This window comes from Pyrus communis, chromosome 6 (assembly GCF_041283825.1).
Source record: "Pyrus communis isolate YQ-2024b chromosome 6, ASM4128382v1, whole genome shotgun sequence".
NCBI classification, from domain to species: domain Eukaryota; kingdom Viridiplantae; phylum Streptophyta; class Magnoliopsida; order Rosales; family Rosaceae; genus Pyrus; species Pyrus communis.
The window spans coordinates 17,809,708-17,881,796 of record NC_142570.1 but is presented as its reverse complement, the minus strand read 5'-3'; the positions used below and the strand labels follow the sequence as shown (position 1 = coordinate 17,881,796).

The 72,089-nt window shown below is 37.9% G+C and overlaps 3 protein-coding genes and 1 long non-coding RNA gene across 4 annotated transcripts; 2 read left to right on the top strand and 2 right to left on the bottom strand.

The window, feature by feature from the left end:
- Nucleotides 1-19,254: 19,254 nt before the first annotated feature.
- LOC148696371 (uncharacterized) lies at nucleotides 19,255-20,521 on the bottom strand. Its single transcript, XR_015963651.1, has 2 exons — nucleotides 20,422-20,521; nucleotides 19,255-19,745 (listed from the first exon to the last, which is right to left on the bottom strand). It is a non-coding gene; the product is annotated as an uncharacterized LOC148696371 (long non-coding RNA).
- Nucleotides 20,522-20,662: 141 nt separating this feature from the next.
- Nucleotides 20,663-27,277, top strand: LOC137709981 (flavin-containing monooxygenase FMO GS-OX-like 4). The gene is made up of 4 exons (XM_088695833.1): nucleotides 20,663-21,689; nucleotides 21,784-21,919; nucleotides 22,030-22,203; nucleotides 26,710-27,277. The coding sequence occupies exons 1-4, from the start codon at nucleotides 21,601-21,603 to the stop codon at nucleotides 26,914-26,916; spliced, it is 606 nt and encodes a 201-aa protein (XP_088551959.1). The 5' UTR covers nucleotides 20,663-21,600; the 3' UTR covers nucleotides 26,917-27,277.
- A 1,171-nt stretch (nucleotides 27,278-28,448) lies between these two features.
- Nucleotides 28,449-32,440, top strand: LOC137710629 (flavin-containing monooxygenase FMO GS-OX-like 4). Its single transcript, XM_068449703.2, has 7 exons — nucleotides 28,449-29,102; nucleotides 30,454-30,524; nucleotides 30,921-31,073; nucleotides 31,201-31,283; nucleotides 31,409-31,544; nucleotides 31,651-31,824; nucleotides 32,113-32,440. Exons 1-7 carry the CDS (start codon nucleotides 28,451-28,453, stop codon nucleotides 32,311-32,313), a joined length of 1,470 nt encoding a protein of 489 aa, XP_068305804.2. The 5' UTR covers nucleotides 28,449-28,450; the 3' UTR covers nucleotides 32,314-32,440.
- A 615-nt stretch (nucleotides 32,441-33,055) lies between these two features.
- On the bottom strand, nucleotides 33,056-37,118 carry LOC137710630 (pentatricopeptide repeat-containing protein At4g18975, chloroplastic). Its single transcript, XM_068449704.2, has 6 exons — nucleotides 36,867-37,118; nucleotides 36,079-36,198; nucleotides 35,710-35,829; nucleotides 34,486-34,629; nucleotides 33,523-33,735; nucleotides 33,056-33,377 (listed from the first exon to the last, which is right to left on the bottom strand). The coding sequence occupies exons 1-6, from the start codon at nucleotides 36,894-36,896 to the stop codon at nucleotides 33,177-33,179; spliced, it is 828 nt and encodes a 275-aa protein (XP_068305805.1). The 5' UTR covers nucleotides 36,897-37,118; the 3' UTR covers nucleotides 33,056-33,176.
- Between the last annotated feature and the right edge of the window lie 34,971 nt (nucleotides 37,119-72,089).

The following is a 72,089-nucleotide window of genomic DNA, read 5'->3' as shown; positions in this document are numbered from 1 at the left end:
TTTTTCTGTTAAGTGCTGACGTGGCTAGATATTGGGGCCGAGTCCACTAATCCAACTGGATTAAAATATAATTAAATATATTTTTAATAATTAAAAATTAAAAAATTAAAAGTAAAATTATTTTTTTATATAAAATTGTGGATCCACCCTCTCTTTCCTCTCTCTCTCTCTCTGGACACCCACCTGCATCCCTAAAACCTTCCCACCCATCCCCCCCAACCTTCTTCCCCCTCACCCTTTCTTCCCCCTGCTCACATCTTCTCTGCGCAACCTATCCCTCCAAAAACTCTCCCATCTAGAGCCCATCGACTTCTCCGCCTCCCACCTCTGCTTCGCCACTCTCCCACCCCGCCGTCCCTCGCTCTCAATCACTTGCCTCATCGTCAACCACAACCTCTTCTACGCCGCATCGGGCCACGAGAAATGCCTCTAGATCTTCATTGCGTCGAGCCTGAAGATTTGGCGGGACTCGAATCTCCGCTACGTCGAGTCGATTAAGGCACATGAGGATGCCGTGAATGCGTTGGCAGTGTCGAACGATGGGACGGTGTACACTGGGTTGACGGATTGTTGGATTTGGGTGTGGTCCAAACCGTTCGGGGAAGACGGAGAAGATGGGAGCGGGGTGGGATCTGGGTTGGGTGGTTCTGGTTTTGAGTTTGGGGAAGACGGTGAGAGAGGGGAAGAAAGGGTGAGGGGGAGGAAGGTTGGGGGGACGGGTGGAAAGGGTTTGAGGGATGCAGGTGGGTGTCCAAAGAGAGAGAAGAGAGAGGTGAGAGAGAGGGTGGTGGAGGAAGGTTGGGGGGGCCGAGTGGGAAGGGGTTTTGGGGATGGAGAGAAAAGAGATACGAGAGAGATGGGGAAGAAAGAGAGAGAGAGAGAGAGAGAGAGAGAGAGAGAGAGAGAAAAGAGAGATTTAATATAAATTTTTAAAAAATTTTAAAAAAAATTAATTATTAAAAAATATATTTAATTATATTTTAATCTAGTTGGATTAGTGAGTGGTCCCCGTATCTAGCCACGTCAGCACTTAATAGAAAAACTGACGGAGGTATGACATTGACACAAATTCGTAAGATGAGGTATGACATTGTCATTTTAAAAAGATGAGGTTGAAAGTTTTTTGTACTTTACCCTAAAATTTAATTTAAGGGTTAATCTCTGTTTACTACCCAGAAGTTTCGTGGTTTTCAACATTTGGTACATGAAGTTTTTTTTATCACAGAGTCATACCTCAAGTCTTAATTTTGGGACAGTTTCATACATCTGTTAAGTTTTCCGTTAGAACTTCTGTTAACTGATGATGTGGCGCCCATGTGAATAATAACTGACTGCCATGTGTCAATATGGGCCCACTTTAATATTAAAAAAAATACAAAAAAAAAAAAAAAAAGTTTATGGGCCTCAACCCCCGACCTCCTTCCTCTCTTCTCTCCAAAACCTGAGCTTCACCTCCACTACAACCACAAACACCACCACCACCAAGTTTCTCGGCCTAAACCTTCATTTCCTGTCTCAGTCCCTCTCTCTGTTGTTTGGCGTCTCCATTTTCTTCTCTGTCTCTTCTATTTATTGTCTTTCAACAAGCTTCAGAAAACCCTAGAGAGAGAGAATGGGAATATTCAAGCAGTTCAGAGTAATCGGCTACACAACCAGCTCCGAATCCATGCTCCCGCCCTCCGCCTCCTCTTCCGCTCGCCTCCCCGCCTCCGTAGTCCCCAAGTCCCAACCCCAATCCTCGTCCTCCGACCCTCTTTGGTCCGCAATCTACAAGATCCAATCTAAATCCCCGATCCGGCAATTCTCCCTCTAACCTCGGCTTCGACGACATCGGCTCCGTCTACTTGGCCGAGTTGAAGTCCCCTGGTGGGGTGCAAGGGTGCGTATTTGTGGCGAAGGTGATGGACAAGAAAGAATTGATTAGTTGTAGAAAGGAAGGGGGAAGGTTGGGGTCGGGGGTTGCGAGGATCGCCAGTGACCGAAACGATGGCGTAGAAGACGAAAGGGAGGAGGTTGGGTGTAGGTTGTAGAGGGGGTTGGGTGTGGGTTGCAGAGGGGGTTGGGTGCGGGTTGCAGGGGGTTGGGGGAGGTTGAAGACGGGTGGGACTTTGAGGCCCAGAAACTTTTATTTTTTATTTATGTTATTATTTTTTTGTATTTTTTAATATTAAAGTGGACCCATATTGACACATGGTATTCAGTTATTGTTCACGTGGGTGCCACGTCATCAGTGAACAGAAGTTTTAACGGAAAACTTAGAGGATGTATGAAACTATCCCAAAATTAAAACTTCCCATCAAAGCAATAGATTCACTAACACTTAAAGAGTTTGTTTATACTTTCATTAAGTATAACATAAGATTTTGTGGTATCCACTAGTGTAAAAATTTTAAATTGATGATCGAATTCATTCATTAAATTCATATAGGGTCAAGGAGTGTAGCTGTAAAAAATCTTCAAAATTGGAGTTAAAATAACTGTTAAATCGGGATTTTTCGTTTATACCCGTCGAAAAGTTTTGTCCCGTTACATGATCTCTGAATGTTTGTTTTTCACGATTTTTGGCATATACGATCTCGAAATGTAAACAAACAAATTTGATGGTTGGATCGTTGAAACTAGTTTCGTAGACTGCATATCTCATCAAAACAGTAGATACACTAACACTTAAGAGTTTATTTATACTTTCATTAAGTATAACATAAGATTTTGTGGTATCCACTAGTGTAAATATTTTAAATTGAAGATCGAAATTCATTCATTGTATTCATATAGGGTCAAGGAGTGTGGCTGTAAAAGATCATCAAAATCAGAGTTAAAATAACTGTTAAATCGTGATTCTTCGTTTATAACTATCAAAACGTTTTGTCTCATTACTTCATCTTTAAGTTTTTTTTTTTTTTTTTTTTTTTTTTTTTTTTGTGATTTTTGGCGTATGCGATCTAGAACTATATACAAACAAGTATGACGGTTGGATTGTTAAAATTAGTTTCGTAGAATCTATATCCCATCAAAAAAATAGATTCACTAACACTTAGAGTTTATTTATACTTTCGTTAAGTATAACATAAGATTTTGTGGTATCCACTAGAGTAAATATTTTAAATTGAAGATCGAATTCATTCATTGTACATATAAGGTCAAGGAGTGTGGCTGTAAAAAATCATCAAAATCGGAGTTAAAATAATCGTTAAATCTTGATTCTAGTTTCTAACCATTGTAAAGTTTTGTCCCGTTAAAAAAATTATATTTTTTAAATCTTTGCTTGACGTAAAATATTCCGTTGCCTAAACCAATTTGTTTTTTTTATTATTTAATTTTATATTATTAATTTTAAAATATAGTTATTTTCATTATTATTTTTTTAAAAACTTTGTGCGACACATATCAATATTTTGTCACCTAAACCTTATTTAAAATAACCGTTAAATCATGATTTTTCATTTATAACCGTTGAAAAGTTTTGTCCCGTTACTTCATCTTGGAATGTTTCTTTTTTGCGATTTTTGGCTTATGCGATCTCGAAGTATATACAAACAAGTGTGACGGTTGGATTGTTAAAATTAGTCTCATAGAATGCGTTTCCCATCAAAACAATAGATTCACTAACACTTAGAGTTTATGTATATTCATTAAGTATAACATAATATTTTGTGATATCCACTAGTATAAATATTTTAAATTGAAGATCGAAATCATTCATTGTATTCATATAGGGTCAAGGAGTGTAGTTGTAAAAAATCTTCAAAATCGGAGTTAAAATAATCATTAAATCGGGATTTTTCGTTTATACCTGTCGTAAAGTTTTGTCCCGTTACATGATCTCTGAATGTTTGTTTTTCACGACTTTTGGCGTATACGATCTTGAAGTGTAAACAAACAAATTTGACGATTGGATCATGGAAACTAGTTTCGTAGAATGCATATCTCATCAAAACAATAGATTCACTAACACTTAAGAATTTATTTATACTTTCATTAAATATAACATAAGATTTTGTGGTATCCACTAGTGTAAATATTTTAAATTGAAGATCGAATTCATTCATTGTACTCATATAAGGTCAAGGAGTGTGGCTGTAAAAGATCATCAAAATCAGAGTTAAAATAACTGTTAAATCGTGATTCTTCGTTTATAACCATCGAAACGTTTTGTCCCATTACTTGATCTTTGAATTTTTTTTTTTTTTTTTTTGTGATTTTTGGCGTATGCGATCTTGAACTATATACAAACAAGTTTGACGGTTGGATTGTTAAAATTAGTTTCGTAGAATCTGTATCCCATCAAAAAAATAGATTCACTAACACTTAGAGTTTATTTATACTTTCGTTAAGACATAAGATTTTGTGGTGTCCACTAGAGTAAATATTTTAAATTGAAGATCGAATTCATTCATTGTATTTATATGGGGTCAAGGAGTGTGGCTGTAAAAAATCATCAAAATCAGAGTTAAAAAACCATCAAATCTTGATTTTCGTTGCTAACCGTCGTAAAGTTTTATCTCGTTAAAAAAATAAATAAAATAAAAAAATTATATTTTTTAAATCTTTGCTTGACGTAATCCAAATATTCCGTTGCCCAAACCAATTTGTTTTTGTTTTTTATTTAATTTTATATTATTAAATTTAAAATATAGTTATTTTCATTATTATTTTTTAAAAACTTTGTGCGACAAATATCAATATTTTGTCACCTAAACCTGATTTACTTATTTTTTAATTATTTTTTGTATTTTATATTGTTAAACTAAATTATTTCTTTATTTTTTATTATTTTCTTTGCGCGGCGAATACACATTTGGTCGACTAAACTTTATTTATTTTAATTTATTTATATTTTTAATTGTAAAATAAAATAAAATAATTTTTTATTACTTATAAAAAGAAAATTATAAATTTTGTGCGACGAATTCATTCATTTATATATTTTAAATGGAAGATTGAATTCATTCATTGTATTCAAATAAGGTCAAGGAGTGTAGCTGTGAAAAAATTATCAAAATCGAAATTAAGATAACCGTTAAATTGTGATTTTTCGTTTATAACCATTGAAAAGTCTTACCCCGTTACTTGAACTTTGAATGTTTGTTTTTTGCGATTTTTGGCATATGCGATCTCGTAGTACATATAAACAAGTGTGACGATTGGATTGTTAAAATTAGTGTCGTAGAATGAGTTTCCCATCAAAGCAATAGATTCACTAACACTTAAAGAGTTTGTTTATACTTTCATTAAGTATAACATAAGATTTTGTGGTATCACTAGTGTAAAAATTTTAAATTGAAGATCGAATTCATTCATTGAATTCATATAGGGTCAAGGAGTGTAGGTGTAAAAAATCTTCAAAATCGGAGTTCAAATAACCGTTAAATTGAGATTTTTCTTTTATACCCGTCGAAAAGTTTTGTCCCGTTACATGATCTCTGAATGTTTGTTTTTCACGATTTTTGGCGTATATGATCGCGAAGTGTAAACAAACAAATTTGACGGTTGGATCGTTGAAACTAGTTTCGTAGAATGCATATCTCATCAAAACAATAGATTCACTAACACTTAAGAGTTTATTTATACTTTCATTACGTATAACATAAAATTTTGTGGTATCCACTAGTGTAAATATTTTAAATTGAAGATCGAATTCATTCATTATATTCATATAGGGTCAAGGAGTGTGGCTATAAAAGATCATCAAAATCAGAGTTAAAATAACTATTAAATCGTGATTCTTCATTTATAACCATCGAAACGTTTTGTCCCATTACTTGATCTTTGAATTTTTTTTTTTTTTTTTTTTTTTTTTTTTTTTTTGTGATTTTTGGCGTATGCGATCTAGAACTATATACAAACAAGTCTGACGGTTGGATTGTTAAAATTAGTTTCGTAGAATCTATATCCCATCAAAAAAATAGATTCACTAACACTTACTATTGAGAAAGTTAAAAATGCGTAAATCTTGTTGTTCTAATTACACCACAGTTGCTGACAAGAGTAAATGCACAACACGACTACTTGCTATTGAGAAATCTCTATATATGTCGACATCTATTCTCCATAACAAGGCAGACTTGCAAGAATACCTAACTCATCTTCATCTCCGAGAATGCATCTTCAACAAAGCATCTCGAAATACTCAGTTTTCTTCCTCTCCGAGAATACCTCTTCAAACAAGTCACACCATAGCAAGAGTATCTCATATCATCAGGGACGAAAGCAAGAGTATCTCATATCATGCAATCTCCCTGTCTTTTCCTTTGTCCTTGTTCTCACTTGCAAGACAAGGAGAAAGAGAACAATCAGTCGCCACATGGAATCAAGCTCCCAATATGGAACTGATTGCTCGGAACCTTGGCCTGGTTGCTTACCTTGGATCGCTTTCAAGTGCTTATTTTCAATTGTTGATATGATGTTGGTTATTTACACTGAAGCTACCAAGCATGATGAGTCACTGAGAAGTGATGTTCTGAATGACCATTCAAATGCAAGGGTTGCATTCCACTCCTGCATTAGGGGACAAATACTACACGAGAAGATGTCACACCTGCATATGGGAAAACTAGGGAAAATACCATTTCTGCAAGGGGAATAGATAAGGCAAGTGAAAATGATACATTAAGGCATGTGGAGACAAGCACAACAAAATTTGGCTCCAGATAAATGAAGTAAATTTAGACTTTTGGAGGAAATCTAGTAGAAGGCCCTCCAGCTCAGTTCAAGAACAAGCCTGTGGAAAGTCAACAAGCATAACATATATGGTACTACTCATCAGGGGGAGCATCCAAAAACAGATCAAGATTTTAACGAGTCAATTGAAGACTTGTGGCCATCCAAGGAGGAGTGTTGTAGAATAGTGGAAGTCCACTCAAAGAATTAAATAATGGGCCCTTCCACTGTTTGTCGAAGCTTGCCTCATACGATTCGTATTTTCTATATAAATACAAACTCCACACAACATCAAAGTAATAAGTTTGTGGAAGAAGAAGAGAGAAAAGAGAGGAAGAGGAGAGGAGATGACAAAGAGAGTTATTTTGTACTCCTATTATTCTAAATTATAATGAAAGCACCATTGTTGTAACGAGGACGTACTCCAATCACACTAATTGTAAAGGAACCTCGTAAATTTTGTGTCTTATTTTATTTATTCCACTACACACACCGTCAATTTTACAACAGGTCCAATATTTAGCAAAGTTGACGTGGTCCTCATCAAAGCAAATATAAGATACAACCACAAAAGAATGAAACGGCAAGTTAATCAAAAGAAATGATAGCACCAACACTTTAAGAAGCAGTGCAAGATGACAAGATCTAAAAACAGTGAACAACCACTATTCAAAAACAGTGAAATGCACTATTCAAAAACAGTAACTAATATTTTCAGAATCAGTTGTAAATAATATTTACTTTTTGAAAAAGTTATTTTGTAGACTAGCTAATGCATTTGTATATACACCACAACCTGAATACGACGAGGCATACATAGCCTTCCAAGTTTCCTACCATCCTTTCCATCGTTAGTTAACTTATTTTCCTTTGTAATACTTTGTATATCAATAAAAGTTTACGTGTACACATTCAAGCAAGTATCCAATCTTAAGTAAGTTTTATTTCTTTCTTTAGTGTGTTTGTTTAATTAGACTTCCAATCTAAAACTGGAAAGCATTATCGTAGTTATATTATTAACATGCTAAACTGATGATTATACTTTGGTCGAGCACTCTGTTATAGTTGAATGTTTGTCATACAAATAACTGGACATTAACCAGGATACCTCTGAGTTCTTCATACCTCTGAGTTCAGCTTTTAAGACCTTATACATGCATTGTGAGTGGTCGTCATGCTAAAACATGTCGAGTTTCATGTGCAAGGCTTTATGTCTAGTTGTTATAATGGTCATTGATAGGAGCATATTTATGCGACTTAAATGGCTTGTTCTCGTACATTTACGTTATGTTTCTTTAGTTATTTTGGTACTTTAAGCTATTTTCGTGTGTTTGTAGGTCCAAAGGGCTAAATGAGCAAAAAGATGCATTTTGGAGACTTTTGGAGCACTTTTGGGCTAAGGACGGATAGCTTATGCTTGAAGCCAAAGTGTTGGACGAAATTGAAGACCTAATTGGAGCCAAAGTGTTGGAACCTTGTTCTCTTTAGTTTTAGGACATTTAAACCTTTCCTAATCCCAATCATGCCATGCATAACACACATCCATTCTAACACATTGTCATTGCACATGCATTTCCTTCATTAGTTAACCCACATGCACTTATCACTTATCATCACCACATATCATATCACTTAACCACTTATCATATCATAACCACATATCATATCACTTATCACTTATCACTTAACATATCATCCACCTACTTCACCTACAACATCCATCCACTTCACCTACAACATCCACTTCACCTACAACATCCACCTACTTCACCTACAACATCCACTTCACCTACAACATCCACCTACTTCACCTACAACATCCACCTACTTCACCTACAAATGACATAGCCATATGTTCCCTCCACTACTCCTATAAATACCCTTGCATTCATTCATTCATGAAACATCTCATTTTCATACACAACACACCACAAACACATCCCTTTCTCTCTTAGCCGTGAGTCTCCCTTAGAATCCAAACTCCATCTCTCCATTTCACACACCACAACTAACACAAACACTTCCCCTTAGAATCCAAAACCGTGAGTCCCCATTCCACCATTCCTCATCCATTTCCATAATTCCCCAAACCTCACCTTAGACCTTGTGCTACAACAACGAGGAAGATAAGAGGGCCTAAACGTTCATACAATTCACGTTTGAGTTGTTGGAATGTTTACGCGTTTCTTTGATTTCAATGTTTAAATTCAATTCTCTTTGTTTTGTAATATGAGGAATGGAAGAGAAGAGTGCCTAAACGTTCATACAATTCAAGTTTGAGTTGTTGGAATGTTTAGGTGTTTCTTTGATTTCAAAGTTATGAGGAACTAAACCCTTTTTGGCTAGGGGTGATTTCAATACCATGATTATTTATGTGATATGAATTGATGAATTCCGGTTATGAACTCTTGATTCGTGAATGCAATTGGCTTAACTATTTGATGATTAACTTATTTGTGTTTGTTGATTGAGGGTCGACACTTAATTAGCATGCATGAATATGTGGCTAAAGTTTAAGGAGGTTTCACATAATCGTTACTAACTTATACTTGAAAGTAGTAAAGGTCGCTTGTCACGATCGCGTTAAGTTTAATTCTTAGCATGAGTAACATGATGTCATAGTTGCAAATGCTTTGTCAATGCTTATGGTTTTCATTATTCTTAATGATCTTCGATTGTATCTCTATTATGATGACATGTAGGGAACTTTTGAGAATGTTTTGGGTTGTCGAATGATGCCATCCAATCCAATAATATAAGGAAAATCTGAGGGTTAACTAGTGATGTCACGGTTAATTTGGGGCATTGTCGTTCATAATTCAATGAAGGAATAACTGGAAATTGATTCATATGCATAAATATCATGTGTAGAGAAAGAACCCTTAGCTAGCTTCCCATCCATTCATTTCCGTCAAATCCATATTTACAATTTGTTTTGTTTCCAAGTATTCATTTTAGTTTAAATTCGTCCAAATCCAATTCCCCCCTATTTCGTTGAAGTCTTAGTCTTAATCTTTCTTATTTTTAGTTTTGCTTTCTTCGAGCATTAAATAGTGTTTTATATTGTGTTTTTATGTTTTTAAGTCAATTTAGAAGGTTTTAGCAAGCCCTCCTAATCCCCGGTCTAGAACGATCCCTCACTTATCCATTCTACTACAATTGTCAAACGAGGGTTTAATTTGTGCGCGTATAAATCTCGCATCAAATTTTGGCGCCGTTGCCGGGGATTAGCAACTTTGCTAATCCCTTGGTTCTTTTCTTTTTTTTTGTTTAGTTGTTTTCGTTTTAGTTTCTAACTTAGTGTTGTTTTCTTTGTTTGTTGTTACTTTTGATATTTGATTTAGTTCTCTTTCTTTGATTTTAGGTACTAGAGAAGTAAGATATGGATTTTGCTAGCATTCAAGCTCAATTGGCAAATCTTACTTCTAAATTGTTGCCATATGCCGAAAGGACCACAATGCAGAGTGTCCCTACATTTGGTGCTTCATATAGGCAAGGATTTCAAGCCAATCAATGTCCACAAAGAGATGGGAGGGATCATTCAAACTCTATATGGTGGGAAGATCAACAAGTTCAACGTGAAGCATATTGGCAACCATATGAGGAGTTCTATTCAAGACCTATGCAGCCACCACAACTTCATATGCAATATGCTCAATTAAATTCAAATTCGCCAATAGATTATATTCAAATTCTTAATGAAATAAATTCTTTGGCGCAGGGGTCACAAAATCAAGCCAAGGAGGCTCAACAAGAAGCATATTGGCAACCATATGAGGAGTTCAATACAACACCTATGCAGCCACCACAACCTCCCCCACAACAATTCCAATCAAGTTCAAGTATGTCCATGGATAATGATAAAAATTTTCAATTACTAACCTCTTTGACGCATGACGAACAAAATCAAGACAAGAAGTTGGGTAAATTGGACGAGCAATTTGGGCAGATTATGGAGTTCATGAAACAAATTCAAGAGCAAAGTGAACTTTCCAACTCAACTATTGAAAACTCGAAGGAAGATTTTGAAATCCATAATGCTATCACTTTGGGAAGTGCTATGGAGGTTGGAGCTGACCTAAAAATGTCCAAACATAGCCTAGAAGTGGATGAACAGCTGTTAATTGAGGAGGAGAAAGAAGACATGCACACGGCAAGGGTAGAACAACCCTTGCCGCAGCCCCCTAAGCCCTCTAAACCACCCACCACCAGTAAGGACGTCCCAATTCCATGTTATTCTGATGTTATTCCACCCAATGTCCCTTTTCCTAGCAGGTTTTTGATTCCCAACCAAGAAGAGAGTAAAAAGGACATCGTGGAAGCCTTCCCAAAGGAGCAAAATGCTATTCAAATTCTTGGTGCAACACAGCAAGTTTTAGATGGTGTTGAATTCTTCAAAGGACTTTGTACACCAAGAAGAATGATTCAAGAGAAGGTAGTGGCTGGAAAAGATGTAGAAGGCATCAAAGAGGACATATTTGAAACCACAATTCCCAAGGAAGTTGGATTTTATGACACAGGACAAGTCATAACTTTCGAAGGGGTGTTTATTCTGGAGTTCATTTTGGAGCACACAGGTAAGCCGCCTCCCCGAATTTCAATTTTCTTTTATACTAACATGTGGTTAATGATTCAGGCACCCAATCTGGAATTTAAACTATTATCGGATCATTTCAAGTATCACCGCCCATTCAAAGATAAATTCCATGCCATTTGATTTTATTTATGTGTAAAAAAAAAAAAAAAGATACTAAACATGGAGAAAGGTGGAGCTTCACAAAGGTTGTTTACGTGAAGCCCCACTACGAGGTGCAGAAGCGGAAGGCGCAGAAGCGGGAGGCATAGAAGCGGGAGGCATCGGAGCGGAAGCCATCGGAGCGGGAGGCATCGGAGCTAGAGCATTCCAGGCCTCAATACTTGGCCAAGCGCTGGATGACCCAGGAAAAAGGTGCCTCTGGAGATAAGACGCAAGCCTTTGACGGTCATTGTGAATTCGACCCTCAGATTCTTGCAGCTCATCAAGCTTCCTCTTCATGCCCGTCGAATAGTTGTTGGCAAGTACGTGCAAACTTCTATTCTCATGCTTAAGCAGTTTGATCTCCTGCTTGAGACTTTCCACCTCTGCCATCAATGATTCCACCTGACGGGAGCGGGCAAGCAGGCGTTGGCCCATGTTGGACACAGAACTCGCACACTGAACACTAAGTGCGAGGGACTCTTGAACGGCCAACTCATCGGACCGTCCTGACAGCAGCCTACTATCTTTTGGTGTGAGGAGGTTCCTAGCTACTATTGTAGCTGTTGTGGCGTCCTGCATCACAGAGTCTTCACCTGAAAGAGGACCGTTAGAAGATAAGAAAGAAGGGCGCCATACGTTACCTTGACGCGGCGCGCCCGTATCACTGCTAAGGCTCAATTCCAAGCTAAGGTTCGATGAGTTTGCCATTTTTCAAAAGTGTTCAAAGAGAAGGGATGGAGTTAAATTTCAAAGGGCCGGAGTCAATTTTCAAGAATGGGAAATCTTCAGAGTGTGTTTGTTGTGGTGATCGATAGCTCAATAAAAAAGCCAAGGCGACGCGTCCACCAATTCAAAAAGCCAGAATTTCCGGCGTAATTTAGGCGACGCTTTCTCGGCTTTTCAGAAGGCGCGTTCAACTTTGTCAAAAGATTTCTTCTTTTCAGACAACACGTGGAGGCCATCATCGCAACTACACATCTTTAGCCGACAAGCGCAAAGTTCGGCGACGCTTTCTCAGCTTTTCAGAAGACGCGTGCAGCTTTGTCAAAAGGAGCCGCATCTGCACTACCACGTGTCGTTCAGAAAGCGAAGGGGCGTCGTTCAGAAAGCGAAGGGGCGTCGTTCAGAAATCGAAGGGGCGCCTGCTCAGAAATCGAAGAGGCGTGTTCAGAGATCGAAGAGGCGCCATTATTTCAAAAAGCCGGATTTGCGGGATCAAAACGTTTGTCGACAAAGGTAAAAAGTACCACCACTTGATATTATCTCTATATATGTCGACCTTCGTCTTTTATGGCAGGGCAAACCTGAAGAAAATGCCCAACTCTCCCTCACCTCTGAGGGCGCACTCCCAGCAAAGCCTTTCGAAATACTCAATTCTTTCTTCTTCCCCAAAGATGATACCAGATGCCTGGAGTACATATGACCCAGGAGGAAGCAGCACAACAAATACATGTGCTGATTCATTCACCGCTTCTTCAAAAGCAAAGGTATCTCATATCATCAAGGTCAAAAGCAAAAGTATCTCATATCATGCTCTTTCCCTGTCTTTTTCTTTGTCCTTGTTCTTACTCGCATGGCAAAGTAAAAGAAGCAATCAGCCGGCACTTGGAGTCAGTCTTCCGATCTGGAGCCAACTGCCTGGAATCTATTCCTGATTGCTTACCTAGCGTTGCTCTCGAGTAGTCATCTTCAACGGTTGATACACTTCCGGAGAAGGGACCACTTCTGCAAAGGGGAGCGAGTAAGGCAAGTGAAAATGATACATTGAAGCATGTGGAGACAAACATAGGCTGAGTTATCCTCCAACCCTTTTCAATACGAATTGGAAAGATTGAACAAAGAAACAGACCAAAGGAGTAAGCTCAGACCTTCGGGGGAGACCAAAAGAATCCTGCTGTCCAGTTCAAGAGTAGCACAAAGGAAAATCAACGATGGGAGGAGCCCCTGTGGAATCAACAACATCAAGCCTCAATGAAATCAACAAGGAGAAGATGGAATTTACATTCCACAACCAGATTTGCGTCTCTAAACTCTTCTCTTTGTTATTTACATTCTGCCATGTTTAGTATGTTTAAATGCTTTTTGTGTGTTTACTTATGCTTTGTATGATTTTAAGCTTAAAACATTGAGGACAATGTTTGATTTAAGTGTGGGGGTAACTAATGTTGTTAATGCAAATTCGTGGGATTTTATCGCCCATAACTTTAAAGGTTGTTCCTTACTGTTTTAAGGTGTTTTTAAGATGTTTTAGAGTGTTTTAGTATGTTTTGTTTTTATAAATCCGAAAATCACATAAAAATTTGAAAAACATGTTTTGAAAAACCTAAAAAGAGTGTTTTGAGTCGTTTTTGTGTGTTTGTGTCTTAGGGTACCTTCCAACACAATGATGAGGATTTGGTTTGTAATTGCATGACTGTTAAAGAGAATTATAAACATGGATGAAAGTTTGATTTACTCTTGGTATATGTTTGGTTATGGTTATAATGTATGACTTCACATGCAATCATAAAAGAAAAATTCGTTTTTGTAACATGCTTGAAGGAAGGAACTCAACCAAACGCTACAACCCTGTGAGACTCGAGCCATTACTTTCTTTGGAGAGTTATTTTCTGTGATTCTTTGTTTTCTAAAGTTGTTGCATGATCTCATTATTCCTTGCTTGGTTGCTACTTAGAATGCAATTGTATCATGATAGAACTAAATGCTAGAACTTATATCCGTTTCATTCAAAGCATGTTATTGATTTGCATAACACATATTCAAGAAGAAGTTGTGTAGTGACCACCACCATAGCCAAATAGCCTTACTTCCCATACTTCGTATATGTTGTAAGTTTTAACCCCGTTGAGCCTCGTTTTGCCTTTATTCCTTGTTTACCCACATCAACCCTTACCTAGCTTAGAGTAGGACTTTCCTATACCCTTGTTCTTAAAGTTTAGTGAGCATGACTTAAATGAATTCCTTTTGAGTTACATTATGCAAGAAAATGAGTGTGGGGGAGTAAAAGTTTGTTCTTACGTTTATATGTATGTTTTGAGATTTAAAAGAAAAAGAAGAAAAGAAAAAAAAAAAAAAAAAAAAAAAAAAAAAAAAAAAAAAAAAAAAAAAGGAGTGAAAATAAGTAAGAATGAACTCACGAGCGTTGATGGTTGAAGAAAGGGTCCAAAAAGTTGAATATGGCCCTAAGTTTTGTGTGATTTTCCCTTGGGTGTTCAAAGTTGACTTCTGCGTTCTTAAGGGAATTCTAAGTGCCTAATTCAATACTTTGCTCACTATTGCTTTAAGAATGTTTGTTTATCCTTCACCTTTCATTGTTAGCCAATACCCTAGCCCCGTTACTACCCTTTGACTTCTATATTGAGTGTTATGTATTTCAATTGTGGAGTTTGAACTTGGTATGAGCTTATGGTGTCACTGGTTCTCGCGTCTAAGTAGTAGCATTCCATTCATGAGATCATATCTAAACATGCTTATTAACTCCAGAAAATGCTTTCCTTATTATAACATATATGAGTGTTCGTCTACATGTTTACATCAATCTTCTCACATATACCTAGTGTAGGGTGTGTAGTCAGAAAATCTGTGTGAAAAACGAGAGTACATCTAGTAAGAAATTGAGGGAATTCTCTAAAGGCATGTTACTACATTTGAAATGTGTTTTAATTGCTTAATTGTGAACTAGTATGTGGTGACTATGATTAAGAATGTACTTAAGTGTAAAGATGGCTCAAATCTGTGAGAATAATGATTTTTAACTTGTCATGTGCATTGGAAGTCCCTGATACGATTGTTGGAAGGTGTAGGTTGTGTTTTGTTCTTTTTGTTTTGTTTTTCTGTTTTGCTCGAGGACTAGCAAAAGCTAAGTGTGGGGGTATTTGATAGGAGCATATTTATGCGACTTAAATGGCTTGTTCTCGTACATTTACGTTATGTTTCTTTAGTTATTTTGGTACTTTAAGCTATTTTCGTGTGTTTGTAGGTCCAAAGGGCTAAATGAGCAAAAAGATGCATTTTGGAGACTTTTGGAGCACTTTTGGGCTAAGGACGGATAGCTTATGCTTGAAGCCAAAGTGTTGGACGAAATTGAAGACCTAATTGGAGCCAAAGTGTTGGAACCTTGTTCTCTTTAGTTTTAGGACATTTAAACCTTTCCTAATCCCAATCATGCCATGCATAACACACATCCATTCTAACACATTGTCATTGCACATGCATTTCCTTCATTAGTTAACCCACATGCACTTATCACTTATCATCACCACATATCATATCACTTAACCACTTATCATATCATAACCACATATCATATCACTTATCACTTATCACTTAACATATCATCCACCTACTTCACCTACAACATCCATCCACTTCACCTACAACATCCACTTCACCTACAACATCCACCTACTTCACCTACAACATCCACCTACTTCACCTACAACATCCACTTCACCTACAACATCCACCTACTTCACCTACAACATCCACCTACTTCACCTACAAATGACATAGCCATATGTTCCCTCCACTACTCCTATAAATACCCTTGCATTCATTCATTCATGAAACATCTCATTTTCATACACAACACACCACAAACACATCCCTTTCTCTCTTAGCCGTGAGTCTCCCTTAGAATCCAAACTCCATCTCTCCATTTCACACACCACAACTAACACAAACACTTCCCCTTAGAATCCAAAACCGTGAGTCCCCATTCCACCATTCCTCATCCATTTCCATAATTCCCCAAACCTCACCTTAGACCTTGTGCTACAACAACGAGGAAGATAAGAGGGCCTAAACGTTCATACAATTCACGTTTGAGTTGTTGGAATGTTTACGCGTTTCTTTGATTTCAATGTTTAAATTCAATTCTCTTTGTTTTGTAATATGAGGAATGGAAGAGAAGAGTGCCTAAACGTTCATACAATTCAAGTTTGAGTTGTTGGAATGTTTAGGTGTTTCTTTGATTTCAAAGTTATGAGGAACTAAACCCTTTTTGGCTAGGGGTGATTTCAATACCATGATTATTTATGTGATATGAATTGATGAATTCCGGTTATGAACTCTTGATTCGTGAATGCAATTGGCTTAACTATTTGATGATTAACTTATTTGTGTTTGTTGATTGAGGGTCGACACTTAATTAGCATGCATGAATATGTGGCTAAAGTTTAAGGAGGTTTCACATAATCGTTACTAACTTATACTTGAAAGTAGTAAAGGTCGCTTGTCACGATCGCGTTAAGTTTAATTCTTAGCATGAGTAACATGATGTCATAGTTGCAAATGCTTTGTCAATGCTTATGGTTTTCATTATTCTTAATGATCTTCGATTGTATCTCTATTATGATGACATGTAGGGAACTTTTGAGAATGTTTTGGGTTGTCGAATGATGCCATCCAATCCAATAATATAAGGAAAATCTGAGGGTTAACTAGTGATGTCACGGTTAATTTGGGGCATTGTCGTTCATAATTCAATGAAGGAATAACTGGAAATTGATTCATATGCATAAATATCATGTGTAGAGAAAGAACCCTTAGCTAGCTTCCCATTCATTCATTTCCGTCAAATCCATATTTACAATTTGTTTTGTTTCCAAGTATTCATTTTAGTTTAAATTCGTCCAAATCCAATTCCCCCCTATTTCGTTGAAGTCTTAGTCTTAATCTTTCTTATTTTTAGTTTTGCTTTCTTCGAGCATTAAATAGTGTTTTATATTGTGTTTTTATGTTTTTAAGTCAATTTAGAAGGTTTTAGCAAGCCCTCCTAATCCCCGGTCTAGAACGATCCCTCACTTATCCATTCTACTACAATTGTCAAACGAGGGTTTAATTTGTGCGCGTATAAATCTCGCATCAGTCATCCGACTATTTAACCGCAAGACCTTACTCTTTGAATTTGGTATCAGAACCAAGTTTAACATTTTAATAGTGTAATTATAATAGTAAAGTACCTTGAGGACGGAAGTCATCAACACAACTGATATCACTTTCTTGTTCAATTTGTATGAATACTGTATAATATTGTCCTCGTAGACTCTGTCAACCACAATCACCAAGAAATTATTGTCCTAGACACCCAACTATAAGTAGCATAAAGAGAAGATTATCATATATTTTCAAAAGAATTAGCAAGACTTTAAAGAAGTAGAAGTTTTATCATGGTTATCTTGAACAACCTTTATTTATTAATAAATATAAAAATACAGAAGTGTAGCATAACGTATTAGAAGCAAAAAGAGCAACATATCATACTTTAGAGACCTTGAGAGAAGAAAGAGAGTTTCTAAGAAATCAATCAGGCATAACCTTAGAAAAAGGTAGACTTTAGTTTATGATAAATTAAATTATCAAGATCAAATTTCATTGTTACTTGTATAACAAAGTACTCGTTCATTTCTTTGAACCCAATTAGATGTCTTAAATATTTTCGATTTGGCTAATATTTTGTAAGGATGATCTATGAGGTACAACTTAAAACATAGATGGTTCGGATCGTTAAAGTTCGATATAGTGTGGACCCCATAACCAATCCCCATTTTTATAAAAAAAAATATATATATAGATTCCTTCCCTTAAAGGCTTCGCGAGCACGTGTGTGTGTGTCTCACCGTAAAGTTGAGAAAAATTTGTATACATTGAGTTGTTTATTACATCCAATGTCTCTCTTGCATATATTTGTATACACCTCTTGAGCCTGCAAGTGTACTTGTACAAGTCAAGCCTGCAAGTGCCCCTGTATAAGTCAAGTCACATGCATTGGCATGCATGTGATGGACACCTATTCTCTAGCATTGAAAATGAAAATATTTTTAATCTACCAATCCTTTAGCTTATAAAATATTTTCATCTGCCAATGCTTTAGCTCATAAATTTATTGGTTTAGTTTTATAAATAATGTGTACTTATTAGTTCAGTTTCATAAATAGTGTATAGAAAATAATACAGTTTCATAAATAATACCTATTTCTTGATCCAATTTCATAAACAGTGTATAATAATTGGTAAAGTTTCATAAATAGTATCTCTTTATTGATCTAGTTTCATAAATAGTATTCACCTGTTTGTTCAGTTTTAGAAATAGTGCCTAATTTTTTATTTGGTTTCATAAATAGTGTCTACTTGTTGATCCAGATTCATCAATAATGTTTACCTATTGGTCCAGTTTCATAAATAGTGTCTAGTTCTTCGTCCAGTTTCATAAGTAATGATTGGTTCTTGGTTCAGTTTCATAAATAATGTTTCTTTTTTAGTCTAATTTCATAAATAGTTTCCACCTATTGGTTTTGTTTTAGAAATAGTGTCTCATTTTTTATTTGGTTTCATAAATATTGTCTACTTATTGATCCAGTTTCATAAATAGTGTCTCCTTATTGGTCTAGTTTCATAAATATTGCCTAGTTCTTGGTCCACTTTCACAAATAGTGGCTTAATTCTTAGTCCAGTTTCATAAATAATGCCTAGTTCTTTGTCCACTTTCATAAATAGTGGTTTAGTTCTTGGTCCAGTTTCATTAATAGTGTATAGCAATTGGTACAGTTTCATAAATAGTGTCTCTTTCTTGGTCTAGTTTCATAAGTAATGTCTCTTTCTTGGTCTATTTTTATAAATAGTTTCCACCTATTGGTTTAGTTTTAGAAATAAAGTCTCATTCGTGATTTGGTTTCATAAATAGTTGCTACCTATTGGTTTAGTTTTAGAAATAGTGTCTCATTCTTGATTTGGTTTCATAAATATCGGTCCAGTTTCATAAATAGTCTCCTTAATTTAAAGAGGATTAGAATGACATACTCTAATAAAAAAAAAATATATGATCAATAATAGTACCATTTGACAACTTGACAACATAAACATCTAGACATCCTACTAGTATACATATATCCCAGATTTTACTTAATTCGTTCTTTTAAATATGGATAAAATAACAAAGACTTGTAACTCAGTTGGTTAAAAACATTCACATTTACTCTCGGAATCTTGAGCTCGTCCCTCAATATCTATAGTACAAGAAAGAAAAAAAGATAAGGTAAAAGTTATAATACATGCATGATTGTGTTTACTATTTGCTATAATTATACAAGAGATCTATGTCTTTGTGATTGTAAGGTGGCGTCAACTCTGGCTCTCAGGAGATTTTCCAAGGCAGCGGATTCTTTAGATGACAGAAAACTTGAAGAGGTAACATGGATTCCATCCATGTTAATTTTCACAAACAGACCCTTTCCGCTGGTTTCAACTAGTTTACCATTAGGAGCTTTGTTTTGGACATTTTCGGAAGAGCTTTTGTTGCTTGCAAGATTCTTCCCAAATTATGATCGAATTGGAGGCCAACCCACAACTTGAGCAGAAGCAGTTATGTTTTTATTTATTTATTTTTTTGGAATAATAAAAAGAGAAATAATTAGCAGAAATTAAATTTTCACTAATTAATTCATACAAAATCTTATACATAAATTTATACAAAACATGAGGAGAAAATGTTGTAAATGTTTGCAGGGCACAAATAAGAATTAAATCATTACAGAAATATGAAAGAACTTGTAAATTTGCATATAACAAAGTTTATAATTGCAATAAAAGACATTAAGAAATAAAGAATAATGTAATACTGTAAGAGATATATAATATCTATGCATTGTTGAAGTAGATTTGGTAATTAAGAGACAATGACGGAGAAACCAAAATTGTGCATGAAAATGGAAGAACAGATGGCATGCTTGGACAGACCAAAAAATCAAGGTATCATCAAATCTTGACAAATTATATTCAATCTTTTCGATAGCCTCTACCGAAATTATGAATCAAACGTTGCCTATTGTCTTCCAAATCACAATGCATACTAAAAATACGAAATCATTAATCCAAAAGAAGATTTCAAATTTCAATCAATACCCATCTTAGAAAACAACAAAATATCCATACCCAATTCTCAAAATTCAAAATTTCACTGATATATTCAATCAAATAAGCTCAAAAACAACAAAAATAAGAAATTTATAAGAAAAAAATGGCACCTTTGGAAAAGGGGCACAGAGGAAACCAAAGAACTGGTCAGGTGGTTTGTTATTGCAAAAGAATAATCTGATTAGGAATCATCTGAAACTTTGTTCAGAGACAACAATCTGATGATATCTCTCCACCTGTCCCTATTCCATGATATCCCTTACAGAGATGGTATGCGTATTCGGTGGTTTTGAGCGGGGCAATGAGAATGCTATTTGCTCAGCAATGCCTCACTAGTTCTTGCTGAGTTTTGCGCGTGGCTGGGTTTTCTTTCTGTTATGGGCATTTTTGAAAACATCTTTTGGTTCGTGTTGGGCTTTGTAACCCAGCCCGTTTAGAATTTGGGGGCTCTATCCTTATGATTAATTTTGAGATGTTTTTGGTTAAAGAAAAATATAGGGTGATTTTTTTTCTTAAAATACTCTTGTTCCAAGCCCTTTTCGTTAAAGCTCCTTTATTTTTAGTCTAACTAATAGAAATTAAGTGAGGGCAGTGTTGGTATAATCAGAACTATGTGAGGGCATAATTGGTAAAGAAAATCCATTTCAATCCCCACATGTCAAGGAATTCAAATGCCTCCCTCAGGTAGTCCAATTCCTCCAAAAGGAGAAGTTGATTCCTAAATTCGTGTGGACAGTATGCATTTTGATTTCCCAAAGTCAAAGCAAATAAAGGAGTATCTTGTAATCGGAATCTAATTTCATAAATTTATTCCGGTTATAGACAATTAAACATGTCATCTAATTACAATGTTGACCTTTGTATTCTAATAGATACTATACTAATAGTGGTATATAAATCAATTATATATCTGGAATCTCTCATTGATTGAAGGAAGCAAATCGGTTCCGGTAGAGTACTAAAGTTATTACTTGTTTTTGGTTTCCTTTACTCAAAAACTGTATATGGTGGTTAGCTTATCTTATCCCTTTCCATGCTTTGCATAGGTTGTAATCTTGCTAGGGAGCGCACCTAGTGCCATTGATATTTCACGGGACATAGATGGAATCGCCACAGAGGTTCACATTGCATCTAGATCTCTCCCGGATGAAACCAATGAAAAGCAGCCCGCCTATGACAATATGTGGCTCCATTCTATGGTAATAGACTTTACCAACGGAATTTTCAATTTGGTTTAAGACTGATGCTGGGAAATAGGTATATCCAAGGTACTGCTATTGTTTCAACAAATGCAGATCAAAAGTTTCCATGAAGATGGTAGAGTTGTTTTCGAAGATGAGAGCGTTGTCCTCGCTGACGTCATTCTTCACCGCACGGGGTACACTGCTTTGGCTAATTTTAGGACTTCAAGCTATCAAATAGTTTTCTGTATTGAATGAAAGAGGTGGTAATATATATTTTTTCTTTTTAAGGTACAAATATCATTTCCCTTTTCTTGAAAACAATGGCATTGTGACCGTGGATGATAACCGTGTTGGACCACTGTACAAGCACATCTTCCCACCCGCCTTGGCTCCAACACTTTCCGTCGTTGGGTTGACATGGAAGGTATTTCTCTTCTGTAAATTGTCTACCATATTTTTGTTGGGTCTTTTGACTCTTTTTGGTTCATTCTTCTTTTCATGTTTGAAGTAAATGGTTGAACATTTTGGTGCCAGGCTGAGCCTTTCCCTATATTTGAACTTCAAAGCAAGTGGATAGCAGGCGTTTTGTATAATCGTATTGCACTTCCGTCACAACAGGAGATGGTGGAGGATGGCAAAGTTTCCTACTCTTCACTCGAAGCTTCGGCCACCTCTAAGCATTACACTCACAACATTTATGCTTATAAGGTAAACTCAATCTCTTGGTTTCCCTGCCTATTTTGTTTGCTAGTCTCTCTGCCCTCATAAGCTTTCTTAGTGGTTAAGACTTAAGATTCTGGGTTCGGAGTGATCGGTCAATGAAGTATTGTTTTAGATTTCCTTGACTGGATCTGCATATGATAAACTTAAGAAGATAAGATAGTTTAAGCGCGTCCATCTAAACATAAAAGATAAAGTCTTTACTAACCAAGCGATGTGGTTCTTGTTGGAATTACTGCACTATCCTAAATGTTAAGACTCTAAACATTCCCAAGAACAATTATATTCTGTTGGAATTAATGCACTACCCTAAATGTTAAGACTCTGGACATTCCCAAGAACAATTATTCTAGAGTTATTGTATTAGAGTTCCCAGCCTCTGTTTGTTAAGTTATCTAGGAAGAACTCTCTAGTACTTTGTATTCTATATATAGCCTTTGGCATATATTTTGTATCAAGAGAGTTATAATAAGACCTAATACAAGAGCTCTGCTGTAGCAACTCAGATTTCCCATAGACTTGTGAAGTATTTCCATCCTTTTACACTTCCTACAAATTGGTACCAGATCCGTGTTCGTTCATATCTGGGCATTCAAAACATCTCTAACAGATGGCTTCTGGTGGGAAAGAAGGTCCATCAGTTTCCTACTCTATTCTTCCAATTTTTGGAGGAGAGATTTATGATTTCTGAAAGGTGAAGATGAGGACTTTGCTTTGGTCAAAATGACTCTGGAGCATAGTTGAAACAAGACTTGAAGAACTAGCTGCTGATGCCGAAGTTCCGGCTGCACAGAAAGAAAAGTTTGAAGCAGATGTAATGAAAGATGCCAAGGCTCTCTCAAAAATTCAAAACGGAGTCACTGGCAACATTTTTCCAAGAATCATAAGAGCCCAAATAGCAAAAGAAGAGTGGGAGATATTAGAAAATGAGTTCCAACGTGATAGCAAGGTAAAAACCATCAAGCTCTAGACGTTGCGCAGGGAGTTCCACAATATGAAGGAATTAGAATGCATCCAAGATTACTCTTCCAGAGTTGTTGAAGTGGTGAATCAAATTAGAACACTTGGAGAAAATATGTCTAACTAGCAGGTTGTTGAGAAGATCTTGATCAGCTTGCTGGAAAAATGATGGGTTCTCGCCACTTTATCACTAGAGCAATTGATGGGTTCTCTAAAGTCTCATGAGCCAAGAAGGCTGAGACGAAATAATGAGCAATCTGTTGAAAGTGCTTTCCAATCGAAGCTCACATTCAAATCCAAGAAGTTCTTCAAGAAAGGCAATGCTTGAGATGACCAGCAAGGCAGGAAGCAAAGAAGATGGAAGAAGGGCAAGTCTAGCAAAAGAGATGATGCCAAAAGCAACAAAGGTAATAAGCCTTTTTGCAAGATTTGTAACAGAAGTAACCATGATACAGTTGATTGTTTTAACCGTGGGAAGCCAAAGTGTCATTATTGCAACAAATTTGGACATGTTGAATGTAGATTCAAGAATTATAATCAAGCAAATTTTGCAGAGAAGGATGATGCAAAAGAAAGAATTTTATTTTATGCTGGTCAATCAAAATCCGAAGAAGGAAATAATGTTTAGTACGTGGATAACAGCTGCAGCAATCATATGACATCAAATGAAAAATTATTTGTTGATATGGACATTTCCTTTACTCCCAGAATAAAGATGGGTGATGATTATTATCACTAAGCGTTGGGGAAAGGCACTGTTCCCGTCCAAACAAAAAGGGGAGTCAAATATATCGGTGATATTTTGCTTGTTCCAAACATAGCTCAAAATTTATTAAGTGTTGGGCAGCTTATGCGAAATGGCTACAAAGTTGTTTTCAAAGATGTGGATTGCACTATTTATGACAAGAAGGATAATGAGCAGCTCATCCCATCGGTTCCGATGGAGAAAAATCAAACTTTTCCCCCTTCAATGCGCTATGGAAATGAAGTTTCTTTGAAGGTTGATATTGTGCAAGACTCTTGGTTGTGGCACAAGAGGTTTTGTCATTTAAATTTCCAGGTGCTAAGCTTCTCCAGAAGAAAAGCATGGTTAAAGGGTTATCGGAAATTGAAGCAACAACAGATGCTTGTGAAGGCTGTGTCATGGGCAAGCAGCATCGTAATTCATTCCCAAGTCAAAGCATGTGGAGAGCAAAGCCACCGCTGGAACTTGTGCATACCGATATTTATGGCAAAATGCCAACTCCTTCCTTAAGCCAGCACAAGTACTTTCTCACGCTCATTGATGATTATTCAAGGATGACATGGGTTTATTTTTTGAAGGAGAAATCAGAAACTTTCACTGTCTTCAAACAATTCAAAGCATTCGTAGAAAATTAAAGTGGTTGCAGCATCAAAATCATTCGAAGTGACAAAGGAGGCGAATATACCTTTCATGAATTTGAAGACTACTGCAAAGATGAAGGCATTTGGAAGCAATTGGCAACAGGGTATAGTCCCCAGCAAAATGGGATTGTCGAAAGAAAGAACCAAACAATCATAGAGATGGCTAGATCCATGACGAATGAGAAAAGGCTACCAAAATTTTTTTGGATAGAAGCTGTGTACAGCAGTATACATTCTTAATAGATGTCCAACCAAAGCCATAAAGAACAAAACTCCATTTGAAGCTTGGAGCGGATTCAAACATTCGGTGAGTCATTTCAAAACTTTTGGCTACATTTGTTATGCTCATATTCCCGTCGAAAAAAGAACTAAGCTTGATGAAAAAATGCCAAAAATGTATCTTTTTTGGCTATTGTTCCAACACCAAAGGTTATAGGCTTGATAATGTTGAAACTAAGAAATTGATTGTGAGTAGAGATGTGATTTTTAATGAAAAAGCTAGCTGGGATTGGAATGAAAATAAAGTGCAGGAGATGCCATATGCAATTATACAAGAAGAAGGTGAAATTCCAAGAGAGAAGCAGCAAGAAGAAGTCACGCCTCAACTCCAGTAGTTGCTAGAAGAAGAAGTTCTGGAAGCAGTTTGAATGCAGAACCTGGTTCTCCAAACTACTCTTCATCAGAAAGTCCTCCATTAAGAACTCGGATTTCGTTGGTGTAGAGCCGGAAAAGAGGCACAAAATCATGAAATATGGGTGAAAGCCATGAAGGAGGAGATGAGAATGATCGAGAAAAATCAAACATGGGAGCTGGTTGATTATCCACAAGATAGAGATGTCATAGACGTGAAGTGGATTTTCAAGATGAAATTCAATCAAGATGGGAGCATTCAAAAGCACAAGCTCATGGCAAGAGGCTTTACTCAAAAGCCAAGTATGGATTTTTCTGAAACCTTTGCTCCAGTTGCACGGTTGGAAACTATTAGGACTTTAATTTGTTCTTGATGCTCAAAAGAATTGGTTGATTTATCAACTTGATGTGAGTCTGCATTTTTTAATGGAGTGTTGGAAGAAGAAACATTAAACAAGTTAAAGCAAGCACCTCGAACGTGGTATGCTTAAATTGATAAGTATTTTGCCAAACGTGGTTTCAAAAAGAGCCAAAGTGAGCCTACACTCTATGCTTTGAAGAGAGGAGCTTCAATTCTCATTGTTTCCTTATATGTGGATGACTTAGTCTTCACTAGAAATGATCAAAGTTTGTTACAGCAGTTCAAGAAAGATATGATGAGCACCTATGAGATGAGTGATCTGGGTTTGCTTCATTATTTCTTGGGAATTGAAGTTTCTCAAACCAAAAATGGGATATTTATTTTTCAAAAAAAATATGCAAAAAATCTGCTCAAGAAGTTCAATTTATATGACTGCAAAACAGTGGCTACTCCTTTGATGTCGAATGAAAAGATGAAGAAATGTGATGGTGCAAAGAAATCAAATTGCACAAAGTATCGAAGTTTGATTGGTAGTCTTTTATATCTCACTGCCACTAGGCCGAATATATATTTTTGCTTCAAGTATGCTTTCAAGATACAAGGAGGAACCAAGTCAGCTTCACTTTGGTGCTGGAAAAAGGGTGTTAAGATATGTGCAAGGCACGCTTGACTATGGAATTATGTACAAGGCTGAAGCACGAAGTTCAAGGCTTACCTGGTACATCGATTATGATTAGGCTAGATGTCTTGATGATATGAAAAGTATGTCGACCTACGTTTTCTCTCTTGGCTCAGGGATATGTTCTTGGCATACGAAGAAACAAAGTGTGGTGACACAATCGTCTGCTGAAGCAGAGTATGTGGCAGCAGCAAAAGCAGCATCTCAAGCCGTATGGCTTCGGAGAATTCTTGAAGATATCGGAAAAAAGCAAGGAGGCACTGTATTGTACTGTGACAAAAAGTCAGCCATTGCAATTGGCAAAAATCCATTTTCCCAAATCATGTACCTCCCATCGTTTAGTATCTATCATCTTTCGCACTCAATCATGTCAACTGTAGGTTTTCTCAGTCACCTGTGAATTCATTTTTTTCCATCAGATTTCAGTAGTCCCCGTGCTTTTATCAAAGAACAAATATTTCAGTGTTATTTCTTGCAGTCTGGATATGAGGATTGGCTAGCAGTTCAGTGCGGGTGTCCAGTCTTTGAAGAATGGAGAAAGCAAATGTTTGTTGCAGCAACACAGAGCCTGATTAAACGACCAGAGACGTACCGGGACGAGTGGGATGACCACCATCTAGTATTGCAAGCTCACGAGGACTTCAGAAAATACACCTTCAATGGAATTGGGGTAATGGACAAGTGATATCGAACGTTGTCCTGATATGATCAAGCTGAAACAAGCGAAAACAGATATCCCACGAAATCTTGGCGTGTTGTTGTCCTTCAGAAGGTTTTGAGTTTAGCTTCAAATCACAGATGTACGTAATTTCTAGGCAAAACTATGGACCAACATTTGTGATTAATTAAGACCGTGGAATCCACAACCACACAAAGATTTACGTGTTTCACTCGACTCAATTCGAGTACCGGGCTATTTTCACGGGTTCTTAGCTTGTATTGTACAATAATGAAAATGTTACTTTGTGATTGATGCATTTTAGACTAAATTGTGTTGGAGCAGCTATCCTTCAATTAAAAACCAATGGTTCCCCAACTCATCAAAACGTGCAGTCATGGTCATTTTTGTCAACACCGTTAGAACGTCCGTTAAAATGAGTCACGTGTCATGCACGTCAAGCTGAATCAAGAGGCAAATATGTAAAATCAAATAAGAAAAATTGTATTAATGGTCTATCAAATTTAATCCAATTAGAGAAATAATCCCTCAACTTTAATCCAATTGTAGCAATGGTCCTTCCAACATAACTTATTTTGACAGAATTCTGACGGAGTTGATAAAAATGACCATAGCTACATGTTTTGATGAGTTAAGGGACCAATAGTAATGAATTTTTCGTTGAGAGATCATTGCTCCAATTTGATTAAAGTTGAGGAACCATTGGTACAATGTACTCTAAATTTTATAGGCCCATGCAAGTTCATCTTTAAAATTATTAATATTGTCCCCCGTTAACAACTTCTCATTAGGAGTGTGGTTTTACCATAAAAGGTCTTTGTTATATTTTTTGTAAAATATCTCAAATAACAAGATGTGTATTGTATTTTGTTATATAACTGGTGTGAGATTCTATTCTTCAACATTAATAAGACGTGTAAAATTTGTGTTTAATTCAAGACTATTAAGGGTTGGTTTGGTATTGCTATGCTTTGAAGAAAAAAAACCGCTTTTGCTGTGTTGTGAGAATAAGCTCATTTTTGCTACTTCACGCTTTTAGTTTTTTTTTCCATCCAAAATTGTGAAAATAAGTTGTTTTTAAGTGTTTACCAAATAACTTTTTGAGCTCAGCTTTTTTTAATACCCATTTTTTATAACAGCATCTTATTACCATACCAGTAATAAGTGTACTAAACTTGTCAATGAAAAGGTTTGGTGAATCGTATTGTTAGTTTTTGTCTTGTTTCACGAATGTTTGCTGGATGGTTTCATTTTGCCATGTTTTGCACAATGATTTTAAATCAATAATTCATACATTCGAGTTGAATACGGACGTTGACCCAATCCAAATTTCATTTTTACCGAATAATGTGTTAAATGGCATCGCTTTTACAGGCGTGGTACTATTTGTAATAAATTGTGATGATATAGACCATTAAACACTGATTAAGAAAAGATTGAAAAACCTATATGTATTAGGTAAAAACTTAAACATCAATTTTAAGATTCACTAGCACTTTCTATTAAGATTTAATTTTCTATTAGCTTAATGATGAAAATTATGGTAGTATCTCACAACAGCATCGTTTTATCGCAATCCGCAACCACACGGCCTATGCTCAAAACACCAAGGTGCCGTCTTTTGTCCGACTCTGTTGTCCACAATTCGACAATGCAACCCGCGCTGGCCTCGCGCCACGTGGCGGTGATCGGCGCCGGCGCCGGCGGCCTGGTCGCGGCACGTGAGCTCTGGCGAGAAGGTCACAAAGTGGTCGTGTTCGAGCGAGAAGACCAAGTGGGCGGCACGTGGGTCTACACTCCGAAGGTGGAGTCCGACCCGATTGGGATCCACGCGAATCGGACGACGGTCCACTCGAGCATGTACGAGTCGCTGAGGACCAACCTCCCGAGAGAGGCGATGGGGTTCAGAGACTACCCATTTGTGGCCAGGGAAGGAGACGAAGAGAGAGACCCGAGAAGGTTTCCGGGTCACAAAGAGGTGCTGATGTACTTGAAGGATTTTTCCCGCGAGTTTGGGGTATCGGAGATGGTGAGATTGGAAACGGAGGTGGTGGTGGTGGATGCGGCGGAGGGTGGGAGGTGGAAAGTGAAGTCGAGGAGTAAGGGAGGTGGGGGTGTGGAAGATGAAATCTATGATGCGGTGGTTGTGTGTAGTGGCCATTTTACTGAGCCTCGTCTTCCCCAATTTCCAGGTATCAACCGTGGATTCGAATCTTTTGATGAGTTGGTTTATAAGGCAGTTTGATAACCATTTTATTTTCAGTTTTCGATTTTCAATTGAAAAATATAATTTGGATGATGGAATTGGTGACATGGATAGGAGGTGCTTATATCTCTTACGGGTTATAATTTGCACAAACTTTGTTACTTTATTAGTGTAATTGCCTGATTGATTCTGCATTATGCGAGTATAAATTGTATCGACCGATGGTAAGAGATTACTTTTGGTAGAGTGCAATCCATGAAAATCTTCAGGATGGGAATTTTTGAGGTTGCAAATTTGAATTGCATTACTAACTCATGGACCGGAAATGGTGGACTAGCTTGTAAGTAGAGCAGGGAAAAGAAATATGTTTACTGCCCTAATATGTGTAGAAAATATTAGGACAAACTACGAATTATTGCTCCTATTTCACACTCGGCTACTGCATTCAAGGATGCAAATTCTATCCCGCCCAATACTTTTGTGATCAGTCCTCAGGTAACAAATCGTGTTGTGAGTTGGTCTCCACCGCGTTCGGGGTATATAAAGATATATGTTGATGGCGGTTGGTTGGCAAGGGACGGACTGGGGTTCACGGGAGTGGTGGCAAGGGACGCGGAGGGTAGATTCTTGGCGGCTTGCCGGTATAAAGTGAAGGCCACCAGCGTGGCAATGGTGGAGGCGATGGCTATTATGCATGGATGTAATTTGGGAATCAGCAGAGGGTGAAATTTGATAATGGTGGAGTCTGATTCTTTGGAATCTATTTCTTGCTTGAAGGTTTATCAAGGAAGGGCAGCTGGGAAGCTTTCCCTTTTATTGCGAAATGCATTAATTTGAGGGGGGCTTTCAAGATTGCCGCTGGTCTTGGGTTCCAAGATCGGCCAACTCGGCAGCGGATCTTTTGGCTTTGCGGCATTGTAGGGAAGTATGTGATCTTATTTGGGTCGACAGACCCCCATCTTCCCTTATTCATGTTTTATGTAATGATGGTCTCCCGTGTCTCCACTAATTGTATTATGGTAGTGTGAGGAGGGACGCTTTAGCACTAGGTGTAGCGTCTAGGTCTCTTGTAACCTCCTTGCACTACCCTTCTCTAGTTGTGTTGTTTTAATTGGCTGTTTGCCTCTTTGTAGGCCTTCTGGTAACTTTGGCATCTTTGACCAGATAATGCTATATCCTGATTTCCAAATAAAAAAATAAAAAATAAAAAAAAACTACAAAACTAATATGGACGCATCTTTATGTTGAGTTTGTGCTTATGCAATCCATTTTTCAGTTATAACAAAAATATAGTTGGTTCTTAGTTTTTCTCCATCCTCTGAATATGTTCTTTTCAGGCATCAATACATGGAAGGGGAAGCAATTCCACAGCCATAATTACCGTAATCCCGAGCCATTTCGAGATCAGGTCCGTCTCATTTCTGCATTCTGTAATAACTTCTAGACTGTGTTCTCTTTGATTTACCAATGCTATTGTTGAAATTAACTATTAACAAAATAGTGGACGTGAATACCTCAAATGCGGAAGACTTAGGATCCCTGCACAACCCTAGAAACACCGCACATCGTCTTCTTCACCAGGAACAAGCACCACAAAGAGGAGACTTCCTTACACGCCCTGAGAGTAATCGTTTTGTAGCAAGTATTTTTGCTGTTGTGCTTGTTCCTGGTGAAGAAAAAGACATGATGAAAACAGCTTCAAGTACTAATGAGCAGCTCGCAATTTATAGGTTGATTCCTTGGTTTTTCTTTCTTTCACCTCTAGATAGAGGTTAGCTTCTCACCAATTTCCTGCTTTGCATAGGTTGTAATTTTGATAGGTAGCTCAGCCAGTGCTGTTGACATTTCACGAGAAATAGCTGGAGTTGCGAAAGAAGTCCACATTGCCTCTAGATCTGTTGCTGATGAAACCTTGCAAAAGCAGCCTGGCTATGATAACATGTGGCTTCATTCTATGGTAAAAGAAGTCACCCATGGTAAGAGCTGGGTGGCTATGATGAGAATTTTATCAACAGGATTTTTTTCAACCCTGATGCCGGAAGATGGGTAGATTGAGTGTTTTGATATTATTTGAACTCCTGCAGATTGAAAACGCACATGACGATGGCAATGTTGTTTTCAAAGATGGAAGTGTTGTCCTTGCTGATACCATTCTCTATTGCACAGGGTATAACTTGCTTCGACTTGTTTTAGAACTCGATGCTATTGTGTACTCTTCCATGTTGAATGTGAAGTAAGTGAAAATGGGACAAAAATGGAATACTGAATGTAATCTCCTTTGTTCCCTTCAAGGTACAAGTATCATTTCCCTTTTCTTGAAACCAATGGTACTGTGACTGTGGATGATAACCGTGTGGGGCCACTGTACAAGCATGTACTCCCACCAGCATCGGCTCCTTCACTTTCCTTTGTCGGGATACCATGGAAGGTGTTTCTCTACTATAAATCATTTGCCATGTATTGGTTGAATCTTTTGGTTCATTCTTTTGAATTTGGAGTAAATCTTTGAATGTATTTGAATATTGTGGTGGCAGGTTGTTCCTTTCCCACTGTTTGAATTTCAAAGCAAGTGGATAGCGGGTCTTTTGTCTAATCGAATTGCACTTCCTTCCAAAGAGGAGATGATGGAGGATGTCAAAGCTTTCTACTCTTTACTTGAAGCTTCTGGCACACCTAAACGATACACTCACAACTTGGGTGGTTGTCAGGTAATTCAATATTTGTTGCCTGCCTAGTGCCTATGACCTTACCTGAAGTTCATCCTTTGAGTTAGTTGAGCACTGCCTTGGCTTCGGAATTACTGTTAAATGAAATCTGGTTTCAGATTAATGAACTCATGATTCTAAATGAAATCCGAGGTCTCTTTTTTAAAACGCTGCTTAATGTGAGTTGTAGGCGAGCGATAGTTTTAGCTAAAGCTCCACTGTTCTAGTCCCGGTACTGATATCTTTGTATATGTCATGAACAGAGTAAATAATTCGGTGTTGTGTTTGCAGTTCGAATATGATGATTGGATTGCAGCTCAGTGTGGCTGTCCAGTCTCAGAAGAATGGAGAAAGCAAATGTACTCGGAAGTGTCAAAAAATAGGCATGCCCGACCAGAGACGTATCGGGATGAGTGGGAAGATGACCATTTGGTGCTGCAAGCTCAGGAGGACTTCAAGAAATACACCTTAAATGGAGTGAGCAATGGATAAGTGGTATCAAATGACCAGAACTTTTACCCAAGCAAATTGTCTTTCAAGAATGTCCTATATAATCTTTTGTGTTCAACTTTATACTTTTACCCAAGATCTTATATTTGACACACATCATGAGCCGCAAGATCTTCCGAGTCCTTTGCATTTCTTTCAAATCAAAACATTTTGATGCATTTCGAATTGAACTTTACAAATGAAACGCATATTTGGAACAAAATATCAAACCAAACGAGCTACAAAAATGGTGAGTTGAGAGTTGAGATCGGTTCTACGGAAACAGAACCATCACACTAACGCAGGTTCAACCATCCAAATTTCCCAAAGGGCATGCCATTTAACAAGTTACACAATTTTGTTTGCCTTTATTCTCAAAACCGCATCTACAGTGCATAACTCCTCGTACAATTGACCGATTAGTTTAAGGGTTCGTTTGAATATGTTTTTAAAATAACGGAAAACGTTTTTGGTTGAAATGTTTTTTAAACCAACCCTCAATAACAATTCTTGTGGATTTTGAAAAAGCACTTTAAGTGATTCCTGCAAGAAGTACATATCTGGTGCTTCTTCCAAAAAGTACTTAAAAATGCTTTGGATGTGCTTTTAAAATGGTTGAAGCACTTTTAGAGAAAATGTTTATGTTCCAAAAGCACTTGAAGTGCTTTCTACAAAAAGCATTAGTTATGCGCTTCTTCCAAGAAGCACTTTTAAGTGTGATTTACTTGCATTTTTACTAAAAATATTTTCACCAAAAGCGTGTTCAATCATTTTAAAAGCACATCCAAACGAGCTAGTTCACTAAAAGCGCTTATAGTCATTTTAAAAGCTCTTCCAAATGAGCCGTTAATCGTTGATCGAAAGTTCTAACCGTGTTTCTTCTTTTTCTTATACAAGGCCATTGTGGATTTCTTGAGTGCTACATTTTCTGTGAAAAGATAGTTGTACTTCTGTAACACCCTCTCTTTGTCTTCAAGCATGCCTAACATCTCATATGCATCTGCCACTCTCCGGACAATTGACTTCTCTGGAGGTTTCCGATCAAAAGCTTCCAGGCCCTCAAAAAGCTTTGGAATGCAAAGATGATTATGTCAGGTTAGTCTAGTATAATATACAAAGTAGTTGATTCAAAAAGACATAAAATTGAAACAGCCAAGCATCAACCGATTCCACAACACTTGATTAACTGAGTCTGAATTAAATAAACCGTACCTTTACAAGATTCTTCAACATGTTGTTTCGATAATATATAGCTATCATACTTTTGCATAACTTCCATGGAACTGCATGCAAATCCATGCCAATCTTCTTCTCCCAAAACTTGTGTGCTTCTTCGGGTCTCTGGTCCATATCTAAAGCTCGGATCAGTTGCCCATATGTTCCCATTGTGTTTCCTTGTCCCTTGCTTAGCATCCATTTGATTACCTAACAAGTTCCCTTTAATAAAACCTCACTCTTCTTTTTTAAAGAAAAAGTTAAAACCATTAACACACTCAAAACTACTAAATTTCCTAGTCGCTACATATTCTGAAAGATAATCATGTTCTCAAATTTCTCCATTTCCAATGGAAGTCCTTCCGTTTCGTCTGTAATTGTCAATTGAATATTGAGTGAATTTAAATCATGAAATTTTTTGTTCAAGAATGAAATCTTATTGGAACTGTCCACATCCAATTCATCCTTCGGAACCATATCACATCCTGGATCTGCTGAAATAGGATGAATTGAGACAGTATGTTGTAAATACGTAATTATCTTGAATATATTAACTATTTCTTTATTTTCCAATTGCCTGGAAGGGACAAAAGAAACATCTTGTTATTTCTTCAACAATTTCTGACTAGCTGTACCTACCGTTTCTTTTTTAGGGTCAATATAGAGCTACGATGGAAAAAGAAGTTTCCGCACATCCTTATAAAGCACTCCAAAAATAATGCGAATACTGGGACTGGACGTTCAAAATTAATAACAAAGAAAACAAGCTAGCCTTGACGCACTAAGCTCTTCCTAGATGGTTCTTCCCAAATGGTAAGAAGTCTTTTGCTGCAACGATTATAGGAACTTTAATACATGATGGAAACTTTTTTCTAGAAAAAGTATTCCCAAATTGAGTACTTTGTGTAGAAGTCTGCTTGCAATTGTTTAATCCATAAAGAGAGACAGAATTGATCGTACCTGAACTATTCTATGCCACTGCTGTTCCTTCTCAAGAGCAATTAACGCCATCCTAATTTTTCCAATGGGAAAGTCTTCCTCCCATGCAACCCATCCATCAAGAGAACCGTAAACAGCCTCCTTACTGTCACTGAGATCTAGAAGCTGCAAAATGCGGAAGTTATTTAACAACTTTCCCATTCCGGGCTCAAAACAAGAATCGAACAAAAACACCACTCGACATTTAGACGATAAATACAGGCATTAAAATTAGCATATCAATGTAGTAGCGGAGGGGATTGTTGCCACTGCAAGTAAAAATTTAAGGAGGGGTCAATTTTAAGTGACTATAAAATTATGATAAATTAAGCTTGTAAATGAAGATTACTTAAGAAATGATCATAAGTATCAACGTACTTAGCATAAAAAATATTCTGAGTTTCCAACCTTGATATCGTTATGATTTAATTAATTACATTATAGCAGATGACGCTTTACAACAATGACGGAAAGCAATCATGCCTATGCACCTTAGCGCGAATTCAAATAGAAGTAATTGGATATGAGTACGAGGACATGAAATTAAATATCTTTTATTTGATTAAGAGGCAAAGAATGAAATTATGAAATTAAGTTTTGGACCCTCAACTATGAGCAAATTACATTTGTGAGGAGGGTCAACTATAAATATAAAAGCCAAGCTACATCAATATAGCACATATAAATACAACATTTCCAAATTGTGAGAAGGTAATATGACCCCCTTGGCCTTAACTGGCTCCGCCAGTGTTTGTATATAAAGATTCAGAAAAATAAATACAAAAACAAACACACAAAAGCACAAATTTCCAAAGAAGCACTTTTGTGTGATATTTGGAACTGATTACCCTATTTTAGGCAATTCTCTTTGAGACATGTCCGTAGAGCAGCCACAAGTTGGCCACTCATGTAAACCAACCAGCTACCAATACTATTTGGCATGCTGATACGCCTATCTTGGTTGTATCTCTGTTGCTTTGGATATTTCTGATTAAATTCATGAGGAATTAATCAAATGGAAAGAAAAAAAAAAAAAAAAAAAAAAAAAAAAACGCAAAAATGGCTTGAGCTTTTGATTAAATCCAGTATCAGCCGGCTACAATAGTTAACATCCAGAAATTTTCACTCTATTACAAAGATTCAACTAAGAACACAAAGTTCAATAACTGTAAATTACCGAAAAAGGGTTGAGATATGTATACTTACAGTTTTTACAAGAAAGTTAACCTTATCCTTTCTAGGAACATTCCATCCTATTTGGTCCCTTTTCTCCCCTTCAGCATTCTTCTCTGGATCGTAACTGTTACCTTGGTGGTTGTGTTGATCCTAGATCATTGCCATATGCAAATCGATTAGTCAATCATTTAATGAATATCAATTTGCGGGGTGTGGGTGTGTGTGTGTTACAACAGGAAACTATCAGATGAATGGCCGCAGGGGATGTCATCCTTTCCCAAAACTTAACAATGTACATGCAAGCTACAATATTGTCCATATTCTAACATTCTCGAGATTCTTTTAAGAAAATTTGCAGTTCTTTTCATTTATTATGTGCAGGGAATAGCTCTAAGATACCTCCAAGGCCACCGTAGTCTTTGCAGCTCTTTGGTTAGATATTTGAGCTTGCACCACAGTACTGTAAGTCGAATTCAGAATTTGGGCCCTAGTAACTCCAAGCCGAGTCAACCGCCCAACCTGGTTTCGATAACAAGTTAGAGATATCCGTTTGTAATTCTATAGAAGTTCAACTGCATCCATTTAATTAAAACCTCGATATAAAGGTACATTTATTAGTATTCAGAATATTGATTAATAATCTAAAAACATCAGTGGCCCAAGCATTTACATAGCTGACTACACTAAATCTGTTTAAGTTAATTCAAGCTTATCCAGCTTTTTGAAGTTCAATTTTGCAGTTGGTCGAGTTATAAGTTTAAATTAGACCGAAACTAATCTCGTCCACAAGAAGACATTTATTTCGGCACATTGGTTGGAATTCAGTAGTAGTTTGACTCCCTGAGTGAACAACCACCCGCCCAAACCGAAACTAAGTAACTAGATTGACCCCTTTATTGAACTTACTTACGAGACTCTCGATATGGGTAGCCTATCATCCGTTTTCAAAGAGTTTCACCTGCTTAAACAAATTATTGACTTCCCAATACAAATGAAACAAAGAAAACGATTCCCAAATGAAAATTAATTAGAATCTACAAATGAAAGGACCAAGATTCAAAATCCTAAATTTTGATTGCACTCGGAAGCGAAAACCAACAAATCATATGATAATCAGAGACTCAAAATCCTATATCAAACCAGTAGAGAGAGAGAGAGAGAGAGAGAGAGAGAGAGTAGGTACTTACGAGAATGGACATGGCAGGAGACTTCCACATGAGTAGAAAGTGGGTGCAACAATCTCAATGGTTAAGCGTATTTGGTTCCATAAGAAGCAAGCAAAACCTGACGGACGCAGAAGAACTAAGATTCTGGTCGCTGTGGCGGAGCCGTCTGTTTCTCCAAAACTCTCTCTCTCTCTCTCTCTCTCTCTCGCAAGCGCGATCGTGAGAAGGCTATAAAGTCGGGTTTGGGTTTCAGAAGTTGGGTGGGTTGAGTTTATCATGGCTTGGGCTGTGGGCTAAGCAGTATTAAAATGTGGTGTTTTCGAGTGGTAGATCACGTACATGGAGCAGGATTCCCTACTATTTTTTTTTTCTTTCCTTTTATTTAAAGGTTAACGGTTAAGTCATATCAATATTTTATATTAATTATTTTTTAGAGCTTTAATGAAAATAACTTGAGTTAAGTTTATTTTAACAAAAAAAATAAAAAAATCATCCTATAACTTTATTTAGTGAAAAAAACATAAAATTTAATGAATAGTGCTTAAGTTTTAATAAAAATGACAAAAGTTTAATTTAATAAAAAAAATAGAAAAAAAAAGTAATAAAAAACTAACACGCGCACACATCCATCACACACGTTATTTTTGAAATTGAACGGTACAATACTATTTTTGAAACTGAACAATATTTTTAAAAATTGAACACTAATTATTTCTGAAACTAAACACGAGTACTACATTACTTTTGAAATTGAACACAGATACAACACTATTTTTAAAACTGAACGCGACATTATTTCTAAAATTAAACATAGATTGACGTGCACTGACTATTTCTTAAACTAAATATGGTATCTCTCTAAAAACACTAACGACCATTAAGACAAATTTTCTTTGTTTTCCAGTTGGCTGTTTCTTTACAAAGACAAAGGAGAGAAATCCATTTGATTCGATTAATTGAATAGGAAGAATGTTTTACCAAATTGTACATTCCATACGGCTAACATTGCATCATTGGAAATTCATCTATTTTGTTCATATTTTGTTCTGTCTGAATTTGCCAGGTAGAATTTTAGCTTATGGGCAACATCAAAGGACAGACACCATACATTAAGTAATTTAACCAATCTTCCTCCGATCTGAAATGTTTATGGTTTTGAAGTACAAACTGAACGTTAGGCTTTGGTTAAAACGTTAGGTGGCGTACAACCTTTAGTTAGTATTTTATTTTATTTTATTTTATTTTTCTTTCTCTTGTTCTTATCATTAAGGTCTGGTTTGGGTGTGGTGCTTTATTATTAAAAAAAAAAAAAAAAAAAAAAAAAAAAAAAAAAAAAAAGAGCTTATTAAAAAATCTAGAACATCAAATGTGTTTAGTAAAACAAAAAAAAAAAAGGTTTTTTTAAACTGCTATCAATGACGGTAGAAAAACATTGAAAAGCAGAAGTCAGGTTAAAAAAATGTTTTTCTTTCTTCAAAGCATAGTAATCAGTACACATTTAATGAAATTTTTAAATGCCAAGTATACCCCCACATATTTTACAAAATCACAATCATTGTCCGCACATTATTTTCTTTGAGAATTATTATATCACTAAATACCATATTCTTTTTAGTCATTTAACATATTCACAACAATTTATATAAAAGTTTACTAAATACTTAGTGACACACCTCGACCTAAATCGAGGCATGCTGGCCATCATGTGAGGGTGACGTAGCCATGTGCACAATGCGGACGTGATAGTGATACGAATATGTGGGTAAATAAAAACCAACTAGCTAATTTCCACTAGGTAAGTATATAAGTGTGAGTGAAGATGTTTAAAGCACAGATACACATCATCAGAGCATAGATAACCTAAGTGCAGTCCAACAAGCTAAGTGTTAATTATACAAGATGTGAAGGAAACCCTACATTGTTTGGAGTCTGTCAAAACTGTCGTAGAGTCCTCGTGAGCCACCAACACGAACATCTAAGTAGAACCTAGATGGGCGCAAAATAGAAAACGTGGGTGGGCAAAAACAAAGCTTTTAAAAACCATTTCTCTTTCCAAAAGTAATAACCCTTCACAGCAAAACCCGTATAATTTCCCAGAAAATATTAATACATATGTATTTATAGAAATCAAGCTCGAGAGTAACGAAAACTAGGTATATGCCATGTCACTATCTCAGTAGTAAATATGTAAGACAGGTGATATAAATCAATGTAAAAGTGATATGCCAGCTGGAGTCACCTAATGTGACCTGTACGGCACTAAACCTGCACACGAGTAGGAACCACCTAATGTGGCTTGTATGACAGGCTGGGTGTAAATAAGTACACTCAAGTACTATGATCACGTGAAGGCTGTGCGACGAATCGCAGGTCACCTATGAGTTGGAACCACCTAATGTGGTATGTACGACATACTTGCACTTGACTTGGATCAACGCTGAGCATGCGGTGCAGGAGGTGAACGATCACGTGAAGGCTAGGCCCTGGTCACGGGTGGAGCACTAACACCGGGGTGCATGATAATGAGCTCTACGTGCATCAACTCATAATCAACTACCATGCAACCATACCGTCAATATATACTCACTTGAACTTACCCGGGCCTTCGCAGCATCATGCAATATCATGCAAAGCTATACTAATGCATATGCTAAAATGTAAAGCAAACATGACATGGCATTTTAAACGAAATTCCATTTAAAACAGTTTCTGGGAAACGCATATATATATATATATATATATATATATATATAGAAAACCAAAAGCCCACTCACTGGTATGTAGCAGGGTCGTAACCCCCAAGTCTCGCCTGGCTGCGCTCATCCTTCGGAAATGTCTCACCTATATGTGAAACAACTATTTTAACGTTAATTTTAAGCACATAACCAAAATCGTGCAATAACTTCTCATATGTTGCTCAATTGGGATGTTTGAATATACCATCGTGGCCTACTCAATAGCACGAGCATCCCCATATTTTTAGAATAATTTTCCAATGTTCCATATGCCCTTATGCGTCGGCCAAGGCACGGCCACGCACAGGCACGTGCCTGGCACACAGACGGAATCCTTAACGACGTTAGGGAATATTCCGTTAAATAACAGCATATTCCGTCTAAAAACTAATAGTGATACCTGACGCCGTTAGTATATTCCGTCAAAGTTGACGGAATATTCCTTGTCTTCTCCAATGGTCATCGCCGGAGCCGCCGTCTGTGTCGTTGGTTTCTGGAAAAACTTCAAACTTCAATATCTTCTTCAAAACTCAACCAAATTCCACGAATTTTATATGGATATACAGCTCTCGAAGAGTAGAATGCAAGTTGAAATTCTGGCTAAACCTGTAAACCCACGGTCGAACTTATTCTGACGTCCACAATACTCCAAAATTGTTTCAAAGTGCTAGGGAAGCTAGAAAGTAATTTCTTAAGTCTTAAAACTAGGTAAATCCTTCGTGATCACGTCGGAGAAAATTAAACCCCTCTCCAAAGCTCGGGTATCTCGAGTTCTACATGCCTTCCCCTAAAACAAATGGTACAGCTAGACTCGTGAAGTCGAGGGGAGTATGATGGTATCGACCTTAAGCTCGATCTGTGTATATGTGATGGTATTTGAAGGTTAGGGGGTTTAATCGTATGGACAAGAGGGAGAGTTCGAGAAAGAAGAAGAAGATGAGGGAGGTTGGCACGTGTATGTATGTGTGTGTGTCCGGATTGGGCAATTTTAAATTGCCTCAAGCCCTAATTGGGTTGCATGTTTAGGGCTAACAATTGATCCCAAAACAAACCTAAAATTCTAATTGGACCTAAGAAAGTAGGAGGTGTGGTGATTGGTCCATTTCCTTAGCCCAATTACACATTCATTTATTCGTAACATTTTCATTACGAACCCAACTCGACTCTAACTTACGTTAATGCTCTCGTGACGTCGAGTACAATTTAATCACATTAGTTGGAAAAATAATTTAAAACTATATACATACATCCACGTCACTAAGCCTCGAGGGTATAATCCTCATCTTCACTCATTCGAGGATAAAATGTATATTAATTCGGGACGGGTCGTCACAACCTACCCCCCTTAATAAAATTTCATCCCCGAAATTTCTATACAATAACATAACAAACCACTAATATCCATAAAATAAGCGTGAATACATATCTTGCATAGGATCCTTTGTCTCCCAAGTGGCTTCCTCCATAAAACTTTCACCATGCGTTGTTCATCAGAACATTATCCTTCCAATCTAAAATCGTCACTGGCTCCTTGTTGTATGTTAAGTCTGGATTAATTTCTAGTGGTTGAGGAGTTATCACATGTGATGGATTAGAGACATAATGACAAAGCATAGAGATGTGAAAAGCGTCATGCACCTTTGATAACTCTGGGGGTAACTCAAGTCTATAAGAAACTTTGCCGACTAGTTTGGTGATCTGGTACGGTCCAATGTAGCGAGGACTCAACTTACCTTTCTTATCGAACCGTACAACGCCCTTCCACGGAGATAGCTTCAGAAATACCCAATCTCCAACTTTATACACCCTATCAATGGCATGTTTATCAACAAGGCTTTTCTGTCAATCGTGGGCTGCTTTTAGGTTAGCTTTAATTACCTGAATATTCTGGGTAGTCTCATCAATAATCTATGGGCCCACTAACACCCTCTGACCAACTTCTGACCAACAAAGAGGAGTACGACATGATCTACCATAGAGTGCCTCGAAAGGTGACATATCGATACTAGAATGGTAGCTGTTATTGTAGGCAAACTCAATCAAATCCAAACGTTTATGCCAAGCATCGCTGATGCGAGAATTACTTGACACTCAAATTAAACCCTCGTTTGACAATTGTAGTAGAATGGATAAGTGAGGGATCGTTCTAGACCGGGGATTAGGAGGGCTTGCTAAAACCTTCTAAATTGACTTAAAAACATAAAAACACAATATAAAACACTATTTAATGCTCGAAGAAAGCAAAACTAAAAATAAGAAAGATTAAGACTAAGACTTCAACGAAATAGGGGGGGGGAATTGGATTTGGACGAATTTAAACTAAAATGAATACTTGGAAACAAAACAAATTGTAAATATGGATTTGACGGAAATGAATGGATGGGAAGCTAGCTAAGGGTTCTTTCTCTACACATGATATTTATGCATATGAATCAATTTCCAGTTATTCCTTCATTGAATTATGAACGACAATGCCCCAAATTAACCGTGACATCACTAGTTAACCCTTAGATTTTCCTTATATTATTGGATTGGATGGCATCATTCGACAACCCAAAACATTCTCAAAAGTTCCCTACATGTCATCATAATAGAGATACAATCGAAGATCATTAAGAATAATGAAAACCATAAGCATTGACAAAGCATTTGTAACTATGACATCATGTTACTCATGCTAAGAATTAAACTTAACGCGATCGTGACAAGCGACCTTCACTACTTTCAAGTATAAGTTAGTAACGATTATGTGAAACCTTCTTAAACTTTAGCCACATATTCATGCATGCTAATTAAGTGTCGACCCTCAATCAACAAACACAAATAAGTTAATCATCAAATAGTTAAGCCAATTGCATTCACGAATCAAGAGTTCATAACCGGAATTCATCAATTCATATCACATAAATAAACATGGTATTGAAATCACCCCTAGCCAAAAAGGGTTTAGTTCCTCATAACTTTGAAATCAAAGAAACACCTAAACATTCCAACAACTCAAACTTGAATTGTATGAACGTTTAGGCACTCTTCTCTTCCATTACAAAACAAAGAGAATTGAATTTAAACATTGAAATCAAAGAAACGCGTAAACATTCCAACAACTCAAACGTGAATTGTATGAACGTTTAGGCCTTCTTCTCTTCGTCTTCGTTGTAGCACAAGGACTAAGGGATGTTGTTGGTGTGTTGAATGGATTGGGGGATTATGGAAATGGAAGAAATGGAGGAGAAAGGGAAGGGAATGGTGCAGAAAATGGAGAGACTCACGGCTAGGGAGAAGATGGAAGTGTTTGTGGTGTGTTGTGTATGAAAAATGAGATGTCCATGAATGAATGAATGCAAGGGTATTTATAGGAGTAGTGGAGGGAACATATGGCTATGTCATTTGTAGGTGAAGTAGGTGGATGTTGTAGGTGAAGTAGGTGGATGTTGTAGGTGAAGTGGATGTTGTAGGTGAAGTAGGTGGATGTTGTAGGTGAAGTGGATGTTGTAGGTGAAGTAGGTGGATGTTGTAGGTGAAGTAGGTGGATGATATGTTAAGTGATAAGTGATAAGTGATATGATATGTGGTTATGATATGATAAGTGGTTAAGTGGTGATGATAAGTGATAAGTGATTAAGTGATATGATATGTGGTGATGATAAGTGATAAGTGCATGTGGGTTAACTAATGAAGGAAATGCTTGTGCAATGACAATGTGTTAGAATGGATGTGTGTTATGCATGGCATGATTGGGATTAGGAAAGGTTTAAATGTCCTAAAACTAAAGAGAACAAGGTTCTAACACTTTGGCTCCAATTAGGTCTTCAATTTCGTCCAACACTTTGGCTTCAAGCATAAGCTATCCGTCCTTAGCCCAAAAGTGCTCCAAAAGTCTCCAAAATGCATCTTTTTGCTCCTTTAGCCCTTTCGACCTACAAACACACGAAAATAGCTTAAAGTACTAAAATAACTAAAGAAACATAACGTAAATGCACGAGAACAAGCCATTTAAGTCGCATGAAAATGCTCCTATCAATCGCCAAACTGCAGTACTGAAGATCTAAGCATATCTTCTAGTGTTTAGATAGTTCTCTCAAATTGCCCGTCTGTCTGTGGATGATATGTCGTACTATAGAGCAATCTCGTACCAAGAGCTTCCTGGAAAACCACCCAAAACTTAGAAGTGAACCTAGGATCCTAATCAGAAATAATACTAACCGGAACCCCATGGTATTTAACAATCCCTGATATAAATAACTCAGCTAATCAGCTTAAAGAATAGTTCTCTCGAACTGGTATAAAGTGTGTTGACTTAGTAAGCCGATCCACTATTACCCAAATGAGGAAGCTTATACACGAACATGGTAATATTTTCCCATTTCCACTGGGGAACGAGAAGTGGCTGCATTAATCCAAAAGGCTTCTTCCTCTCAGCTTTGACTTGCTGACAAATTGCACATCGACTTACATATTCAGCAATCTCTCATTTCATGCCAGGCTAGTAATAGAAAGGTCGAATAGTGTGATACATCTTGGTACTCCTAGGATGCATTGCATATGCCGATATATGTGCTTCATTGAGAATATCTTTCTATTGTTTTGCAATATTCGGCACGTACATCCGACTTCCTTACATAAGCATGCCATCAGATTCCCGAATCCTAAGATCATTCTTTTTCCCTCGTGATACTGCCTCTAACACTTTTTATGTGGACTGCACCATAAGGTAAAACGTTAGTAACAACAAACGGGCCAATCCATTTAGAACGCAACTTACCAGGAAACAAACGTAGGCGAGAGTTGAAAAGTAACACTTTCTGCCCAACTGTGAAGGTCTTGGTTCGAATCATTTTATCATGGAATGCTTTGGTCTTGGCTTTGTACATCCGGGCATTCTCATAGGCTTCATTCCGAATCTCCTCAAGTTCATTCAATTGGAGCTTCCTATGAACTCCCGCTGCATCTTTGTCCATGTTGAAAGTCTTCACGGCCCAATGTGCCTTGTGCTCTAACTCTACGGGCAAATGACATGGCTTACCATAGACGAGCCGAAAAGGTGACATCCCAATGGGTGTTTTGTATGCCGTACGATATGCCCACAGTGCATCATCTAAACGTAAGCTCCAATCCCTCCTTGTTGGTCCAACGGTCTTCTCCAAAATTTGTTTGATTTCTCGGTTAGACACCTCGGCTTGGCCATTTGTTTGAGGATGGTAAGGTGTTGAGACCTTATGGTTGACATGGTACTTTCTTAGCAACGCCTCAATGGTCCGATTGCAAAAGTGAGACCCTCCATCACTTATGATTACTCTCGGCATTCCAAACCTAGCAAAAATGTTAGTTTTCACGAAATCTGCAACCACCTTAGAATCGTTAGTACGGGTGGCTTTTGCTTCCACCCATTTAGAAACATAATCAACGGCTAGCAAGATATAAGTGAAACCATAAGATGGAGGGAAAGGGCCCATGAAATCAATGCCCCAAACATCAAAAATTTCAACATTAAAGACAGGGGTTTGCGGCATTTGGTCCTTGGTACCTATGTTACCCATTCGTTGGCAACGATCACAAGACATACAAAAGGTTCTAGCATCCCTAAATATAGTCGGCCAATAAAAACCACACTCTAGAACCTTGAGGGCAGTGCGTTGTGTGCCAAAATGACCACCACATGCATATGTGTGACAAAAGCTTAGAATTGAGTGAAATTCAGAATCATGCACACATCTACGTACAATTTGATCTGGGCAATACTTCCACAAATAAGGGTCATCCCAAACATAGAAACGTGCATCATTTTTAAGCTTATCACGTTGGTGCTTGTTTAGTTCATTTGGAAATTGTTTAGCCACCAAGTAATTCACTAAATCTGCATACCATGGTTCACTTACCTCAATGGATAGCAGCTGCTTATCGGGAAAAGTTTCAGGGATAGGTACGGCATGTTCATGCTCCTCGTGGATCATTCGGCTTAAATGGTCAGCCACTACATTCTCGCTTCCTTTCTTATCCCGGATTTCAATATCAAATTCTTGAAGAAGAAGAATCCAACGGATAAGCCTCGGCTTTGCTTCCTTTTTCGTGAGCAAGTACCTCAAAGCTGCATGATCAGAATAAACGATTACTTTAGTACCAATTAAATATGAACGGAATTTATCTAAAGCAAAAACCACAGCTAGAAGTTCTTTTTCCGTCGTGGAGTAGTTCAATTGGGCATCATTGAGAGTCCGAGAGGCATAGTATATGACATGCGGCCGCTTGTCTCTTCTTTGTCCTAGAACAGCTCCTAATGCATAGTCGGATGCATCGCACATGAGCTCGAACGGAAGGCTCCAATCTGGAGGTACAATAATGGGGGCCGAGACTAGCTTCTCCTTGAGTTGGTTAAATGCCGAATTACACTCTTCATCAAACTTGAATGGCACATCTTTTTGAAGCAATCGGCAAAGAGGGTTGGACATCTTGGAGAAGTCCTTGATAAAACGCCTATAGAACCCTGCATGGCCAAGAAACGAACGTACCTCTCTAACCGAAGTAGGAGAGGGTAAGTGACGTACAAGGTCTATTTTCGATTTATCTACTTCAATTCCTTTTTCTGAAACAATATGTCCTAAAACTATACCTTGTTTCACCATAAAGTGACATTTCTCCCAATTCAAGACAAGGTTAGTTTCAACACATCGTTTCAAAATTAAGATCAGATTATCCAAGCAATTATCAAATGAACTCCCAAATACACTGAAATCATCCATGAAAACCTCAATGATCTTTTCAACAAAATCGGAAAATATACTTACCATACACCTTTGGAAAGTGGCCGGTGCGTTGCATAAGCCAAATGGCATGCGACGATAAGCAAATGTTCCAAAGGGACATGTGAATGTGGTCTTCTCTTGATCATCCGGGGCTATCACAATTTGGTTATATCCAGAGTATCCATCAAGAAAACAGTAAAAAGCATGACCGGCTAACCTTTCGAGCATCTGGTCGATGAATGGCAAAGGAAAGTGATCTTTCCTAGTCATGGCATTTAGCTTCCGGTAATCGATACATACTCGCCATCCAGTCTGAATGCGTGTAGGCACGAGCTCATTCTCATCATTCTTGATAACAGTTACTCCGGACTTCTTGGGAACGACTTGAACTGGAGAGACCCAACGGCTATCGGAGATAGGGTAGATCACTCCGCAATCCAAAAGCTTGATTATTTCCTTCTTCACCACTTCCATCATCGGAGGGTTGAGACGGCGTTGAGCCTCTCGGGATGGCTTAGTCCCCTCCTCAAGAAGTATACGGTGCATGCATGTGGTAGGGCTTATTCCTTTAATGTCGGCCAAAGTCCACCCTATGGCCGTTTTGTGCTCTCGCAGCACCCTCACAAGCTTCTCCTCCTCCATTACCGTGAGACTTGATGAAATGATGACGGGCAATGTTTCACCTTCTCCCAAAAACACATACTTCAAATGGTCCGGCAACGGCTTAAGTTCAAGCGATGGTGCCTGAACAACAGAAGGTAGCATCTTAGTGGAAACTGAATTTGAAAGTGAGAGTGGAACCTTACCATATTGTTGTGGCAATGACTCAAGGGCTGCCACAACCTCAATTATTTCTTCACTAGAACCCATTGCAAAGAATTCCTCCTCCTTGCCGTGGCCTTGCATTGGCCCAAATCCTTCATTTTTGCGCTCTATGGCCTTAGTGATGGTTGTTTCCAGGGCGTCCTCGTTCAATTCTTCAAGGTATACCTGCGCCAAAGAATCGATAACATCAATGGAAAAACAAGAATGGTCATCAACGGGATATCTCATAGTTTCAGAAATATTAAAATCAATCACTTCCCCATCGAATTCCATTGTCAAGGTGCCTTTGTATACATCAATCTTCGTTCGGGCCGTCTTCATGAATGGCCTACCAAGGAGAATCGGCAAAGATGTAGAATGGGCTGAATCCTCCATGTCTAGGATGTAGAAATCAGCCGGAAAAATTAAATGGTTCACCTGCACAAGCACATCTTCCAAAACTCCTTTTGGATACGCGTTAGAACGATCGGCCAATTGTATAATTACACCATCTTGTTTTAATTCACCCAAATTCATAGATGCATAAATAGAATAAGGCATGACATTTATGGATGCACCTAAATCAAGCATGGCATGTTCAAAACGATTATGTCCAATCACACAAGGAATCGTGAAACTACCGGGGTCTTTGCACTTGGTAGGCAGTTTACGTTGCAAAACAGCGGACACATTCTCGCTTACCTTCACTACCTCTTTGTTTGCCCTTCTTCTCTTTGTATTGCATAGGTCCTTGAGGAATTTAGCATACTTTGGAACCTGTTTGATTGCATCGAGAAGCGGTATGTTCACTTGCACCTTCCGGAACGTTTCAAAAATGTCCTTCTCGCTTTCTTCCTTTTTTTCTTGCATGAACCTGCGAGGAAAAGGTACATTGGGCAGATTAGGACGTGAAGTACATGAATTTGAACTTAAATTACCTGATTTGGCCGAGTTAGGGTGATCTGCCTCAGGTTGTGTTGTCTCTTCATCTACTTTCTGGGTAGATTTGGGATTGTTTGGCTCGGTCCCAACTTCTTTTCCACCCCTTAGGGTGATGGCCTTGGCGGATTCGAATCCTCCCTTTGGATTGACTGTGGTTGAGCTAGGAAGCTTTCCTTGCTCTCTAATCTGTCCAAGGAACTCAGAAATCTGCCCTATTTGTTTCTTCATATCCATCATCTCCTTTTCGTTATTTTCTATCCGGTTGTTTTGATTTTGCAACCCCTGCGAAATAGAGGTTAGTAATTGCATAGCTTGATTACTTTCCAAAGACGTACCTGAATGAGATGATGCCGAAGGTTGTTGGGATTGTTGGGGTGCATACGGCTTGGAATAAAAACCAGGGGGGTTTGGCCTAAATCCTCCTTGTTGGGCAGCTTGTTGTGGCTCCCTCCATTTGAAGTTTGGATGGTCCCTCCATCCTGGATTATATGTGTTAGAATATGGATCGTTCCTTGGTTGGTTTTGATTCCCATAGCCCATGGCATTGGCAGATTCCCACCCACCATTCTCGATTAGTTGAGGGCACTTGTCGGATGGATGCCCTTGAATTGAGCACACGCCACAAACTTGGTGTTCTTGTGCTTTTGGACCAATCACAACCTGAGAAACAAGAGAAGTAAGATTAGCAAGTTGTGATTGAATTTCAGAAATAGCACTCACCTCATTTACACTTTGTTGCCGTGGTGCTTCCCTTTGGCCCACTCCTTCATATTGTTGGGCGTTGAGCGCTCGGTTGGCTATGAGATTCTTGGCATCCCTTGGTGTTTTGTCCACCAATGCTCCTCCCGCTGATGCATCAAGCATTTGACGTTCGATAGGAAGGAGGCCCTCATAGAAATATTGAAGGAGAAGTTCCTCCTTCATTTGATGTTGAGGACATGAAGCTACAAGGCCCTTGAAACGCTCATAATAAGCCGGGAATGTCTCACCATGATTCTGTTGAATACCACTAATTTTCTTCCGTAGGAGAATCACTCTCGAAGTAGGGAAGAATTTCTCCAAGAAAGCACACTTCATACTCTCCCACGAAGTCACAGTTCCCGGGGCTAGTTCGTAGAGCCAATCTTTGGCCTTGTCCATAAGTGAAAATGGAAAGGCCTTCATCTTCAATATACTCCCATCCACATTGACGGGGGTCATGCTCGAACAAACCACCTCGAACTCCTTCAAGTGTTTGTTGGGGTCTTCCATAGACAAGCCATGGAACTTCGGAATATGGTGTAACAAACTGGATTTGAGTTCAAATTCATCGGTCTTGCCTTGGGCAGCCGCGGGGTATTGAATGCAAAGAGGGTCTGTATTGGCCAAACCCGAGGCCGAAAGCTCTTTGATGGTTCTATTATCTGCTGCCATGGCTTGTTCTTCTTCAAAAATCTGATCCGTGGGCTTTTCTTCTACACCTACCGCGTCTTCTTCAAGCCCAGGTTGTGGTGGAGGTTGTGGTGGCTCTTGTTGACTCCTCGTTCTCCTCAAAGTGCGTTCAAAATCACCGTCAAAGTCGGAGATGTTCTCTATAATAGGCCGAGAGCTACGAGTCATACACAGTACCTAAAAAAAACAAGGAAACAAACAAACTAAGAATCTGACATAAGAATGCACGAAAAACAAAAAAATTATAAAAATAAAGACAAGGGATTAGCAAAGTTGCTAATCCCCGGCAACGGCGCCAAAATTTGATGCGAGAATTACTTGACACTCAAATTAAACCCTCGTTTGACAATTGTAGTAGAATGGATAAGTGAGGGATCGTTCTAGACCGGGGATTAGGAGGGCTTGCTAAAACCTTCTAAATTGACTTAAAAACATAAAAACACAATATAAAACACTATTTAATGCTCGAAGAAAGCAAAACTAAAAATAAGAAAGATTAAGACTAAGACTTCAACGAAATAGGGGGGGGGAATTGGATTTGGACGAATTTAAACTAAAATGAATACTTGGAAACAAAACAAATTGTAAATATGGATTTGACGGAAATGAATGGATGGGAAGCTAGCTAAGGGTTCTTTCTCTACACATGATATTTATGCATATGAATCAATTTCCAGTTATTCCTTCATTGAATTATGAACGACAATGCCCCAAATTAACCGTGACATCACTAGTTAACCCTTAGATTTTCCTTATATTATTGGATTGGATGGCATCATTCGACAACCCAAAACATTCTCAAAAGTTCCCTACATGTCATCATAATAGAGATACAATCGAAGATCATTAAGAATAATGAAAACCATAAGCATTGACAAAGCATTTGTAACTATGACATCATGTTACTCATGCTAAGAATTAAACTTAACGCGATCGTGACAAGCGACCTTCACTACTTTCAAGTATAAGTTAGTAACGATTATGTGAAACCTTCTTAAACTTTAGCCACATATTCATGCATGCTAATTAAGTGTCGACCCTCAATCAACAAACACAAATAAGTTAATCATCAAATAGTTAAGCCAATTGCATTCACGAATCAAGAGTTCATAACCGGAATTCATCAATTCATATCACATAAATAAACATGGTATTGAAATCACCCCTAGCCAAAAAGGGTTTAGTTCCTCATAACTTTGAAATCAAAGAAACACCTAAACATTCCAACAACTCAAACTTGAATTGTATGAACGTTTAGGCACTCTTCTCTTCCATTACAAAACAAAGAGAATTGAATTTAAACATTGAAATCAAAGAAACGCGTAAACATTCCAACAACTCAAACGTGAATTGTATGAACGTTTAGGCCTTCTTCTCTTCGTCTTCGTTGTAGCACAAGGACTAAGGGATGTTGTTGGTGTGTTGAATGGATTGGGGGATTATGGAAATGGAAGAAATGGAGGAGAAAGGGAAGGGAATGGTGCAGAAAATGGAGAGACTCACGGCTAGGGAGAAGATGGAAGTGTTTGTGGTGTGTTGTGTATGAAAAATGAGATGTCCATGAATGAATGAATGCAAGGGTATTTATAGGAGTAGTGGAGGGAACATATGGCTATGTCATTTGTAGGTGAAGTAGGTGGATGTTGTAGGTGAAGTAGGTGGATGTTGTAGGTGAAGTGGATGTTGTAGGTGAAGTAGGTGGATGTTGTAGGTGAAGTGGATGTTGTAGGTGAAGTAGGTGGATGTTGTAGGTGAAGTAGGTGGATGATATGTTAAGTGATAAGTGATAAGTGATATGATATGTGGTTATGATATGATAAGTGGTTAAGTGGTGATGATAAGTGATAAGTGATTAAGTGATATGATATGTGGTGATGATAAGTGATAAGTGCATGTGGGTTAACTAATGAAGGAAATGCTTGTGCAATGACAATGTGTTAGAATGGATGTGTGTTATGCATGGCATGATTGGGATTAGGAAAGGTTTAAATGTCCTAAAACTAAAGAGAACAAGGTTCTAACACTTTGGCTCCAATTAGGTCTTCAATTTCGTCCAACACTTTGGCTTCAAGCATAAGCTATCCGTCCTTAGCCCAAAAGTGCTCCAAAAGTCTCCAAAATGCATCTTTTTGCTCCTTTAGCCCTTTCGACCTACAAACACACGAAAATAGCTTAAAGTACTAAAATAACTAAAGAAACATAACGTAAATGCACGAGAACAAGCCATTTAAGTCGCATGAAAATGCTCCTATCAATCGCCAAACTGCAGTACTGAAGATCTAAGCATATCTTCTAGTGTTTAGATAGTTCTCTCAAATTGCCCGTCTGTCTGTGGATGATATGTCGTACTATAGAGCAATCTCGTACCAAGAGCTTCCTGGAAAACCACCCAAAACTTAGAAGTGAACCTAGGATCCTAATCAGAAATAATACTAACCGGAACCCCATGGTATTTAACAATCCCTGATATAAATAACTCAGCTAATCAGCTTAAAGAATAGTTCTCTCGAACTGGTATAAAGTGTGTTGACTTAGTAAGCCGATCCACTATTACCCAAATGAGGAAGCTTATACACGAACATGGTAATATTTTCCCATTTCCACTGGGGAACGAGAAGTGGCTGCATTAATCCAAAAGGCTTCTTCCTCTCAGCTTTGACTTGCTGACAAATTGCACATCGACTTACATATTCAGCAATCTCTCATTTCATGCCAGGCTAGTAATAGAAAGGTCGAATAGTGTGATACATCTTGGTACTCCTAGGATGCATTGCATATGCCGATATATGTGCTTCATTGAGAATATCTTTCTATTGTTTTGCAATATTCGGCACGTACATCCGACTTCCTTACATAAGCATGCCATCAGATTCCCGAATCCTAAGATCATTCTTTTTCCCTCGTGATACTGCCTCTAATAATTCTTCATCATTCATTTGAGCCTCGAGCACACGATCAATTAAAATTGGTTTGACCCAGAGACTATCAAGTAAAGCTTATCCCGATTTATCGCTCCCAAATCAACTCTAGTATATCTCAATTCCGTGAGGAGAGGGATATGGCAAGCATATAAAGCATTAAGTCGGCCATGTGATTTCCTGCTAAGCTCGTCAGCCACCAAGTTTGCACGATCAGGGTGGTACTTAATCGTGCAATCATAATCACTGAGCAGTTCTATCCAGCTTCGTTGTCGAAGGTTAAGATCCTTCTGGGCGAAAAGGTACTTGAGGCTTTTATGATTTGTGAAAATTCGGCACTTTTCCCCATACAAATAATACCTCCAAATCTTCAAAACGAAAATAATGGCTACTAGCTCGAGATCATGGGTAGGGTAATTCATCTCATGTGGCTTCAATTGTCGTCAAACATGTGCAATTAACCTGCCATGCTGCATTAATACGCAGCCTAAGCCATTTAAGGAAGCAATACTGTAAATCTCAAAATTAGCACTGTCGTTTGGAAGCGCCAAAATAGGTGCGTGAGTGAGACAATACTTTAGCTGCTGGAAACTCCGCTCATAATCATCGTTCCGCTCGAATCTAACATCATTTCTAGTCAACCTTGTTCGACCGTAGCTACTTTTTGTGGGTCCACCTAAATACCTAAGCTAATATTACATGCCCCAAAAATGCCACTTAATCTAGCCAAAATTGGCATTTGCTAAACTTAGCATATAATTTGTGCTTCCTCAATTTCTTTAAAACCAAGTGAGATGTCGAGTATGCTCTGCCTTAGACTTAGAATACACCAAAATATCATCAATAAAGACAATAACGAACCTGTCGAGGTATGGCTTGAATACTCGATTCATCAGGTCTATAAAAGCGGCGGGTGCATTCGTTAACCCAAATGGCATCACAAGGAATTCGTAATGACCATATCGAGTCCTAAAAGCCGTCTTAGGTACATCTTCACTTCTGATCTTTAATTGATAATACCCAGATCTCAAATCAATCTTAGAGAACATGCAAGCACCTTGAAACTGATCTTTAATTCATTCGCGGCAACGGATAACAGTTTTCAATAGTTAGTCGATTTAGCTGTCGATAGTCGATAAACAGCCTCAAAGTCCCGTCTTTCTTCCGTACAAACAAAACAGGAGCTCCCCAAGGTGAAGTACTAGGCTGAATGAAACCCTTATCAACCAATGCCTGTAATTGAGTTTTCAATTCCCTCAACTCAGTAGGAGCCATTCGATAAAGAGTTAAGGAGATAGGATCTGTATCTGGAAGTAAATCAATAGTAAACTCTACCTCTCTAGCTGGTGGTAATCTAGGTAAATCGTTAGGGAAAACATCAGGGAAATGCCTAACTACTCGAACATCCTCCACACGAATAGGAGTATCCTCATTCAATACCACGTGAGCCAAATAACCCTGGTAACCTTTCCTCAATAGCCGTTTAGCCCTCACGGTAAAAATGATGTCGTGTCTCAATCCACTATGTACACCCACAAATGTAACCACAGGTAGGTCCGGCCGATCAAAAGTAACTATCTTTTCATAACAATCCAACATGGCATGATTGTAGTGTAACCAATCTATGCCTAGAATAACATTGAAGTCAACAATATCTAATGGAACCAGATTAGCTAGCATAACAATGTTCTCCATCAGAACAGGACATCCTTGATATACCCAGCTAACATAACATGTCTCACCTCTAGGCATCGAAAACTCTAACTCATAACCGAGAGGTGTGGGGTAGGGTTGCGTCGTTTGAGCAAACGTATGAGAAATAATAGAGTGTGTGGCACCATAATCAATTAATACTCTTGCAAAATGGCCAACAACATTTAACGTACCCATAATTAGATCAAGATTGTTCTGAGCATCTTGCAAGGTTATATGGTGAACACGGCCCTATGGCTGTTGTCGTCCTCCACGATCCCTGTTACCTTGATTTCCACGTCCTTGTGTACCGCGTCCTTGACCAGGCTGATTAAGCTGCCTCGATGATCCTGCACTGCTAAAAGCAACCTCAATGTTCTGGGACTGCCCTCCGAGATACCACTATGATCCACCAGCTGAATATGTCTGATATGGCACATAACCTTCTGGATACTGAGTGTAACCACTCTGCTGATACAGATCATGTGGGTACTGATACTGTCCTCCAAAATATGGAGCTATATCACCCTGATAATGATATGCTCCACCATAACTCGTCTAGGTATAATCACTAGGCCCGGGAATCTGCTGAATAGGAACTGATGGTGGCAAAGCAGATGGCTGGAGTTTCTGTTGGCTTTGTGGGTATTGGATAGCCCGATGTCCCATCTGACCACAAACAAAACATCCACCTCTGTTGCCTTGTCTACAAACCCCAAAATGTCTACTATTACATCTGCAGCAAAACGGACCACCAGAACCACCAAAATCTCTCTGTCCTTGAAAACGAGAATCGCTTGAGCATCCGCCCTTCTGCTGTGCAGTGGAACTCGAGCCCCCACTAGAAGAACTAGAACTAATACCACTTCTCTTAAAACTCTGTGTCTTGCGAGGACCTTGCGATGACTGACCTTTATCTTTATTACTATTTTTCTTCTGATTATTATCTTTTTCTTCTTCCTCCTCAATATCATCTGGAGCATTTTCAGAATCCTCAACTCGAAGTAGAACTTCATAAAACTCTTGATATGTCGAACATGGAGTAGTAGTCGCCATGGAACGCCACTTCTTTCTACTACCCCATTTAAATCGTCGAAGCAGCAGGATTTTTAGGAATCTCCAGACAATACCGGGACAAATCAGTCAACTTTCTATAATACTCATTAGCTGATATTTTCCCTTGCTTTAATTGCGAGAATTCTTGCCTTATACGATCCAAATACTCTGGGGGTACAAATCTCTTCTGGAATAATCACTTAAAAACCTCCCAATCTGCAGCTTATTCCGGTGACAACTAAAAAGATTCTTGCCTTCACCAGGATGCAGCCTTCTTACCCAAAAACCAAGTAGTCGTCTCGACCCATCTATCCTCAGGGAAATTCCCCTATCGTTGCATCACTCGATAGGTTTTCTCGACATGATTAAGCCACTGCTCGACTCCCTTAGGTTCCTCATTACCCACTAAATTATTCAACTTTAAGTTATATGCAGTCTTTAAGGGAGTTCTCTGGGGAGGACGAAGTGAGGACTGAATGGCATTAGCGATAGCCTCCCCAAGTTGGGTAATATCCGGAAAATTAGACTCAGAAGAGGTATACGAGGCGGCATGGTTCTAACATAAGACATCAAAATGATTAGAATACTCACAAAATATGCAGGACTGCCAAACCTAACATGACAGCCAGCATACCTCAATTTAGGTCGGGGTGTGTCACTCAAACACTATTTTTTTTAATATAGAAATAAAGACAAAATAAAAAGTGTGAGAGAAGAGGACAGAAGGAGAGGGGAATAAGAGGGCAAAGAATCCTACATTGGGAGACATAATATTATTACATTTGCTTTCACTTAATTTAGGCTTATTTTTAGCTACGCCCTCTAGAACTCGATTTGAATTTTATTTTACTCCCTGAAACTCAAAGTTTGATTCACTTTACCATCTTGATTTTGATCTCATTTTTCTTCTTGAAACTTGAAAGTTGTCTCTATAAAACTCAAAATTCGCTCAACATTACCTTAGATATGTTAATTTCTTATGTGGGTTTGATTTGGGTAAGCCAGGCTAATCAATTCTTCTTCTCTTTTCATCTCTTCAAAATTTTCTAAACTTAGTATTCTCTTATTATTGAACATTAACACATAATGAAGATTTATAATCAAATTTATTGCACATATGGCATAATCTTATTGGGTGTCGGGTTCCACGTATGTTTTAGGAGGTGACTTATAAGTTTAAAGGGGAAGAAAGAGTCCACATGTCAAAGTAAACGAATTTTGAGTTTCAAAGATTAAAGTGGTGACTTTTGAGTTACATGGACCAATCTGAGCTCAAAAGGGAGTTTCAAACAGAATGATTAAAAATAAACCTAAATTTATATAGTTAGTATTTTATCTTTACTATTAGAAAGTCAGGTCACAATGCTTCACAAAAAAAAAAAAAAAAAAAATGTTTGAACTAAAATTTGTTAAAACTTTCCTAGTTTAAATGTGATTGTGTAAATCTTAGATTTGATTTGATTCTAGTTATTCTTTCCTTTATGAACTTGTATTCCTTGGGGATAAAGGATTTTATCTGTTTACCGCTTGTTTCATGGATTGTCACTTCTATGAGACAGTCTTCCCGTCGTTAGGGGGAGATAAGAACGTCAACGTTCTTGAAGAACAACGCGAATTATCGTGGATGATTCCCACTTTGTCTCAATTAGATCCTCGTACCGCTCAGTCTGAAACTGAAGTGCAACGCATATTAGATCTTCATAGCATAGCTAGGAACATGCCAGATGCTTTCATTGATCTAACGCGAGTAACAAGATCACATATTCTAGCTGCGAATGTGCCTGCAAAGATGAATGTACCAAATGTACGATGGACTTCCCTCTTGGAGGCCCAGGACACCAACTTTGGTGATCCACGTACATTAGCGGCTAGCTAATCATCTACCCTTACACATGAGCGCAGACCTCTTGGTTCAAAGGATTCACACATCCAAAAGAGGAAACCCACGGCACAGGCCCCTTAAGAGCCTACCATGAATCCGACTGTCGCTTACTCATTCTATCCAACTCATGAGGAAATTCTAGATTACGGAAGCATCTTTGAAGAGATGAATCCACCTCCCAAGAATCGTGAGATTTCGGGTAAAAATGAGATGATTGTCGACGATGCATTAGCATATGCAGTAGCTACTGAGATCATGTTGAGTGATCACATTGAACCCCATTCCGTTGATGAATGTCGATGTAGAACCGATTAGTTAAACTGAAAACAAACAATCCAAGTCGGACTCGATTCACTTGAGAAACGTAAGGTGTTTGGACCTGTAACTCATACTCCTCCACATGTGAAGCTTGCTAGCTATAAATGTGTTTTTGTTTGGAAGCATAATGAGAAAAATGAAATTGTGCGTTACAAAGCTCGTCTTGTTGCACAAGGCTTCTCACAATGCCCCAGGATATGTGAACAACGAACTATGCCCTTGTGTGTTCATTAAGAAGTCACATTCCAGTTTTGCAATAGTTGCAGTATATGTCGATGACATAAACCTTATCGGAACTCCTGAAGAGCTCGCGAGAACTGTCGCGCACTTGAAGTTGGAATTTGAGATGAAAAATCTAGGAAAAACTCGATACTATCTCGATCTCAAGATAGAACACCGTTCGAATGGAATTTTAGTGCATTAATCAAACTACACCCACAAGGTGTTGCGCCACTTTAATGAGGATAAAGCGAAGCCTTCGAGTACTCCTATGGTCATTCGATCGCTAGATGCAAAATGAGATCCCTTCCGTCTAAATGAGGATGATGAAAAGATTTTGGAGCCTGAAGTTCTTTGTGTAAGTGCGATAGGCGCTTTATTGTACTTAGCTCAATGCACTATACCCGACATCTCCTTCACTGTTAATCTTTTGGTAAAATACAGTAATGCATCAACATGCAAACAATGGATTGGCATTAAAGACATCTTCCGTTACCTTAAAGGTACTACAGATTTGGGCTTGTTCTATCCCTACGGATCCTCGAGTGATGCTGCACCCCCACTTCTCGAGTCGATTCTCGCCTTGTTGGTTATGCCGACGTAAGTTACTTATCTGATATGCATAAGGCGTGTTCTCAAACAGGTTATGTCTTTACCATTTGAGGCACCGCAATCTCTTGGAGGTCAACTAAACAGACCTTAGTTGCCACTTTGTCTAACCATGCTGAAATTCTCACCTTGCATAAAGCAACTCAAGAATGCTTTTGGTTAAGAGTAGTTGTGGGCCATATTCAAAGCTTCTGCAATCATTACCCCGTTGTGGATGTCCCGACGACGATCTATGAAGATAACGTAGCATGCATCAAACAGCTCAAGCAAGGTTACATCAAAGGAGACAACACCAAGCATATTGTGGCAAAGTTCTTCTTCTCACATCAACAACAAGAGCATCAGAAGATTGAAGTAATGCAAATCCGTTTACAAAACAATCTGGCCGACCTCTTCACCAAATCACTACTAAAGGCTACGTTTCAAAAGCTTGTTCAAGGAATTGGTATGCGTAAACTTTTTAAGTTGCAACATTACTAGTTTTCTTTGGAATTATGTCAAACTCAGGGGGAGTATCCTAAAGAATACTTGTTTGATCTTAATGTACTATTTTCCCCTATGATTAGGAGCTTTTTTCCCACTAGGTTTTTGCTACCTAACTAGGTTTTAACGAAGCACCCACCTTGGGTTTATCATATCCATGATGATGTTCCGTAGACATTTCATTTGACTTTGCACTACTCACGCATTTTTCCTTAAACTATGGATTTTGTCCCTACTCCGGTTTTTGCCATAGCCATAGGGTTTTTTAGTGAGACTTACTTCCTTATGCAAGTTCCTACCTTATTGAGAATAGCGTTGTTCCCAGAATCAGTGTCGACGAGTCGACTTCCTCAACTTCTACATGATGCCGAATCTACCTTGAGTATTTACACACTTAAGGGGAGTGTTATAAACTTTCCTAGTTTAATTGTGATTGTGTAAATCCTAGATTAGATTTTATTCTAGTTATTCTTTCCTATATGGACTTGTTTACCTTGGGGATGAAGGATTTCTTCTCCCTCTTCTTACTATAAATAAAGGCACTATGTAGGGGGAATAACACACACATTCCTCTACACAATTTTACAAACACATATGTGTCTTCTCTCTCTCTATGTTGCCAGCCGCCTTCTCTTGTCAGTTAAATATAAGCCACAACAAAGTTAACCAAATATAAAAGGTAAATATTGACAGCGATAATTTTTTTAATTGAAAATAGAAAATGGAAGGAAATATACATAAATAGAAACATAAAAAAAAAAATAGTTGAAGGTGGGATTCAAACCTCCACATTTTTGGCACGCTTGGAGATTGGGGAAGATGGAGTTCAAAACGTGGAATAGTGTTCAGTATTATTGTTGTTGAGATTAGTGGTACATGATGGGTTTTGGAGACCATTAGTAGAGAAAAAGAAGATGATCACTGATTGCTTGTTTACCAATCTGTAAGAACGAGGGGAATTGAATAAAGGATGAGTTAGAATGAGGTGAAATCAGAATTAGATTCATGTTGAAACTGTTTACAAAAATTTCTTGGAATCAAAGTAGAAATCATATTTATTCATATTAGTTGTTTACTAAAACGCATGAATCGAAATGAAAACTAATGTGATTACTAAAATACCTCTATGCCAAGTAATCTTTTTTTTTTTTTTTTAAGTATAATTTAGTTCTTTTTTTTAAAAAAAAAAAAAAAGAAAAAAAAAACATTGTGAGAAGGTTTAATATTTTTTTTTCTAATTTCTCTTTTCATTCGTTCCCCCATCTCCAAATTTCTTTTTTCATTCTTGTGAAGTCTGCACCGCCTCTCCCTCTCTCTCCCCAACCACCCATGTGTTTCTCATCTCTCTCTCTCTCTCTCTTTCTCCCTCTTTCTCCCTCTCTCTCTCTCTCCCCCCAACCACCCATGTGTTTCTCATCTCTCTCTCCAAGCACATAAACACCATAATACACCCCATAACCACCATAGCTGTAAATCAACCACCACGAACTTCAATTCCAGATGTAGGAGTGTCGTTCTAATGTCAAATGTCACACCAAATGGGTTTTAGATTCAATGTTCACCAACTACAGCCCATTCTTCAACAACTCCGGCTTTGAAACCTATCCTGGCAAAAATCATCCCAAACATAAGCAACTTAAGGCTAGTCATCGCCAATGGACGATGTGCAAGCAAGTCGGCAAACTTGATAAAGGGAAACAAATACGAAGGGGGAGGGAAGGCTGAAGGTAGATTGATAGTCTTGGGAAGAAAGTTGGATTCCTGAAAGTGTCTTTTCTCCGAAATCCAAATACCTTGTCCATCCAGAATTCAATTCCAGGAGATTTAGGAATTGGATTCCTAATTTGAAGTGGACCCCACTACTTTTCTGATTCCTGAAATGTTTAAACTCATGAATGTTTCGAACACAGTGCAATTGCTATTCTTGCTATTCCATTCCCATTTCGTAAACATGCTCTGAGATTGGTGTTTTGTGAGGGAGTAGGGTTTTGGTATATAGATGGTTTGGGACCAAGAACATGGGGTTTTGATAAGAAACATTCTCCAGACTAGGGTCCTAATAGATGTTCGGCAAGGAAGCTGAAAGAGAATTGTGACGAAGGTGGTTTTGAGGAAAGATATAGGTTGGGAGATGACTAGAGGGTTATTGTTCGGTTGGGCTATAGTATTAAACCATTGAATTACAACCTCCTCATCTCATCTTCATCTCCATTACTATTATGCTTTTTAACCGATCAATCAAATATGGAAAAGTGAAAGAAAGATTAGAGAGGATGAATGAATAACAATAAGGTACTCATCACCATTGGAGCTTACGAATGCCTCTGTAGGTTTTTCTTCTCTTAACATATTAACACCCGAATCCAATAAACAAATATGATCCTTCATCATTCTCATTTGAGAAGCTGAATCTTTTGAACCTGAGGGTCTACCACACTTCAGGTGTGCAATAGATGAATCATGTGCTGTTATTTTATTTTGTCCAACAAGGACATCAATTCTTGCAAGCACATTTGCAGCTAGTACATGTAATTTTATGACTTTTGTTTCATCATTAAATGCATATGGCATTTGATTGATAATACTTTGAAGATAAACGATTCTTTTTACTTCATTTTCACATTGAGTGCTTCGTGAATCAAAATGGGACAAGGTGGGTACATCTCATGTCAATTCTCGCCATTCTTCTGAATTGTCTCATCAAAGTGACAATCCACAAAACAAACTGTAAAATACCACTCATCAAGGGTTCCCAATATCTAATGATAGATGGTGAATCACAACTCACATAAATTCCCCATCTATGATGAGGTCCCATTTTAGTATGTTGTGGCCGTGCAATAGGCACATAAACAACACAATAAAAAACTTGTAAATGTGAAATGTTTGGCTAAAGCCTAATCACGAGTTGTATTGAAGAGTATTGATGGTTGACAACATATCTCAATTGAACTAATAATGCAGTATGTAAGATGGCATGTTCTCATGTAAAACCTGGCAATTTTGTTTTCATGAGAAGAGTGAGAGTGATTAATTGAAGCCACGCAACTTTTCCAATGTACACTTCCCAATATCCTTGGAGGTAATGCATAGATATTCCTCATCATCTACATTTTTCGTTTCAATGCGGTACCCATTCAAACGTATATCTTTAAAGCTCAACAAATTTCTTGTAGATTGAGCAGCGTATAACGCATTTTGTATGTACAATATTATTCCATTTGGTAACATGACTTGTGCTTTTCCTGAGCCTTCAATTACATCTAATTGGCCTGATATTGTTGTTATGTTTACTTTTGTAAGCATCAAGCTTGAGAAATAATTTCCATCTCGAAGTACTATATGCATGGTTGCGTAGTCTGCAAGATAGATACCTTTGCCATTGTTCTTATTTTGAAAACAACCATAATTTTTATTTATGCTTTCTGAGTAAGATAATCAGAGTTAAAAAAAAAATTATTCATAATAAAAAGGAAACTTCAATGCCACTTTTATTGAATTTGGAATACAATTATTAGACGACAAGTTCAAGTAGTGAAAACAAGAGTACATTAAAAAATAAAGATGATTTGATCAGACCAATAAACTTTATTCCCTCTTTGCACAACAATGTCTAAACATCCAGACGGGTCGTGTTCAATTGACCTGATAAATCGAATATTGGATTAGATATATCCATTAGATCAAATTAGTTTGACACATTTTTCTTTGAGGGAGGATTGATATAAATCCACAAGATGTTTTGATGTTTTGTCATGTACATGTCCATTGCCCATTGTCGCCACACCTATGATAGACTCCATCAGGATTTCTAGGAGTGTTATTCGTAAGAGTTTTACCTTTGTAGCGGTTTACATTTTTAAAGCTTGGGTTTGGATTATGACTCATACCCTAATTGTAAAATTGAACACCATGGTTCTTGCCCTTTCCATTCCATCGACCTTGCTTGTAGCCATGTTATTGTCTATAATTATTGCCACGAGATAAGATGGTGTTTGCTTCAAGAGAAACAACATTCACTTCTAGGAATCGCTCCAATCTAGTTGGTCAGGTCTGATGACTTTTTATCTAAAACTCACTGTTCTGCTAGGCTACAAGGAATATTGATATCAGTTGGTTGTACTTTGTAAAATTGTGCTCTCTATACTGCTGTTGCAGGAGTAAATTAGAGGCATGAAAAGTATTGAATGTATTTTCCAGTATGTTTGCTATCTAGAAGCTAATTCTAAACATTGTAGAGTTATACTCAGTGACCCACTTAAAATCCTAGATTCTCAAGTGTGTCTACTCATAACATGCTCTTGGGAGAATCATCATTTTCTAATAATTATATCCATTTCTTAATGCAATCCAGAGAACCAGTGGGTCTTCAACCATCAGGTATCTATCCTTCATGGATGTGGTGACGAATAAAGATCATGGCTTTCGCCTAATCTTGGGAGGATGCAGTGTTTCCCTCCTTAATGGTTTCTCCAAGATTTCCAACCTCAAGATGGATCTTGGCATCCATAACCCAGTCAAGGTAGTTCTTTCCAGTGGTGTCAAGTGCAACTCAAAATCAAGCTTTGCCGAGTTTGCCATTTCTCCTTTTTGTAAAAGAAAAATGAGATGTGCAAGAACTTGCAATAATCTAGATTATGGAGGAATGTAGTGTTAGAACTTCTCACAAAATTTTCATTTTTGAACTTCATGCCAAAATGGTAAACACCGAAACTTCAAGCTCGAGATTTACATAATTTAGACATTAATTAAAAATTATTAGGTAGTTAGTAATACTCACTACACATGCACTGCCATCAGTATCGAATATTACTACCAGAAAGAAAGAAAATTAATAAGGAAAGCGATTGTACCAGACCACTCTCATTAAAATAATGTAGTGTAGAATGGGCAATTGTACACCATACAAGTAGCAGAAAAATTAAATATGCAGTGCAGGATGGGCACTTATACTACATCATCTATAATGCAGTGCATGATGGGTGATATAATGCACCATCTAAAATTGCAATAAAATTAAAATAAACAAACCTTGAATTAGTAATCAGGAGCTACACCAAATAAGAAATAAAAATAGTAAGTAATAAATTGAGGACTAGGAGAAGGCATGTGGTAGTAGTTCTTCATTGTGGTGGTGATGGATCACAAAGCAAGTAAGGAAGAGAAGGAAGAGGAACAATAAGGAAATGAAATTATTAAGGTTAGAGAGTCGTGATGGTGATGTGTCATAAATAGGCAAAAGTGAGAAAAAGCACCTTTGTTAGAAACTGAAGTGGAACGGGAGCAATGTATCACACTATTTATTTCGTAATTGTATCAAACAATGAATGTAGGTAAAGAGATGGGAGAGAGATTGATATTATTACTTTCACTTTTTGGTCTTGTTGTTTGTCATGAGGATAAAAACATGCCTCTATAAATAGGTCTTAATCCAACAACACCTTATATGCATAAAGAAAACTTTTCAACTTCCTAAGACTTTTTCATCTAAAGCATTTAATTGTTGTCACCATAGTCCATTTTGGTTTGCTTCCTCATATATTCATATGTAGCATTCACATTATATTTCACTACAAACTTTGATTTTTTTTTTTTTTTTTTGTGGGATTGTTGCTTTCTTTTGAATTGGATAATATAAGGTTTTCAAATATGCAAAGATTGTTTTACTCAGGAAAACTTCAAACGAGACCCTTCGCATTCCCAACAAAGGAAGAACAATATAGAAAAGTAAAGCTAATAACATTTGTAGTTTCTTTTAGCATCCTTTAAAGTGGCAAACCAATATCCGCATAATAAACCATTAATGGTAGAGTTCATACAGTCTGTTAACTAAAACAATTAAAATAAATGTTTATTGACAAGTGTAAATGTAAATATTAAAATTAAACAGTGTATGACACACATTGTGCGTTATAATTATAAAAATGCCTTTTTGCGTGAGCAAAAAGTACAATGAAAAAAATTTTACACGCCGCGCGTAGCACACCGTGATATTAAAAAAAGGACTTTTTGCACGCACATGAGCTCTTGTATAAAGGCTAGCTGACACACCCCAACCCGGAATGTCCACTAGGACCCCAACCCGGAATGTCCACTAGGACCCCAAATCGAGCTGTGTTGGGCGACACCTGGAAGGTGACAAGGTCATAAAGTGTGATAGTGTATAAAATGTGAATAAATTTGAACCTAAAAGTGTCTAAATACCAGAGTGCGCTATGAGTGGGAGTGAACCCATTTCACACGCGATGTCAGAGCATAAGTAAAGTGCAGTAGTGTGGGTAAGAATCATACCCTTAAAAGTAGCCACCAATACTAAGATTAGCCATATATCCTCGTTAATACGGACTTAGCAATTATAACTTGGAGGGGTACAAAATAGAAAGTGTGACGTAAGCAGTAAAACTAAGCTTCCCAAAATTATTACCTTTCTAACAGTAATAACCCTTCACTGTAAATCCCTTATCGTTTTCTATAAAACAGTACTACATATATATATATATATATATATATATCTATATATCCACCCATGCTAAATAAAAATGGCCAAAATCACGGGTATGCCATATCCATAGACTATACAATGCATTAACAAGTAGGCCAAATGAACTTAATCGATATAAAATGATACATCAGCTGAAATCACCTAACGTGACCCGTACGACTGTACTCGTATCTCATCAATCAATGCTAGCATATAAGTCGGGAGTCACCTCCAGTGACCTATACGACTTATCCATATCTCATCAATCATCCCTACACATGAGTCGGAACCATCTCTAGTGGTTTGTACGACATGACTGGGTGTAAATAAGTATGCTCAAGTGCTACGATCACGTGAAGACTGGGCAAATAATCGCGGGTCACCTATGAGTCAGAACCACCTAAAATGGTCTGTACGACAAACCTATGCACCTACCTTGAGTCCAAAGTGAGCGTAAGGTGCAGGAGGTGAACATCACGTGAAGGATTGTGTCCTGGCCACGAGTAGGAGCACTAACACTGGGATGCAGGTGATGCGAGATTTATACGCACACAAATTAAACCCTCTTTTAGTCAAATTGTAGTATATGTATAAGTAGGGATCGTTCTTAACCGGGGATTAGGAGGGATTGCAAATCACTTGGAAACTGACTCAAAAACGTAAAATAAAGTTTAAAACACTAAACTAAACTCAAAGAATGTAAAACTAAACACTTAAAACACTAAAACAAACCAAAAGACTCAAAACAGCACCAAAACACTCAAAACTGCCTTAAAAACACAATCTGGGCAGTTTTGAGCACTTTGACTACTTTGGACGAAATTGGGTAATAAATTGATTCAAAACACTTATAAACATAAACTAAGACACTTTCTAAATAAATTGGACAATAAAGTAAAGGGGGATTGAGTTTTGGACGAAATTAAGCTAAATGCACAGATTGCAATTTAAAACAGAATGTAAATATGAAATTGATGGAATTTAATGGATGGGAACCTAGCTAAGGGGTTCATCTCCATACATGTTATACTTGCATAATAAAATGATTTCCAATTGCATTTCAATAAACCATGAATGCTCAACACCCCAAGTTAACCGTGATGCACTAATTAACCTTCAAATCTTCCTAACGTTATTGAATTGGATGATGCATGCGACAATTCAAAACATTCCCCACAAGTCCTCAACATGAATGCATAGAAGAGATACAAGCAAGAATCATTAAGCTCTATGAAAATTATAAGTGTTGACGAGGCATTCGTTACTATGGATTGCATGAAACTTATGCCAAGAATTCGTTTAACGCGATTGTTTATAAGCAACCTCCACTACTTGTGAATATAAGTTCGTAACTATTAGGTGAAACTCACTTATATTCTAGCTTCATATTCATGCATGAAAATTAAGCGTGCACTCTCAATTAAACATACATAAATAAGTTATCAATCAAACAGTTAAACAAATTGAAACCACAACTTATGAAACGCAATTAGAAGTAATCAAATCAAAATGCAAGCATAAACATATATTTCGAATCACCCCCTAGCTAAAGGGGGGTTTAGTTCCTCATGGTACAAAACAAAGAGTATTGAAATTAAACATTGAAATCAAAGAAACACCTAAACATTCCAACAACTCAAAATTGAATTGTATGAACGTTTAGGCACTCTTATCTTCCTCTTCGTTGTAGCACAAGGTCTAAGGATAGTTTGATGGTGTGAATGGTTTGGGGAGTGGTTGGAGTGGCTGCAATGGAGGAGAAAAGTGTTTTGGTGGCTGCTGCAAGGGTGTGGAGAGGTTTTGACGAATTTCTGGAATATGGAAGAGTGAATGAGAATGAATTTATGTTGTGTGAAGTGTGTATGGTTTTTATAGGGAGATGAATGGATGGGAGAGGGAACATGACAGCTAGGTTAAGTGAATGCATGTGCAAAACAGCTAGGATGGCTGAAATTGTAAGGGGAATGCATGTGCAATGTTGGAAATCTGATGGGAGAAAGGTGGATGCATGTGTTGGCTGATTTAAAGAATGTGAGGGAATGATGAAAGGGGAAACATGACAGCTAGGTTATGATGATGAGTGCATGTGGCTGATTTATGAAGAGTGAATGCATGTGGCTGCAAGGTGTGAATGATTATGGGTGCATGTGGCTGCAATGGATTAGGAATCCTTCAATTTCGTCCATTCCTTTTGCACCAAACATAAGCTATCCATTCCAAGTCCAATTTTGCTCCAAAATGCTCCAAAATGCATCTTTTTGCTTCCTTAGCCATATGAACCTAAAAACACACGAAAATAGCTTAAAGTACTAAAATAACTAAAGAAACATAACGTAAATGCACGAGAACAAGCCATTTAAGTCGCATGAATATGCTCCTATCAAATACCCCCACACTTATCTTTTGCTAGTCCTCGAGCAAAACAAAACAACAAAAGAACACGAAACTAGACAAAACGAACAAAACACCACCTACACCTTCCAACAATCGTCTTACGGATTTCCAATGCACATGACAAGTTAAAAATCATTATTCCCACAGATTTTAGCCATCTTTACACTTAAATACATTCTTAATCATAGTCACCACATACTAGTTCACAATTAAGCATTTAAAACCATGATTTGAATGTAATAACATGCTTTAGAGAATTTCCTCAATTCCTTACTAGAATGCACTCTATTTTCACACAGATTTTCTGACTACACACCCTACACTAGTTATATGTGAGAGATTGATGTGAACATGAAAGACTAGTATCTCACATATGTTATAACAAAGAATGCATTTTCTGGATTTACGATAATGACATGAATATGATCTCATGAATGGAATGCTACTACTTAGAATGAGAACCAGTGATTCCATAAGCTCATACCAAATTCAAACTCCACAAATTGAACACATAACATCAAGATAGAAGTTGAGGGTTGTAACGGGGCTAAGGGTAATGGTTTAACAAAGAAAGGTAAAGTAAAACAAAGGTTCTTAAAGCAATAGTGAGCAAAGTATTGAATTAGGCACTTAGAATTCCCTTTAGAACGCAGAAGTCAACTTTGAACACCCAAGGGGAAGTCACACAAAACTTAGGGCCATATTCAAACTTTTTGGGCCCTTTCTTCAACAATCACACTTGTGAGTCCATTCTCACTTATTTTCACTCTTTTTCTTTCTTTTCTTCTTCTTTTTCTCACACATTTTTTTTTTCTTTTTCCCGTGCCTCCTTTAAGACTTAGGCACATACATACACACAAAAATCCCTTCCCCCACACTTATTTTCTGCAACATATTAATCAAAAGGAATTCATTTAAGTCATGCTCACTATACTTCAAGAACAAGGGTATAGGAAAGTCCTCCTCTAGGCTAGGTAAGGGGTGATGTGGTTAACAAAGAAAATAGGCTGAAAAGGCTCAAAAGGGTTAAAACTTACAACAAATAAGAAATATGAAAAGGGATAGGCTTTTTGGCTTTGGCTTGACTAACAACTTCATCTTATTGTATGTTATGCAAACAATATCATGCTTTGAATGAAACGGATATAAGTTCTAGCATTTAGTTCTATTATGATACAATTGCATTCTAAGTAGCAACCAAGCAAGGAATAATGAGATCATGCAACAACTTTAGAAAACAAAGAATCACAGAAAATAACACTCCAAAGAAGGTAATAGCTCGAGTCTCACAGGGTTGTAACGTTTGTTTGAGTTCCTTCCTTCAAGCATGTTACAAAAACGAATTTTTCTTTTATGATTGCATGTGAAGTCATACATTATAACCATAACCAAGCATATACCAAGAGTAAATCAAACTTTTCTCCATGTTTATAACTCTTTTTAACAATCATGCAATTACAAACCAAATCCTTATCATTGTGTTGGAAGGTACCCTAAGACACAAACACACAAAAACGACTCAAAACACTCTTTTTAGGCTTTTCAAAACATGTTTTTCAAATTTTTATGTGATTTTCGGAGTTATAAAAACAAAACATAATAAAACACTCTAAAACAACTTAAAAACACCTTAAAACAGCAAGGAACAACATTTGAAGTTATGGGTGATAAAATCCCACGAATTTGCATTAACAACATTAGTTACCCCCCCCACACTTAAATCAAACATTGTCCTCAATGTTTTAAGCATAGATTCACACAAAGCATAAGTAAACACACAAAAAGCTCTTAAACATATTAAACATGGCAGAATGTAATTAACAAAGAGAAGAGTTTAGGGACGCAAATCTGGTTATGGAGTGTAAATTCCCTCTTCTCCTTGGTGATTGCATTGAGGCTTTGATCTTTGTGATTCCACAGGCTCATTCTTGAACTGGTTTCCTCCCATCGTTGATTTTCCTTTGTGCTACTCTTGAACTGGGCAGCAGGATTCTTTTGGTCTCCCCCGGAGGTCTGAGCTTTCCCCTTTTATCTGTTTCTTTGTTCAATCTTTGCAGGAGTGGTCCCTTCTCTGGAAGTGTATCAACCGTTGAAGATGACTACTCGAGAGCAACGCTAGGTAAGCAATCAGGAATAAATTCCAGGCAGTCGGATCCAGATCGGAAGACTGACTCCAAGTGCCGGCTGATTGCTTCTTTCACTTTGCCATGCGAGTAAGAACAAGGACAAAGAAAAAGAAAGGGAAAGAGCATGATATGAGATACTTTTGCTTTTGACCTTGATGATATGAGATACCTTTGCTTTGGAAGAAGCGGTGAACGAATCAGCACACTTCAATCCGCCATTTCCTCCTGGGTCATCTGTACTCCAGGCATCTGGTATCATCTTTGGGGAAGAAGAAAGAATTGAGTATTTCGAAAGGCTTTGCTGGGAGTGCACCCTCAGAGGTGAGGGAGAGTTGGGCATTTTCTTCAGGTTTGCCTTGCCATAAAAGACGAAGGTCGACATATATAGAGATAATATCAAGTGGTGGTATTGTTCTTTTACCCGTGTCGACAAACGTCTCTTCGATTTCTGAACGGACGCCTCTTCGATTTCTGCACGACGCCCCTTCGATTTCTGAACGACACGTAGTAGTGCGTACGCGGCTCTGTCTGAGCTCTTTTGACAAAGTCGCACGCGTTTTCTGAAAAGCAGAGAAAGCGTCGCCGAAATTTACGCTTGTCGGCAAAAGTGTAGCTGCGATGATGACCTCCACGTGAACTTTTGACAAAGTTGCACACGTCTTCTGAAAACCCGAGAAAGCGTCGCCAAAATTACGCCGGAAATTCCGGCTTTTTGAATCGGTGGACGCGTCGCCTTGGCTTTTTTATTGAGCTATCGATCACCACAACATACACACTCTGCAGATTTTCCATTCTTGAACATCGTCTCCGGCCCTTTGAAATTAACTCCATCCACCCCTTCTCTTTGAACACTTTTGAAAAATGGCAAACCCATCGAACCTTAGCTTAGAATTGAGTCTCAGCAGTGATACGGGCGCGCCCCGTCAAGGTAATGTATGGCGTCCTTCTTTTTTATCTTCTAACGGTCCTCTCACAGGTGAAGACTCCGTGATGCAGGACGCCACAACAGCTACAATAGTAGCTAGAAACCTCCTTACTCCAAAAGATAGTAGGCTGCTGTCAGGACGGTCCGATGAGTTGGCCGTTCAAGAGTCCCTCGCACTTAGTGTTCAGTGTGCGAGTTCTGTGTCCAACATGGGCCAACGCCTGCTTGCCCGCTCCCGTCAGGTGGAATCATTGATGGCGGAGGTGGAAAGTCTTAAGCAAGAAATCAAACTGCTTAAGTACGAGAATAGAAGTTTGCATGTGCTGGCAAACAACTATTCGACGGGCATGAAGAGGAAGCTTGATGAGCTGCAAGAATCCAATGGTCGTATGCAAAGTGACCGTCAAAATGACCGTCAAAGGCTTGCGGCTTACTTCCAGAGGCATATTTTTCCTGGGTCATCCAGCGCTTGGCCAAGTATTGAGGCCTGGAATGCTCTAGCTCCGATGCCTTCCGCTCCGATGGCTTCCGCTCCGATGCCTCCCGCTTCGATGCCTTCTGCTTCTATGCCTTCCGCTTCTATGCCTTCCGCTTCAAGAGTATTGCCACGTAGTGGGGCTTCAAACAAACAACCTCTGTGAAGGCTACATCTGCTTTATTTTTTTTTTTCTTTTTCTTTTTCTTTTTTTTTTTTTTTTTTTTTTTTTTTTTTTTTCTTTTTCAATCGGCATGGAATTTATCTTTGAATGGGCGGTGATACTTGAAATGATCCGGTAATGGTTTAAATTCAAGATTGGATGCCTGAATCATTAACAACATGTTAGTATAAAAGAAAATTGAAATTGGAGGAGGTGGCTTACTTATGTGCTCCGACATGAACTCAAGGATAAACACATCTTCTTTGAACATTTCAGGAACTTTGCCCTTGGACAGATTTGATGTGAGGATTGGTCCTTGTCTTGTGTCATAAAATTCAACTTCTTTGGGGTTGTTTGCCTCAAGACCGTCCTCTTTGATGAATTCATGATATTCCCTACTTTGCACCTTTGGAAGTGCTTCCAAGATGTCTTTTTCACTTTCTTCTTCCTTGGAATTCATGAACCTGCAAGGAATAGGGATATTAGGTGGAATGGGGTTAGAACTAATTAAATTTGGAACAACCTTACTTGAATTAGATGGCGTAGGAGCAATAGGTGCCTCCGACAAAGGTGTTTCCACCCTTTCCGTGGGGGTGTATTCCTCTTCCTTGTGATTTGATTTTGATGTTTGAGGGTCCGTTCCAACCTCCTTTTCACTTCTCAACATGAAAGCATTGGCGGTTTCAAATTCTCCCTTCGGATTTGCAATGGTTGAACTAGGAAGTTCGCCTTGGTCGCAAATTTGTTCTACAAACTCCGCTATCTGCCCAATTTGCTTTTCCAAGTAGTCCAACCTTTTGTCTTGATTTTCCCTCTCTTTGTTTTGAAGTTGGACTCCCTGCGTCAAAGTA

Coding starts and splice junctions, on each gene's coding strand:
- LOC137709981 (XM_088695833.1), top strand. CDS start 21,601: ATGCAGATCAAAAGTTTCCATGAAGATGGTAGAGTTGTTTTCGAAGAT. Junction 21,690..21,783: donor GTCATTCTTCACCGCACGGG/GTACACTGCTTT, acceptor TTTCTTTTTAAG/GTACAAATATCATTTCCCTT. Junction 22,204..26,709: donor ACAACATTTATGCTTATAAG/GTAAACTCAATC, acceptor TATTTCTTGCAG/TCTGGATATGAGGATTGGCT.
- LOC137710629 (XM_068449703.2), top strand. CDS start 28,451: ATGGTAGTATCTCACAACAGCATCGTTTTATCGCAATCCGCAACCACA. Junction 31,074..31,200: donor ACATGTGGCTTCATTCTATG/GTAAAAGAAGTC, acceptor GAACTCCTGCAG/ATTGAAAACGCACATGACGA. Junction 31,284..31,408: donor ACCATTCTCTATTGCACAGG/GTATAACTTGCT, acceptor GTTCCCTTCAAG/GTACAAGTATCATTTCCCTT.
- LOC137710630 (XM_068449704.2), bottom strand. CDS start 36,896: ATGTGGAAGTCTCCTGCCATGTCCATTCTC. Junction 36,199..36,866: donor CTCCTGCCATGTCCATTCTC/GTAAGTACCTAC, acceptor TATCGAAACCAG/GTTGGGCGGTTGACTCGGCT. Junction 34,630..35,709: donor TTAACTTTCTTGTAAAAACT/GTAAGTATACAT, acceptor CGCATTTTGCAG/CTTCTAGATCTCAGTGACAG.